Raw genomic sequence first — 60,948 nt, forward strand, 5'->3', positions numbered from 1 at the left:
GCAGGACTCATCGAACTTCTCTTTCTACCTGGTCGAGATTTGTATTGTGTTTTTATTTTATCCACAAAGTCTTTAATCAATTGGCTGGCATGGTGGACCATGGAATCAAGTCTCGATGGACACGCGTTGTCCAAATCTATGAGAGGCTCTGCACTGTCTGCCCTAGCAGACAAAGCAGAGTTGACACTTGTGGCAACCTGTTGACTGATCAGGCTTGTTAAGCTTACTGAGCTGGCACTGTGGACGACATCTGCAGTGTGCAGAGCATCAGCAAAAGTCTGAGGAAGTGTGTCACTCAGAGTGGACTGTACATGCTTCTCAGACACCGCTTTAGTTGTTTTCTTCAGTCTCCCCAAAACTATTTTTGTTAATAGAACTATGAGGTCCAACAGGAATTCTGTCAAAATGGCTTTAGTGGCATCATTTGCTTTATCCAATTTAAAGAATTCCAACTGTTCATGGGTCAAATTTTGAAAAAAAGAATCCACCATGTGGCGAGTCTCCTCCATGTTTAGCTGCATTATCTCGTTTGTCTGTAGAGCGTTGTCCATTTCAGCTGGTGTGTTACGTTTCTTGTGTTTTCTCTGTTCTGTCATCCGTCCTCTGTCTTCCAAAGAGTTCTAGAAACTCACATCTGAGTTAGCGCGTCGCACCTTTCAGAATCACAAATATTTCATTTTACTATCCCTGAGAGGAAATTCAGGTGTAGGTCATCAAAGGCTTCTGGGGTGTGAAGTCATACATCAAAGTACTTACATCATAAATGCTAAATAGTAAATTTACAATTTAGCATTTACGTCATACATCAAAGTACTTACATCATAAATGCTAAATGGTAAATTTACCATTTTACAATTGACCATTCATCAAAGTACTTACATCCTACATTAAAGTAATATCAAACTACATCAAACAAACACACTACTGCATTCAGGGGGCGGCTGTAGTTGGTAAAGGGAGTTGTCTACGGACCACAGGGTCAGTGGTTTGATCCCCGGCCCTGACTATATGTGTCAGAAGAGGCTATATGTGCCCAGAAGAAGTGTCTCTGGGCAAGACACTGAACCCTTAACAGCCCATTCCCCTCCCCACTTGTGCAGTGCCGTTCCAAGCCTGGTAGAAATCGGGTAGGGTTGCATCAGGAAGGGCATCTGGCGTAAAAACTGTGGCAAATCAACATGCGGACAATGATCTGCTGTGGCGACCCTGAATTCATGGGATAAGACAAAAGGACAAAAAGAAAAAGAAAACACCACTGGACTACCGTGGTTACGCTGTAGAGTTTCCACGCATCCAATTTTAATGCCTAATAATAACAATAATAATAACAAAAAGTAATAGTAATGTCGATTTGTTCACTTTTTTTGGCCTTTTTTTATTGTGAAATAAATGTTTAATATTTGTTTTAAATATCAATTTATATGGGCTGATTAGTCACTTTGGTTTGTGTGTGTCCATCATCTTTCGTCTGCCTCTGGTCCTGCGGCTCCACCTACCATGGATCTGCTTCTGTTTTTCTGTTTTGTTTGGGAAAAAGTCCAAAAGATCATATTAAAGAAGTAAGAATATCAAAACATAAGTCTGTGATCACTGTATTTCGGACCAACAGAATTTTATTACAGAAAGGTCCAATGAAGGGAAAAATATATAAATATGCCCGGTGCTGTATTTCTAATATGTTCAGTGCATTTTAAATTCTAATCTCATCTCTATAGCCCAGCATGTAACTACTTACAGCATGCAAAATTATGTGCCTCTCAAACACAAACCAACAGGTCTTTGGGTTCAAAGATGAACCTGGACCTGAGCCTCTAAAAAATATATCAATGTCTGAAAATCCTAAAGGGTTGCACCTGACAGAACAACTTTTCTGACACACAGCAATAAGATGCTTGCATGAAGAGGTGTTTCTAATATTTTGGCCTCCCTGTTAAAATTAAATAAACAAAATATTAGAACTACCTCTTTTCACAAGGCACTCAAGTGGAACTCCACTACCCACTTTGACCTAAATAATAAACACAGAATTATCATCTTTCGACCCAAAAACTTGAGAAATTATAAGCTTATAAAAGTAGAAATTATGGCAGAGCCACTGTAATGTATTGCATTAAATTGCACAGGTGGTCATAATGTTTTGCCTGATCGGTGTATGTTCAACTTGACAACAGTCTGTAACGTCTGACGACATTAAGGGTTTTTATCTTACCTTTTTGTTTTTATTTTCTAATGAAGCAATGATACACAGTTCTGTATGTTCTTACCTAGTTCCATCTTCCCCAAGCATGACCTCCTGGTGCTTCCTATACTGTAGGTACTTTCTGACTAAACAATTCTAGGGACATAGGGCCTGACCTCTGGGGAGCTTCTCCAGATCTGTTCCCCTTCAGGGGTTTTCCATTCTCACTCTAAAGTGAAGCAGGCTGATCAATTGACATACTGCATTTATGTATTTGTGTACTGATTCGTAGTGGCTCTTTCTAATGAGCCAGGATGCAGACTGCAGAGATCACTGCTGTCTCATCCGGTGGAGCAGAGAGATCCACATGTTGAGATCTGGATCAAATCTATAACTCTAAATAAACTAACCCCATTTTCTACATCTAAATGTGGACTCCCTCGCAACCAAAAATATGAAAATACAATAAAGCAGCAGGTTTGAGGCTTGACCCAAAATCTCCACTATCCCTGCTTTTCTGCCCTGGTGGAGGAGACACACAGACACAAACCAGGCATTGCTCATAAAAGAAAAACAATAGGCTCTTAAGTGAGCACTATACTAAAACATTCATGTGATGGTTTTTATAAAAGAAATGTAATGGCTCATAGTTCCTATCGTTGGAACACACAAAGAAAGGGGGAACCTCTGGTTATAGTTCTGAGAAATACAAAAAAGTTCCTCCAGGCCAAAAGGTCCTTTTGGTGTTTTATCTTGAGTTTTTGACAGATAAATATGCTGTATCTTTTTGGACGTAGCTGTCAGAGCATTTAAAACATGAAGATTTCATTATTTGGTACAATAATTATGTCTCATATCGCTCTGTGCTTTATCACTGGCTTTTAGTTCATCTATTGACGACAGTTTTTTTATTTGTGTGGGCAAAGACAGGAGAGGGCGATAATGTTCTATTTACAAACATGCATGCATCTCACACACAAATATATTTCTGTGTCATTCGCTCTTTTTAGCTCGATTTTGTCCATTGTTTCTTTTTCCTCCCTGCTATTCTTGTTTTGTTTTGTTTGTTTGTCTTATTTTACAGCAAATTACACATTCAATTCAGTTCTTGCTGTCTCTCTCTCTCTCTTCCCTCTCCTGCTAAGGAGCCACATTTCCTGCTCGTAGTTCCCAGAGTTGCCATTTGCTGGCAGCAGAATGCTGGGAATATCCGGACAGGAAAGGGAAGTGACATCACAGCAGTGACCTTCCGTACCAGGCCATGTCACCTGGTGCTGCCTGGAGGAGGCTTACTGTACCAAACAAATTCCAACACACACAAACACAAACACACACAGAAAGAGAGAGAGAGGGATAAATAAAAATAGATAGCTAAAATCACATACATATTATTTTCAACACGTTGGCATTTCCAAAAACACAAACTTATTGGGACACTGCTTTCCAGAAAAAAGGCAGAGAACGAGAGAGGAAAGTGTGTTAACAAGTTCCCACGAAGGGACAGAGGAAGCGATAACTTCAGTTGGCCATACAAAAAACATTCCGATACCTTGCATGTACAGGCTGAGCTCACCACATCTCTGACAGGAAAATTCCCAGCACACTTCAGTTGTCTTTCTAGTTGTTTACCTCACTGTATGTTTTTCTTGCTGGCTGTGTTAGTATTACTAATTTTAGAAAAGACAGTCCAGTTTAGTGCTTGGCGCAAGCCTATTAATTCAGATAGCTTTAGAATAAATACAAGTAGTCTACTAATTGATTCATTTTAGCAAGTTTAGGAGATAACGGTTATAAAAATACCTCCTCCACCTCACCCCTGTTTGAAGCAGTTTCTTTATCTATCGGACTGTGCTGAGATTTTATGTCAGTTGCTGTACTGTAGAATCATTTTGAGCCAATGTAATGTTCTGTTTTATAATACTTTACTATGATACTTTGGGCTAATCTAGCTAATTACACAGAAATTAACGTACTTTTTACTCCACCACTATATTGTATATGATCCCATACAAAAACAAAAACCAGTTGAGGTATTATGGGGTATTAAACATATTCAGCAATAAAAACAACTCATAGATAAACACCACAACCCTCCGATTTATATTTAAAGTAATCCATTAGAGGGCGCTAGACTCTTAGCTTGGTGACCGACTGAACTACTTAATAAAATTACTTAAAACTGGCTCCAACTTGACCAGCAACAACATTAAAATGCTTTCCTTCCGGTTTATTAACATCTACTGTATGTCATATAGGTAATTTTCAGAATGAATGCTTACACTTTTATTTAATGTTTCAGTTAATGTGTCAGGGCAACTTTACAAGTATACAGAGGTGTGTTTCTCTGAACAAAGTAAAAGAAATGCCAATAGACACAGGTTGCACACATACTGTACAAACAAAGAGCATGTGGTCCACAGTGGAGACATTTTTGTAATTTGTCTTTGACGTTTTATTTCTTGAGCAAATGGGGAATGTGTTTTTTCCCAAACCACATAGTTGAACAAACACATACACACAAACACACTGCAAAACATTTATAAAAGTAATAGACATTTGACAAAGTAATAGACAAAAAGGGAAAGGTAGGGAGAGAGCTTCATCATTATAACAATATTTACAATATATCATGTATTTTTTCCTCTTATGTTTCATATGTCATGAACTTTTTTGTATTTCATTTTTCAATTATTATTTCATGTTTTATTCTTCATTCTGTCTGCATTGGTCAAATTCGTGTATGTTTTATTATAAGTTTGATGTGTTATTTTCAACTTTACAGTCATCTTTTCAAGCATCTGTCAAGCCACTACGTACCTATGTAACCTATATAAAGTTTGATTAATTGGCTGAGGCTATGAGGAGATGCCGAAGCCAGATTAAGAAGAGGGGGTGGGGGATGAGCAGCAATGGGGTGAACAGGGAGGGAGAGTGAGAGACAGAAAGTGTGTAATGGAGACGTCATTATACAGGACAACAAAAGAAGAAGGGATTCTCTGGTCAGCTGCTGCTGCCACTGACTATTGTCTTCCTGACAGAGTAACCCCCCCCCCAAACACACACACACACACACACTCACACACACACAAGACATACATTAGTCTCTCATCTTGTGTTGGACATCACTTTCTTTCCTTCTTCAAGTTCAACTCTGATTACATGGTCGACCAACTGGCAACCCCCAACATTTAAAGGCCTGGCCAAACCCCCTCCCCTAGAGCCCAGCTGTGTCATCTGAATGTTTTCAATAGGTCTAAGATCTAACTAATGTTTGGTCCAACAACACAGGACTTACAAGTTAGAAAGAAGTTGAAATTTGAAAAGAAAAATGCAGGAACATTATATTCAACTTACTGAAATGTTTCTTGAATGGAAGTAGTTGCACAACAGTAAGAATATTTCCTTTAAAGACTAGTAGATTACTCATATTCTCCAAAGTGGTGAACTGCAGCTTTTCGAAAGATGTGTATAATTTTGGAATCTCCTCCTGGCTGTGTCAAAAAAGCACCTTAGTTACAATATCTAATTAGGAATAAAGCGGTAAATGCTAAAGACATTTCATATCATATTAACGTAAAATAGGTGAAAAACCAAGTAAAATGTAATGAAAAACTGTAAAATTGTCTAATGTAATGCAATAACTTCAGTGATAATGTTTGGCCCACAGAAAATGCAATTACTGACAAAAGTTACTTAACAATTCTTATACATTTCCACAGGCAATGCAGAAGTGTCGTTGTTGGTTTCTTAAAATGTAACAGCGGTAAATGACATAAATGGAAGTGTGGAGAATAGGACAACAGGAGAGGATGAGCAACCATAAAAACAGGTATCACTGAAGTGTCTTCTCTGTGGTGTGAATGTACGCAAGGCTGACTTCTGCTTTATTGTTTGTCTGCCTCCTTAGTCATCTTGAAGGATAATTGAGGATGTCAAATGCATGTATCCATATAATTACTTTGGTCCAAAATGCTATCAACTCTTCATGTGCTCTGGCCAACACAGAACAAATCATTTGAAATTAACTGACCTTAAGAATTTTCAGCCCTCCAATGCCTCTGTGCATGGTTAGTGAATAGTTAGTCTTTCCCATTCTGCTTTTTTTTCCCCCATCTCATTTGACTCGCACACTCACAGACACACATATGCTCACTAAGTGACACTCAAGAGACAGGCAGAGACGATAGGCGACCCAAAGCATTCCTTTCCCCAGGTGGTATAAAAGACATCACCAGATCAATGGCCTAATGGGCTCCAAACCAATGGCTGCTGATCATTAACCCCCTACAAGTGCGAATTCCTCACAACCCTATCCAGACTATTGTGTGACTTCTGTGTGTTTGTACACACTTTTGTGTGAGGGTTTTTTCTGTCGTGTGGAGCTACTTAACTGCTGGATGAGAGGACAAACTCAGGGCACGAGACAGTGACAATTTGCATTCTTGATCTGAGAAAACTATGGTTACATGCCAAAAATGTGTAAAAGTGATAGAGTGGCGTAAATTCTCTGTTAAAAAGGAAATAGTTCAACAACTGATTGTTCATCAGTTGTTCAACATAACACATTTATTAGTCACAGAAGAAGTCAAGGACATTATATCACAGACACTGTTTTAAGTAAAAATTACTTTATTTCCTTAATTCCTTTTGTTAAAGTGTAAGGGACATTACCAACATTTACACTTAAACATTTTGGGTGCATATGCAGAAACATTTTCTTAATAGGTTCAAGCATTGCACAAGATCGACTTTCCAACCTAATTTCCTTGTACCAAATCCCATTCTTCTATCACAGCAACTCACGGCTTCAGTAGGCGCTCCCTTATTCCCCATCCCTCTTTCTTCTCCAGGTCTCCGCTCCAGTCCCACTAAGTCCCTATAGCTCTGTGTGTGTGTGTGTGTGTGTGTGTGTGTGTGTGTGTGTGTGTGTGTGTGTTATATGTGGATGGCTGGTGGTGGGAGGACAATGGGCAGTAGGGAGAGTGGCTGAATAGGACCATTGAGTCTGCTCAGCCAAACAGAAAAGCATCTACCATCTCACTTCAAACCTCACAGTTTCACTCTGTACAACTAGGCCTTTATTCTCCATAATTACTCCTTGACACACATTTATACACACATGCACACCTATGCACGCGTATGTGTGGTGTGTCGCGCTCAGGTCCTCTGAGCCTGGGAGCTTGAGGGTTAGCTGTTCCTAGGAGTGCACTCGTCTGGACAGAGATCTCAGATGTGGGAACTGCTGGAGCCACTTTCCCAATTTGGGGGTCACAGCTCAAAGTGTTCCATTTATCACTTCCACATCTTTTCCAACTTTTCATTCAGCCCTTGGCATTTCTCAAGCTTTTTGTGTTTTTCCTGATGTTGCTATCACTTTGGATAGTTACATCTATCACTACAGCCTTCTTGTTTTTCCACCACTACTGTGTCCATTTCAGTAGCCGTTAGCATTTCATCAGTCTGTAAAGCAGACTAGCATTTTAGTCAAGTAATGGAACCTTTTTTTATTAGATGCAAGGCTGTAAACAACAGGTCACTTTTGTATCTGTTTTCTATGATGTTGTGCATCATATGCGTGCTAACTGCACACTGAAATCAAGTGTTTCTTACTTGCAGGTGCTTCTCGCTTATGTGATGTCTAACTGTGTGTCACACAAATGAAACTCCAGACAATAAAAGGAGAACTCAACCTCGGACAATGTCATATGTGAAACCTTAAGTCTGGCATTTTTTGACATCAACCACTTTTGCTGTCTGTCGGTGGTAAATATCCTGCAGGGGATTGTCCTTCCATGAGGGTTCCTGCTGTTCCTTCTCTTCCTCCCTGGGCTTCTGCTGCCTGAGATATTCACTAAGCATGTTATCACTTGGGGCCATCTTTGATGTATTCATGGATCTTTGTTGTTTCATCCTGGATAGTGGCTTTGAGGCTTATTATGCCTCTGCCTCCTTCCTTCCACTTTGTGTACATTCTCAGAATGCTGGACTAGGGTTAAACCCTCTGTGATCATTGTAATGATCTTCCTTGTTTTGATGTCAGTGGCCTGTATCTTCTCTTTCATTCATCTTATTATGCCAGCGGGGTATCTGATGACCAGCAGAGGTAGCTGAATGGGACTGCTCCCTTGATGGGATCCATCGGGAACAGTACTGCCCAACCTTTGGGTAAACCACGCTGGGTGGTTTCCATTCCAGTTTCTCGAGGATCATAGTTGCTGCGGTGTATATCAGCTTGTTAGTCTCAGTCATGGTCATGGTAGGTATTGTTAATATTTCTATTAGACTGTATTCTATCAGAAGGCAATTCCTTTAGCTGTGGTAATCTGTGATGGAGGTATGTTGTACCTTGTCAGTCTCTAGTTATACTGTATATATATTCACTGGACACTTTCTTAGGTACAGCTGTACAATATGATGCAATCCAACAGACCAGATCTGCCAGGAATTCTCTCTTGTCCTGCTTTTGTCAATATACTCAGGAATGCCAGTGGTTCAGTTTGCAGAGTAATTGTTCACAAATTGCAGCGTCAGTGGTTCAATTCCTGGTTTCTCATGGCCATGTAGCAGCAATTAGCAACAATTTTCCAATGAGAATCAAAATTCATTAACAATACACTGTCCATCAAAAAGGACATTTAAAGGATTGCAGGCTATGCAAAAATCTGAACATTTCCATGTTATGTTGAACTTACAGCAGGAGTGTGTATAACATTTTCCTTTATGAAAAGTACTATTGATTCATGCCTTGCATAAATATGACTGGTGTGCACCCAATCACCAAAGAAAAAAATAGTGTATGTAAAAAATTGCAACAGCTGTGTCACAATATGTCCTAACAACCCAATTCACTGTAAGCCTTTAACAAGAGGTATTATTTCAAGCAGACTGTTGGACAAAAGCACGGACCTTGACAGAGAAAGAGCTATGACAGAGTAAACTATCACCAACAGTTTTGTCATTGTTACACTGGGCTACTTAAACTTGTTAGCCTAGATCCAGCTCTGCAGCCAGCCTGCTCATAGTGCATCCAGCACACTCAATGATTATAAAGGACAATAATCCATGCACGGTGGACCCTATCATGGATGTTAAGTATGATCGAATAGATGACACGAAGACTGTCTGTCTGCCTGTCTGTCTATCTATCTACACTCCTCAATACTCCTTCTCTCTATCGGCTTACAGCAGCTCTCTGTGTTGGAATGGCAACACACACACATACAAACAAAGGGTGCGGGCAGCAGGAGATGTTGTGCTGGAACTGTGCATGTGTGGAAGACTGGTTGGTTGGATGGGGGGGTTGAAGGTCCATATGGGCACCCCGTCCGTAGTATCTTCCCTCCTCCCCTTGCAAACAGGCAGATGTCAAATAGGACGTGCCTCCCTGATGGGGCACAGGGTCACACTGCACAGGGGTAAATAACAGGACAGGAGGGATAGAGAGAAAGACACATTTCTTCCAGCCAACACCCTCCTCCCCCTCCCCTAAACACACCACAAGAGATGTGTACACATGCTGCCAGAAAAAAGCTGCTGACACAAACATGCCAACACGCAGCCACTGGCACAATGCGTAGCATTACAAGCAGTCTGACAAACAAATAGTAGAAGTCGTTTTTTCAAACTACGGACTTCAAATATTGCACACTGAACCAGTGGTTTCATGAGAAAAAAGATAATATGGATCAAATCTATGTTCAACCACTTTTCAGCTAATTAAACCAAAGATTTACTGAAACTTGTAATGTCATTTGCTTGATCATATGTGACAGTAACATGATATTCTTAAGGTTTTAAACAGAAACAGAAACAGAAAAATTAAAAGAAATAAAAGCATTATTGATGTATAGAAGCAACTGACTGACTTTGAAGGGCTGTCCTAAAACCCAAAAATCTCTTAGTATTTTTGCACTTCCTGTACTCTCATCCCAAAGTCTGTAGGTTTTTTGAATAGGTTTTTCAGCAAATTGCTGAAATAAGGTGTGTATTTCACACAACATCAAGAGATGTTTACGTTTTATTCCCCGACATAAAAGTCAGATTTCACATGTCTTAAAAAAGTGGCTAAATGAGACCACAGTCATTGTTGGAGGTAAACACAAAGACTGATCTACTGCACCCTAATAAATTAATTTACAAATTAGTAGTTTAGTACTGGCAGTTGTGGAGTTGTGTGCTCCCCCTTTGCATGTGTGGGTTTCCTTCAGATACTTCAGTTTCCTCCCACATTCCAAAGACATGCGTGATGCATGTTAGGTAAATTGGCCGTAGGTTTGAATGTGAGTGTGAATGGCTGTCTGACTGTGTATGTGTCTACATTAGCCATAAGATAGACCTGTCCAACGTGTACCCCCCCCCCCCCCTCATCCATTAACAGCTTGGCTCCACCCCCCAACTCTGAACAGGATAAGCAGTTACAGATATTGGATGGATAGGTGGAACATTAGTACTGATGAGGTTTAAGTCATGTGACCATGATGTAGTTGCTTCAAAGCCTACCAATAGCATTTTAATTCTTGAAACTGTGTTTAGGCTTCATAAATCGTGTTCATCTGTAAAGATGATCTTGTTGAGAAATGTATCCCTCACTTCTGCTTATTTTCCATAATAATTCAGATACCAATAGAAAAATCTTAGAACCAGGAAAATTCTAATCAGAAAATTATCATCCCACAGCACTGCTAAGACTGAAATACTAAAGTACTTATCAGCTATAGATATGGTTGAGTTTGTAATAATTAAAGAGAACATTTGCATAGGCAGTGAGGATTAGAAAAAATAAACTATTTGCAAGAGTAGTGACACACATTTCCAACTAACAAGAAAGAAGTTGTCATAACTCCCAGATAAATACACCTGGATGACTCAGAACCTATATTGCTGCATTTTTTTAAATTCAAACTACAGCCTCAAAAATGATATTAGCGTTGAATCTCTGGTGTTATAAAATCATTTACTTGCTGGCTGTATGATTGGAAGGGTAGTTTTAGTTAAGTGGGTGTACTTTAATATATCACACATTTCAAAAAACGGTGAGTTGTGTGCTTTTGTGAAGCCTCTGTCTAATGTCTAACGTTTTTATGATGGAGAAAGATGCAACTCGACTCAAGGCCAGGTGTCTTTGTGTGTGTGTGTGTGTGTGTGTGTGTGTGTGTGTGTGTGTGTGTGTGTGTGTGTGTGTGTGTGTGGAGGTATGGGCTGCAGGCCTAAACAAAGCAAGGGAATGGACACACAGATACACACACAGGCTGTTCTCTGTGTGTTGAGCCCTGAATGGTTACGCCCGCAGGGCAGGAGTAAGGTTACTTTACATACTGCACTTACAGCTCCCTTTACCACTGGGGTATAAAATGGATTTGAATGAGAAAGAGGGGAACAGAGGGGTGAAAAGAGGGGGGAGAGGGCTGGGGGACTCCCTTTTGTAACAGGAGGTCTGCTGCTGCTCTGGCATGGCTTTGGAGATGGAGGAGCGGGGTCACTCTCCCTGCTCTCCCTCCCTCTGTCCCTTTACTATAGGATTGCTGCTCTGTCCCTCCTCCACATCCCTCCATCCTTCCCTTCCTCCCTATTAGCATAGCAGCTGCCTGATACAGGGCGTAGGGTGGGGAATGGCCAGGTTGCTGTGTGCATATGTGTATGTGAGGGTGTTTTGTAGAGGGAGGGATGTTGGGGGTGGGAGAGAGGAGGGGTGTCCAGTCAATGGCAGTCCGTCTGGCTGGTGAATAGCAGCTAAAGCAGGCCCCCGCAAACTAGACAAAGGAGCCAGGAGGGAGGGGATAGGGTCGGTGTGTGTGAGGGAAATGGAGGGAGGAGGGAGGGGTGGAAGAATGAGGCAGTGAATGGAGCGCCTTGTCACTAGAGCTATGGAAAGAAGCACAGAATGAACTGGAAGAATGAAAAGTTCAAAAAGGAGCGGAGGGCAAGGAAAAGACCGGCCTGACCACCTGTCTCTCGCTCTCTCTCTCTTTCTCTCTCTGTTTCTCTCTCTCCCTTACTTTATTTCTTTTACTCCCCTTCTTACAGACAGGCAGAGTTGGGAAGGGGGATGTTCATCAGTTGTGTTTAGCGACAGACATGTTTTTATTTTCAGAGACAAAGTGCAGTATCAGCAGAATTTAAAGTTCACTGTCACCCAGCAGCATCACTGATTTAGTGCTGTTTTGTGATTTTGTGCTCAATTCTTTAAAATGACTGCTAACAGAAAAAGATAGTAACATAGTGCAAGACAGTACAAAAAAAAAAGGATCAATGCAAAAAAAAATGTGCTGACAGCTTAAGAAATGAGGCTGTGGGATAGGATTATGGACACCAGGAAGAGAAGCAAACTGGATCCAAATGAAGAATTAAAAGCCTGCTGTCCTGAAAAAGGCCACAAAACTAAACAGCAATTACTTAGAGATACTTGGAGACTAGCAGTTGCTAGAGCAAAGCATTCAGCAGCTACACAGACAGCTATATCCATCAGCACTTGAAGGAGACCAAAACGAAGAAGAATGGATGCTGAATAAAAGTAACTGCTAGCAAAGTCCCTTGTTAAGAGCATAATATGAAATAATGGTCTCACCACTTGATTTGATCTGAAATCAAATGCACAGTATGTGTCATTCCTGATCTCATCAGAGTCAAGCTGAGGTTCTACATGCAGGCCAAAACTGCTGTTCCATAGCCAATACATTATTATAAACACATTTAAAGGCACTGCACAACCTCCCAGGTATTTCTCCATGACTCTAACTGATTAGACATCTAGTCAGATGGAAGGCGGGTGGAACAACAATCAAAAAGACACCACATACAATCCACAATAAGACTGTTAAACTTTCCTCTTTAAGTTCCTCTTTATGTGATGTGTAATTATTTCCCATTTCTGCGGTGATAATGTCCTCATATGTGCTCTAATGCTAAATATAAAACAGATCTTATTCAAACAAGCGGTTAGGACATCATTGCCTAATCAGACAGTAATCATACCAATACTGAAGCACTCTGAGGAAGTCATACACAGGATCTCACAATCAGCTCATATTTTTCTACACAAGTTGAATATGGTCTATTATAAAATAAGGAATTCAGTGATGTGAAACCTACCAAATAGCTATATAACAAAATGTTCTCTTAAGCCTTACAAATTAAGTGCAAACCTTTAAATGAGGGGGGTTAAGATGGAAATTATTTTTCTATGGTTTTTTGAACAGAGATTGACAATAATAACACAGACACACTTAATGGTTGCTGCTTTAAAATGGACCCACCAACATATATAAGTCAGTTTACTGGTGAAATACAAGAAGACACAGTCACCCTTCTGTTAAAGCATATATCTGTCGAAGTGGCCTGTTAACTTTTCTAATAAAGTGATTCTGAGGCTGCTCTCTTAAGTTTTCTGGACTTGATACAATTCCCCAAACAATTTTTCATCTTATTTTCCTCTCTGACTTCTCTGTAAAATTCCTCTCAAAATGCCTCATGTCGTCTGGCTCACTAAAGCAGGCTGAACCGTGCAAAGGCCAGACCAAGACGAGGAAAGCCAAGGCACATGAAGAACCTATTAGGGGGCCTAGCAGCCAGCAGCAACCCTGGGAGGCCAGCCAACTCAGTGTGTGAACAATGGGAACCCAGCTCAACAAAAACATCCTGCAGAAGTGAGAGACTGGGAGCAAGAGAGGGAGGAAAGGACAAGCGAGCAGCAAGCCAGATAGCCTAGCTCAGTCTGCTGGGGTATCAAAACATAGAGAGGATGGTGTTTAAGGAGCTAACGTTCCTGGTGTTGTGTTTGCTTTTGACACAGAAATGCACCAAATCAGTGTGCGTGATGTGGTTAGTGCAGAACATTTGAGCTAAGGTCATAAGTTGAAACAGTTCTCTAACAACAGCATGAACCTTAAACGTGTCCATATTTTCACTTGGCACTTCAATTCAAGATCATGATGAGGAAAAAAAACAAACTCTAAAACCACAACCGTTTGACTATTTCCATCACATTTGCAATTCCCTTTGCTCAAACACTTGCAGTTAACTGCAGGTCGACACCCAGTAAGTGTCGCAACATGAACAGGTCTGGCATGTAGAAAGATGTATTGTCGTGTCGCTTTTCCCACGACCCTCCCACAGATGTGCAATATCAGTTGCAACTCAGCATTTCCATGACATGGGAGAGAACATGATTCAGTTGAAGGTTTCATTTAAGATAAACAGGTGCTGAGACTTAGGAGCAAAACACAACTGGTTAAAATGGACCCGACATTTCTAAGTGTTGTTTTACCAATAAGTGCTCTGCAGTGTAGAAACCCACTGAAAATGCTCATTTCACAGTCATAACTCAAAAGTGACATTTCTGTTACATAATGTACACACACTAACACTGTTTTGTAACCATTTTGGCCGCAAATCAGTGTGCTGCAGAACTGAGCTCCCTTTCAGACTTTTTTGACTAGTGAATGGTTCAAACCATATTAAGGACAATTTCATGCATCATTACAAGAGTCTTTACAGTGAGATATTTCCCATGAAAAACAAGTGTGAATAGATTTGTGCACCTCCATCAAAGCAGTTTGTAATTTGGAGCCCTGTGCAGCTGATTCAGAATTAGTGATTCCCTTAGAATCAAATTATCATGAGGAATTGTTGGTACAGTGAAAGACTTAAATGAGGCAAAAGAGCATGAATGATAATGAGTGCAAGACGTACTCAAGGATATGCAAAAGCAAGGAGCGAGTGGCAAAAACAGGCTGTTAGAGAGTTGAATTGTAGTGCAAAGCTTCAGCCTTAATCATTAGAAAGAGAGCACAAGAGAAGAGTGCGTTGGAAGGTTTTTGAGTGTGTGGGGGTAACATAAAACCAGCTCTCCCACAACACACACAGGGGAGGGGAGCCTTCTTTAAACTGAGCCTTCGCACAATGCACTGGGCTCTTTTATCCCGGCAGTGAAAGGATGAGGCCAGATGAATGACAAAAGGAGAGAATGGGGATCTGGGTTGGCCCCGGCATGGAAGACAGGGAGGGAAAAGAGAGAGAGGAGGGTCGGGGGTGTGTTTCCCAAACCAACCTTTTCTATGAAAATTTCAAGAGGGAGGGAAGAGGCTGAGCCAGAGAAAACACAGCTTTTACTAGTAAGATGAGGAAGAAATGTATGCGTACACAAAGAATTTGAGTTTAATGATTTCTTTACTGGCTTGTACACAAACGTACAAAAATAATACAGCACTCGTCTCCACATGACATCATGTCATCATCACAGTGTTACAAACGTTCAGAAATAAAAGAATACAAACCAAACAAATTCAAAAATCAAACATGATGGAACATCTGCATCACTCAGGAAAATTCAGCTGTTTCCTCCTGCTTGAAATGAAGCAAGACCAGAAACACAACTTGGTCCAAAGAAGTCAGCACTTTTTTCTTAAAAAAAACAAACCCAAAAAACATCTCAACTCATGTACACCAATCTGGTAGCTGGCTCCTTACGTCATAAATGTTATGACCCTGGTAAGCCAAACAACCACACAACCGTGCAATTTTTAACCATGTTACAATGATCTTACCATCAAATGTATTATTCCCCTTTCAAAAAAACAGGAAGACAGCACTTCAGAAAAGAAAGTGCCCCATGATATCATCATCATCATCATCAGAGTCGATATATATATCCATATGTATATATATACATACACCCAATCACAGAGATACACGCATCTTTGTTTTAAAAAAACACAATGTTTTTTTCCACAAAGTAACACACACATTATGAAATCATCACCTGGAGCATATATTTATACAATAGTATTTTGTTGTGTTTGTTTTTCTTTCTATTCAGAAAAATTAAAATGTTGACACATATAAGCCAACTTTTCAACAACAGTCATCAGTGCAATATTCAAATAAAAAAGACAAAAACATCAAGTTTAAGACAAGCGATGCATATTTCATTTGTTGCCTCACATCAATCTATACCTTGATGCAGAGGATCTATCACTTCGGTTACTTGTGGTTGTTCCAGGCTTAAAATGGGAAGTTCTCAGGATGACTGTTTTACCAAGCACCACTGGGCCACAAGAGAAGCACACAAACACACAGACACACTTCAATTATAAAACACACACACACACGCTTTCAAAAACTTCTCATGAGGTAAACCAGTGCAACTGTGAAGATTTTAACTGTTGGCCATTTGAGCAGTAGACTTTAAAAAAAAGTAACATCATCATTAACAAAAAAAAAAAAACAAAAAAAAAAACATACAAGCAGCATTGATACAAATGTTAGGGTGCCATGACTTTCAAAATGCACTAGGCAAGTTTACGAAACCAAATTCTTTTTTTTCTCCTTTCTTCCTTTTCTATAATATCCTGCAATAGTCATGTGTCTTCATCGTCCAACAGTAAGGGTCCTGCTCAGTAGTAGTAACTATTCCAAAGCCTTGGCTCCTGCAGTTACCCCGTACAAACACTGGGGGCGCACAAGGCTCCGCATTTTTTGTGCAATAAAACTCCCTGCATTTATAAGTCATGCGATACAATTCCATTTGTGTATGACCGAAGATAATAGAAAAAAATACGACCATACAGGCAGATGAGAAAAAAAAAAAAAAAACAGAGAGAGAAAGAGAGGAAAACATTGGCTGTGTGTGTGTGTGTGTGAGAGAGAGAGACAGATACTCAGCGAGAGAACCACAGACTCCCCTTGCTGGAAGACAAAATTATGCTTTGCTTGAATTGGTTTGGTTGTAGTGTAAAATAAACTGTCCCGACTGAGGATGCAGGAATTGGTTCATTGCATCTTCCGTATTTAAGTCATTATGTCTGTTAGGCTACAGTGGAAAACATAACATACTGGCATGCAGATGATGAGACAAACTGTGGATCTCTTCAGACTCCAAACAACGTGGCAGAATGGTGAGAGAGAGCTGAACAGCTTGAGAATACTTTATAGTCGAGGTAGCTGGCAAAAGGCAACCAAACAAAGTCCTTTTAATGGGAGGGGGAGACAGTCCTCTTGATGGTCAAAGGGCTTTTACATGGGGAGGCGGTCTGGGATTACTGTGGGTGGGTGTGTCAGGTCTACCTCCACACGGAATAGTTTATACTACGAGTCTGAAGCAGCTTGAGTCACCCTAGATATTCTTACACTTATAGATTTTTTAAGAAGAACCACAACATATTCAAAATGCATCTTCTTAATGTACCTTCATAAATAAAAAAAGAAGAAGCCCAACCTGCTTTCACAGTGACGACTAGGATGTTAATAAAATACTGAAAGGAGATTATAAAGTGAATTCCAAATGCGACTTTTTTTTTGTTTTGATACAAAGCGAAAGCAGCGGTTTTTTTTTTCTTTTAGTAACACAATGACCATTGGCAAAGTGGTCGCACTGGCCTGAAAAGTTGGACACCAGCATAGCAGAGCGCATTCAGCTATTGTCTGTTTTTTCTTTAAAAAACAAACAAACAAACAAACAAAAAAAAACACAGAAACAAGGTAAAGCTATTGTGTACAGTACTTCACAACATTGATGAAGTCAATTGTTGTTACATAAGGATTACACATCTGAAAAGCGTGTTGGGTAGCCATAATGCCGCTCTTTAAGTAAAAAAACTGAATCAATGACTTTCTTTATTGAAGAAAATAGACCTCTGATAGCCAACAGAGGGCAACCCTTCTTCTCTTCTCTTGTTCATGTGTCTTCCCTTTCAGATATTCCAGCATGCAGTCATGTAGCATCAAGTGCCATGTTTCATATTAAATAACTTAAAGGGTTTTACAAGTGAACAATGAGGAGCAACAGGTCAAATCTGAGCCCTCGACAAAGACACTATTCAACTGTACTGCAGATGTGGTGGGTGATGGTGGTGGTGCTGGGGTCATGGATAGAAAAAAAAGAACTGATCCATCTGCACTCTGGAGTGCAAAACACGCACATGCGTTGCACAGACACTGGCATGTTTTGTAGTGGACGACACGACCTACACATTCAAGAGAAAAGCTTTAGTACCAGCAAACTCACCGAAAAGGCGTTTCTTTTGTTAAAGATTCGTGCTGAGGCGCTGTGTGTGAACCATGCCGTGCTTCACTCGCGAGTGCAGAGAGGACCCCGTTTGGTTTACAGAGAGGGGAGATTATCGTGCAGGCCTATTTTGTAATTCCTTTTTATATAATTTGGCACAACTAGGCCTATTTAGAAAATAGCAGTTTTTAAGCTTTTACAAGAGCCTGGCTTTCCCGTGTGTTGCAGTTTTATTTTCCACTTATGTTGTTTTGTCGTTTTTTTATTTTCTTATTTTACCTGACAGCAGAGACAGATCACCTGGCGCCAGAGGAGTACTTGGCCTTGGTGATGAGGTATAGCACAATGTCTTGGTGGCCCCCAAAGGCGGCGATGTGTAAAGCGCTCCACCCTTCCCTGTTGGCCAGCCGGATATCTGCACCAAACTTCACCAGCAATTTGACCAGCTCCAGGTTCCCGTCTATGACGGACTGGTGAAGGGCAGTCTGTCCTTCTGGCCCGAAGGAGTTGACGTTGAACTCGCAGTTTGTCATATTCTGCAGCAACGAGTGCAGCTCCTTAGTGTTGCCTTTCTTCACCGCCTCCTGGAAAACCCTCTGCGGCGCAGAGCAGGTCGACACATCCGCCTGGCTCATGGTTGCAGCTCGCTGGAGGGTGGAGGAACCAGTAATCCTGCCTGGACTCTAAAGCTGATAGTAATCGTCTTCTCCCTGTCGAGCGTCTCTGGTCTGGTGCCACACTTACACTGGATTACAACCAGTTAAGGCACTTAAGAAGAACTAACAGAAGAAAATCACTGCATATATCCCAAAAAGGACAAGAGAGGAAATAACACACCCGGTGTGCAAAAATGTTTATATTGAGAGATCCTAAAATCCCTAAAACATTAAAAGGGTGCTCTCAAGCGATCCAGGGCGGGCGGGGGGGTGGGGTGGTCTAGGTGTAGCAGCGCCTCTGTCGCAGCAGCAGGTAGCCTATAGCAGGGGATGGAGAGGGGAGACACCTCCGACTTCACTTGGGGGAACTTGAAGTATGACCACTATCCCCTCCGCACTGCAGCCTCCTCGTGTGCTGGTTCCCCACAGGTTTGTTTTGAACAGCCCGACCTGTTTACTGGCTATATGTCGCTGTTCATTTGGCCAGGGCGTCTGGGAAAGACAAACATGACAAGAGAAGTCCACATGAATACTCCAATTTCTCACCAACAAAGTGCGGGAGAGACCCCACATTCCGCCACATCCAAGTCTGACTGAAAGTCTTGCGCACACATTACGCATGGGCTTCGTTGTTTTGGTTTTTTTTTGCCATTACATATCTCTCGATATGTAATCCTCTGCAGATTTGTGACTTACCTGTGACAGATGGACGGGTCCGTAGCGACGAAAATGATAGAAATCCACCGCGTGGCCCGGTCTGTGTCCTCCGCGCAGTCCGTGCGAATCTCTGCCCTCCTCTGTGCTCCGGGGGAATATTTTACGCGTCCTTTATTTGCATGACAATACCTTCGCAAAGAATCAACTGTGGTGGAATGGGCGGAAACCCGGGGAGGCTATAGGCTGCCGGCTCGGTTAGGGGGAGGGACTAGGACCCTGTGAATCTGCGGGGAGGGGGCGTGGTCGTTCTAGGGGCAGCAAAATGTAGCTGCAGTAATATAAAAAAGTCGCCCATAGCAATATTACAGTGGGCTCTATATCCGAGCTCTTGCAGCCGACCCCAGGACGCAGAGTGGATTGGCTGCAGAGCTGTAAACTGGACCATCCACTGTGGATTATCATCCGCTGGAACGTGAAGCAAAAGGTCAATCGTGTCTCATTGACAGAGATGTTAATGATCAAGAGCTGTAACGGATTTTACCAATGCAAAGCGAAAAGGCCACTGAAGAACAATACCAATCAGAATTTACCCCACAGACCTCATTTTCAGATAACACACTGACCTTATTACTTTATTTATCATAATGTCTGATCTATTATATTTTAAACCTCAGGTAAATAGTAAGCCTCAGCTTACTTCTGGTTCATGGACTATAGTCAAACTTATTTCACCTATTAAGTCGTCCATGTTAATCAAATGGGTTCTTGGAGTCATTAGCAGTGACACAGGGGGTGAATGGGTGCTGATAATGAAATACTATCCAGCAGAAGGTGTACAGTTCACAGCTCTGTGCTGCCGTTGGACTGAACTCCAGTAAACATCTTATCAAGATCTGAAGAAGAACAAATGTGTGAAACTCTTTAATGTAAATCTGTTTTTAAGAAATATATTTTTATATCTCCATGTATTTATGAACTAAGTTTAATAGTGGCCGTCTCACAATTAAATATGTAAAACCCCCGAGAACCCCCGAGTGTGTTCTCTCAGGACAATAAAAGTCTCTGAACCAAGTGGTAAAATAAAAGCTCCTAACGCTCCATAAAAACACCTCAGAGGAGGAGATTGTAGGTGGCTTCCTAAATCATAAACTGCGGATATATTCCAGTTGTTTTTAAATAACTAGACGGTGAGACCTGAAATAACAAAAGCCCGGCGCTACTTCCTTTTTGCAAGTGAAAAGAGGTGACGCGGTGCGTAGATTGACACAGCGCTCAGCTGCCCCAGCCACCGTGGGAACTGGGCGCCTGTGTACGTGTGTGTGTGTACGTGTGTGTGTGTGTGCGAGCGAGGAAAAAGCGGTGACAGTGCTGATAGATATTGATAGATAGAGACACAGTTACAGAAAAAGAATGCGTGTGAAAGTGAGAGAGATGGATAGATAGATAGATAGAGGGAGGGAACTATAGAAACCACACAAGGTATATCTCAGCTAGACTCGGTCCGTTTGCTTCGTTTGTCGACCCATGCTTCATCTCATCCGTGTAACACTTTGCAACCCGCTCTCTGCTCGGCTGCTTTGGCGGCTTTCACACTGTCCTCTTTTTCCCACACTCTGAACTGTACATTTGGCGCACGTCTGTTGCCGCATCTGCCTGCGTGAAAGTGTGTGAGATTATGTGCGTGCACCACGTCAGTGTGGGGCAGACGGCAACAAACATCCCGCATAGGAAGGTCACAACCTACTCAATTTAATTAAAAAACTATGAACATTTCACAGTGAAGTTCGAATTTGCTGTATAGGCGCAGTAGTAGATTATTTACACTGCAAGTTAAAGTCGATAACGTTGTACATTTTAGAAAAGGATCTAAGCCAGTGCGAAAGTTGGATTTGCAACTTGCAGAAGTCAACCAACTTGAAACTTTCAGTACAGTACGTGTAATATTATTTGTATTTAGTGTTCATTGAGTAAAAGTACTTAAGTCCTTAAAATTGTTCTAGTATAAAAAAACAAACGTGCAACAAAAAAACCCAAGGTTAAACACAAACAAACTCTTGTTTATGCATATAGATCGATCATTTGCAGATTGTAAGTTCTATAGGAAGGGGTCGTTTCAACAGTGTAAACGGGTAAGTAAAGTAATATTGCTGCTGTTATATATAACAATATCACAGTGGTTAGAACAGTGGTTACAGTATCACATGTTTATCACACATTTCTGTTGCTGACCATGTAATTGTGATTCATCTGTTTTTGATACTTCCAGGTGCATCTACAGGTGACCGTGTGTTTGCATGCTGCCTATTTATTTTCTGTTTGTTCCGCTGCAGCAAACGGCCCACAGCTGCATATGCTCCAAAACAAAGGCTGTGGCTCTGACTCACTCATAGAAATGCGGTAAATACCTTTTTGACTTGAACTGCAGTTACACCCGTGTTTCTCAGGGTACAATCGTCACGCAGTATGATACATAGTGGAGGGAATGAAGTTCAGGGAATGCACACAGTTATGACTTATGGTTACCTTTTGAAATCTGAATAGAGTTTCTTGGAGGAGGTAAAAGTTTATATTATATGTTTTTTTAGGTCTACTGAATAGTGCAGAACATCTTCTGGAAAATCAGGAACATCTGTCCGCTATCAGAGCTTTTGGCTGCAGTGCGTCTGCACACTTGGAAAACATTTGCACAGACCGCAGGAGCCAAAAGTTTCTCCGATTGGATGAGTTTCTCCCCCAAACATTTGCTCTCCTCTACCCCCCCCCTCCCCCCAACTCTTTGCTTCTGAGTTTTTCTTGGTCTGAGAGCCAGCCAAGATCAGATACAGCCGTTGATACTGTTGTATAGGATAGGTAGGCCTACACATGTTCAAGCGGAGATAAAATAACGAACATCTCTGTCAGTATATCTCTGATACATAGAAACAGCACTACGTGTGTGAAAAAATATCTGCAACAGAAAATTCTCATAACGAAAAAAATCTCATTCCATGCGTGCGTACAGGCGCATGCCAACAACAATGCGCTCCCAGAAGATGTTTTCGTTATCCTTGACTTAAAGTAATGTTGCGGATTTTGCCTAAATGTGCACCTGGGCACAGGGATTGCGTAAATTCTCTTCAAACTCGCAAATGGAAACTGGTCACACAGAGATAATACATGTCGGTTCTGTTTCTATTGCTTTGTGTTGTGTTGATAAACGTGACCTTTTTTATTCTTTTTCTATTTAAGCGACAGCAAAATAACCCAGGGTCGCGCATGCAGTGTTGTGTTGCTGCCCTGTAAACGGAGCTCGGAGACCCGGGGCAGCCGGTGCCAGACGAGACGGGAGGAGCCTCCTTTAGGCCCGGGTTGGGTGCACATGTATGTGGCTGAGAAGGAATGTCCATGCAGGAAAAGCCGCACTGGGACAGAAGATGTAAAATAAACCAAAAATAAATTTATTGGAAAAAAATATCTGGACGATGTGTGCCATTTATGCCCTAAGTACATTGAACTGAACTGCTGAACTGTGTCTGTGCGTGTGTGTGTGTGAGAGAGAGAGAGAGAGAGAGAGAGAGAGAGAGAGAGAGAGAGAGAGTGGTAGAGAGAGGTGACGTTTACTAGGAGGGAGGGCCTTCTAAATCCAATTCATTCCGACCACCACGTGGCCACCGAGCGTGGGAAAGAGGCGAGCTTTTCTTCCCGGCAAAGAAAGAGCAGGTATCATATAACACAGTGCTCCAGCAGAAACCTCGCGCTCCGCACAGAGACAGGGGCTGCGACCACCCGGACAAAGAGTGGGGCTTATTCCTGTGTGGACTTCATTCACAGCAATAAAAATACGTCAGCGTACTTCAATGTTAGTCTAGTTATTGTACAGTGTGCTTTAAAAACCGCGTGGCAACATGCCAAGATCTTTTATAATTTTGCAATCCTGGATGTTTGGGGGCGGGGGGCATTCATGGTACATCTAACTAGAAGAAAAGAAAAATCTAAGTATTTTCTATGATAACACTTATTAAGACAGCTTGATCTCAGAGGCCATATATTGCTGACAAATTCACCCAGTTTATCACAGACCTTTCTCCACACCTGAGAATCTCAGGTGAAAACAGTATGTAACTGTATGTTTTTCTTACATTAAGAGAAAAAATGAATGGAAAGTAAGATAAGAAAGTTAATTAAATAAGATGCTGATAATTAAAATCAATTGAAAACAACTTGGCTCTTTTAATACACCAGAAGGACCTCATCCAACACTTGTGAATTACTGCCCATATATCAAATTTTTCACATTACCACGTTAACCCCCACCTGCCAAAAAACAAACAAACAACAAAACAACAACATCAAAAAAAGAACTACTTGAAAATCCTAACTACTTGACTTGAACATTTCATAAAGATCAGGATACTCTGCTTGAGTCATTTTCTGGACAGAGTAAATGTAAATAATCTCCTTTGTCCAAGACACTTTCATGTTGAACAGAGAAGGGACCCAAAGTACCACAGCTCATCAGGCTCCTCTGTAACACTATTCTTTACAAGTGGCAACACGTATAATGTCTTTATAGATAACTGCATTATGGATGGTGTAACATTACTTGCTGCAACAAAAACCCTACAACTACATTTTGGAATGCCCTTATACAGGCGATAATACAATACAATATGAGGACTTTCTGACCTGTTGTTCAAAAACACGTGATGCTGAAAAATGGCCCGTTCTTCCAGACGACTATGATTTTACTTCCCCCTAAAACAGATCGTTGAGAGAAGACAGATCTGGGACATTATGTAACTGGAAAGCAGCTCAGTTCTCTGCAAACCAGTAACTGAAGTTAAGTGATCAAAGAGCTTTTCGGGCCTTCCCATTAAACCAATCAATGTCTTAAAAAGTGTTTTTAAAAAGATTCAGGAGTAATTCAAAGGGAATTTCATTGTCTGTTACTGGTGAATTGTCAATGAATTCAAATAAGTTCTTATTTCAGCCATCAAAAATACCAAACCAAAACCAAATAACCAAAGTTATTTCCCATTATGACCTGTCTGTAGAAAATACTTATGCTTAAGTATTCTTATACTTTATTGAGCTTAAAACTATTTTAACTCTGCCTTCTAACATAGTTTCACTGTTCAGAAAATGCAGAAAATTATGAATTAAAGAATTTTCCACAGTGGATCTCCTAAAACCGTTTCAGGCAAACCCATTTTCATGGAATAAAACAAATCTAATGAGTGTGAGCAACAAGAAGAGAGTTAAAAAAAAGGGGTGAGAAAATATAGAGAATGTGGTATATGTGTTGGGTTACTCTGTGACCCATATGCTTGCAAGCCTTGGGGCAGGAAACCCCTGCACTCTCACAACTGACAAACATCAGTGAAGCATAGGCTACGTTAACATTGCTGGCCTTAATGATTAGTTCAGATTTTTCTGGTCAGATTCAATCTTTTTGTGTTGTTGGTTTGTGTTCGCAAGTCAGATGTATCCAGATCTATGTGCAAAAACAGCTAAAGGTCCTTAACTGCCATATGCAGATTTAACTAAATTGTTCAAGTAAAAAATCATATTAAAGTCATGAAAAACACAAAATCAGATTTAAGCTACTTCAATTTGAAATTTGAACATAGTCTTAAATGATCAATCGGAGAACTCTTAATCCTTTACAATCTGCTATGTAAATTCTGAAACACCAGAAAAAATAAAAACACCTGAAACCAGTTCAATCTAATGAATTCCCACAGCCTTATAAATTAAATGAAAAATTTATTACCACACATTCGGCTTGGAACTAAATAATAAAAATTATATACATGTAATCACAGAGGAAACATATAGTATCACAGAATACTGAAAAGCCCAGGGAGCTTTTCGGTCACACCATTACAGTAAAATGTTGTCCCCATGTGGGAACCCACAACGTGTTAAATGGGACAAAACTTAAAATGGATGTATTTCTTCATGCATTTTACCATAGCATGGCATGGCACCATAACTTTTGTCATGGAAAAACAACAAAAAGGTGTGTGTGTTGAACACACTGGAAAACACTGACAAAAAGAGTGAAACTAAAGCCTTAGACTATAATTGCCATCCTACTTTTATTTTTTGGATATGTCTGGGAAATTTTAACTCCAGATGTATGGAGTTAAAATCCCCTCCACCCCCACCCCCACATACTGATCACTGTTATATGCCTGGACAGACAGACAAATATATTCATTAGGATGTGTAATTGAAAATGTGTTAAATGTGTTAAAATGTATATTATATTTCAAGAGATAAATCTGAAGCTACTGTTAAAACTTCTCATTTGTAGAATGCCATGCCAATCTTCACAGTATTATCATTATGTATGATGTAGTTTAACTGGATTTCATGACATCTGTGCACCTTGTATATTAAGTAAACTATAGGCACTACACGAATCAGTGATGTGGGACTGTAATGGGCCCTGCAGCTGATTCGGCATCCTCGTGTGTTATGTTTAAGACTTCCTGAAACATGGAGAGGACACGGCCAAAGTGAGAGCCTTCCCAGAACACCTTGCCACATCTGGTGCAGACGTAGAAAAGTGGTATCCTCGGCAGGAGGGCAGGCGGCACTGTGTGGAGCTGTATGGGTGCCCCCCCAGGAAAGGTCAGAGTGTCTGGGTCCAGCCCTGAAAGGGGGGCCCAGTGACACTGAAGGGCATACCTGGGGAGTTCAGGGGTCACCTTATAGGTCAAGATGTCACCAAGCTTTTCTTCCTCTTGTTGATGCAACCTCTGTGTTGTATGGTCAGTGTTTTCCTGTTTCTGTATAAACCCTACAACCATAACACAAAACAGTCAAAAATAAATTGGGATCAGGTTAAATTTGGTGTAACCGCTTCCAGACAAGTAAAGGCATGTAGGTAGATACACCACATATTCTATTAAGTAAATGCTGTTTAATTCTCATTGAGTATAATAAATAAGTGCAACAAAATAAGTAATAAACTTCTGCCTATGTTTCCACATAGGCAGAGGGGTTTGACTGACCTTTCTGTTTTAGCATCCTGATCATGTCCTCTTTGGGCACTGCCACATACTGATCACTGTTACACGCCTGAACAAAAAGACAAATATATTCATTAGCAGCAAAGATTAAAAAGGAAATGTTTAAGAGCTTTTACTCATCCTCTTGAAAAAATCTTTCGATTGGTCCTTACCAGTTCACTCCATAATTCAGTTATGGGGTTATAATTTCGACAGCTGTGATATTTTAAAGAAGTTTTTTAGCTTATGTATTCTCCTAAAAATAGGTCTAAAGCAAGGCCACTGAGCCTGATAATGTGTGTTGACCTATTCACAGTAATGGCAAACAGAAATTTTTCCCAGGTTGTTGCTTTAGTGTGAAAGGGTCTTAAGTGATAAAGGATCAGATCTGAATGTAGAGACAGCGTTTACACATCAGTAACATTCACATGTTCATGCTGCCCTCTTCTCCATCGTAAAGGTCTCCCTGGTATGACATTAGTGACCTCTTGTCTGCCAGCCCTAACATGCACACACACTCGTCTGTAAGCCATCCTGACAGCACGTCGGTGCTAAAAGCCTTGTCAACACACCTGAGCTCCACCCAGCAAACAGCATTCCACCTAAATGGGCTGTAAATCAAACAGAGATCCTTGACTTGCTCACTTACTGCTAGTTTGTCCCTCTTTACAGAAAAAAATTTGAATGTAAATGGAGAAATCAGGCAAATACATCCATCCAACATAAAAGTACTGTATGTCTTCTCCCCTGTGAGCACAGGCAGAGCTGTGTTTGCCTCTGTGGTAACTGAGGTCAGGACAGGAGAAAGCAGCTAGACAGTGGAGGTGTGGGAATAGAAGGTGTCATCTCCTGTCTTATGTCTGTGGGAATCAAGCCCGTCTCTCACTCGGCAAATTCTGTATTTTCACTTTGTATTCTGCCTTAAACACACACACACAAATTAACCAGACAGACAAAACACTTTACAATTCACACAGACTTCACTACAGTGCACATAAACTGCATGCATTCAAATGCTCTCAGCGCATACACATGGCTCACATACGAGCGTAAAGGCAGCCAGGAAAAAAGACCCAGCTATTTGCTCAGCTCAAAGTTTCCCAGAGTCGAGCAAGCCAGAACCTGCTCTGAACTCTCAAGGCTAATCCATGGACAGGCACGCACACACGCACACCGTCTCTTCCACACGCAACCTGAATGGAAATAATTCTAACTATAATGAATTCAATTAGCTAAAAAAGTAAACATCCTGGAGAGAAAAATAACATAATAAAATATATTTAGAAACCACTATATGAGAAATGTCTGTGATATAACACACATCATAATGATATCAGATAGCACATATTGGTGCATAAAAATTGCTTTAAATCGATATATGATTCATGAAAACAGTCATGAAACTGGAGCTTGGTCAAACTGGTGAGGACTTGTACTTGAATAAATACAGATGGCAGTCCTGTGCCTTCATCTAAGAGTGGAAAATGGGCTGAACCGGATGATTCTGGTGAGCTTTTTTCTGTTTTTGGCCTTGTGTAGGACATGAAGATGTGATTTTTTCCACAGCACCACTAGCGTACCAGAGTTTTATAGCACACAGTTGTCATAGCGAGGAGAGTAAGCACAAATGTATACAGATACCTTAACTGCAGTTCCTGCACATCTAGCGATACACCATAAAGCAGTATGGGCATGTGTTCACAGACAAAACATCATGTTTGTCATCATCAAGAAGCACAGAATGTGGCTTCAGTCACAACAGTCAGTGCAGGCTGGTCAAAAGTGCTATTTAATACTATCGATGCCTGCAATATGTCTAGACTGACAGTGTTTAAACATATCCTTTGGGTGCACGTCTTTTAACCACATCTCATGAGCTTCTCCCTAAAAGGCTGAAAGTACAAATCAATTTTAAAAATTAAATCAGCAAGAATAAATATAACTTTAATTTAATTCAGATTCATGTCTACAAAGAACTGCTACATTATCTTGCTATGTCTGCCCTTTGTTCTTTCTATGCTTTTCAGGGAACCTCCTGCATTCTCACTCTCCGTGTGGCCATGCCAGAGAAAGAATGCTCCTTGCCCTGACAACAAAGGCTATCTAAAGTGTGATACTGTGTTTCAAAGGATGGGAGGTGGTGGAAAAAGAAGAGAGAAAGGGGGATATGGAGAGGAAGTAGAAGGGGAGGGGGGGATTTTGCCCTAAAACGCTCAAACACACTCTCACACTGCACTGGCTCTGCAGGCAGCTCCCATGGGAAAATCTTCGACCAATCTCAAAAGGCGGTGCTTTTAGGGGCGATGTAGGTCACATGGTTTGAGCAACCAATTGTGCGCTGGTGATTTGATTCAAATTGCAGTAAGGCAGGTAAAGGGCAGCATGGGAATTAGGAAAAAACAAGATTAGAGCAAAACCCTTACAACCATTTTCCTTTGAAAATGCTATTTTCATTCAGTGATTTTTAAGTAAGTAAAGGTTAGACATGATTCAATGGTTGCTTCCTTCATCCCGTGTTTGGGATGTTCTGCTATAGTTGCTTCCCTGTCATTCTGCTGAGCAGATATAACATTTCTGTAGTCATCATGCATCTATATATCAAGGATCCACTATAAGTGGGATGGCATACTTAAATGGAAGACACCTTATAGTGTTATAGAAATGATGGAGAAGTTACCAGATCAAAACCGCTATACCTTTTCCTATATTTTCACGAACAGTCCCAATGTCATGGTAGGTGGTTGCTAAATGGATGCAAACTGCAACAAGTCTTTTTTTTGACTACCAGAAAAAAGCACTTCCCAGCAATGCCGCATCAGAAAAAGCTGACATCATTTCAGAGTTAATCATTAGAATAAGGTCGTTATCTGTTCTCAGCCTGCAGTGTCATACCCATAACCAAAAAGCAGAGAGTCACCAAATCAGTGGTGACAGTTTTGATTGAATTACTATTGAGACTACTATAGAGCAGGAACATGAAGGAAATAGTACCATGACCTACTAAATGTACTTTCCCACAGTATCATAAGGGTACCTGGCCAGTGTCTCAGGCCTACATTCTGAGGTAATTGCCAGCTCTGTTAACTAACCACAGTAACCTGACAGCAACATGAACTTGGACCATAGCAGAGCTTGTTGGGGCTTGACATCATGCACACCTTCCTTTGACTCACTTGTACACATGTACAAACATTCACGCTCGCACATACCACACAGGATTGCAAAAGATGTAAAAACACACATGCAAATCTCACACTCGCACACCCATCCCTGACTCATGCTGCACCCACTCATTTCACCTGCATGAAACACAAAATTATAGAAATCATATTACTTCCTGATTTTCCCATGAATCCAAATCATGCAGCTGACAGGGACAGTTTGCTTTTAAGTTTAACTTTGTTTAGAGCAAGCTGTGCATGAAAACAACATGGATGGGGGTATGCAGATTCTGTAAGTCCATCCATTCATTCCTGTTGTTTAATATGTTTAGTTTAAGGATTGAAGGTGTGCAAACCTATTCACCAACATCTATTTCCTTTTTGGCAATAAACTCTCTGAGCTTTATTGTTTCTTCTTTTAACAAGAGAAAAAAATATCAAATATATTTCTTTAACATTGTATACCAAACTTTAGACGACCATTCAACCTTTAATAGCACTTCCCTTGAATAATTTATCTCCAAACAAATAAAGCATCTACATGTTAAATTTGAATAATTATTTAAATGGTATATATTTGTAATAAGAGAAAACAAATAGTGCTGCATTAACTTTTTTCAAATCATGCGCCTCCATCTAACACTATCCTCTGCATCTTCTTCTCTCACACCGACTAACTTAAAGGCTAAAAACATAAGCTATGTTAAATTTGATATAATTAATGATGATGGTTGTGTGTAGTGATTAGAACATGTTTTACATTTATTAGGACATAAATTTATTATAAAAGGAGATGCAACAGATAATACTAATAATGGAACACCATGCCTTTTTGTTGCTTCCTTTCAAAATGTGTTGAAAAAAATTTGCCGATTTCTATATTATTTGTTTACTCTCCCTCAGTCTCTTAAAATTCTTGATCAGTCATTTTGTTTCCTTGTCTTGTCATCATCCACTTTTACAATTTTTCACCCTCCATTCTGTCTCAAGATTTTTGTCTTTTCTTTCCTCCCTCCATTGCTCCCTTTATTAGATCTTTATTAGAGCGCAATAAAGAGGTAATGAAGAAGATAATAGTCTAGAGTCTAGCAGGTCCACATCTTTCTTGAAGCTCTATTTACCTCATTCCAGTGTTCCCTTCAGTCTCCCTCTCTCCTTAGTTCTGGTTGTCTCTCACCTCTAACCTCTTTCTTTCTCTTTTTTTCCAAGTACTCTTTTTTTCCTCACTCTCTTCAAATGCCAGATAACTGGAGCTGTTCTAATCCAAACAGCCCAGGAAAACAACGTCCTGAAAAGGTCTGTTGAGCAATGGCTTTTGAAGAGGGATAAGAACAGCTCATCTCAAAACCATAAAGAGATGGATTAAACTGCCAACCAGCCTCTATTGATATGTTGCTTTTTTCATTATGAGTTAAAATAAAAACAACCAGATGGTAAACAGTTTGCCAGTTTGAAGGGAAATGTGATGAGTGTCAGATTTAACACTTGGTCTACAATGTATTTAAACTGTAGTATTACTCATGTTGGTCTTGGGTTGGCACAACTGAAAGCTGTTCTCAGCTTCAGAAGTTCAGCATCTAAACAACAACTACTACAAACTGGTTTAAAAGAAGCAGATGAGATAAACAAACTTGGCAGTCCAATGATTGAATACTTGACACCTACGGGCAATTTAGAGCCATCAGTTTACTGAACGTTCATGTCTTTGGACTGTGCGAGGAAACCAGAGTACCTGGAGGAAAACCATTCAAATACGAGCAAATCACGGAAACTCCACATAAAAAAGGCTGCAACTGGCAGATAGATTCCAACTGTGGAACTTCTAGGTGTGTGGCGGCAGCACTAACACTCCACCATTGTGATGCCTGAAGTTTGGAACTTATTTCTTCTGAGTAAATATTTTTTTAAGAGTTACATAATGTAGCTTTAAACAGAGACCTATATAAAACCATCATCATTTAAATTTAATTTAAAAGTCACATTTAAGTGTTAACTAATGCAAATTACTGCCAATTCAGCTGCATGCCTTTGCTCAATCAATTACTAAATTTAATTACACACTAAAAAAACCCACATGTATAATGTGTTAGACAGCGAAGATTGGAGCTACATAGATGTTGAAAAGAAAACATTAGAAGAAAATGGGGAAAAGCATTAGCAAATAGCAAATCTGGATTATTATCAATATCTATTTAACTGAAAGAAAACTCCTACTGAACCACATGGAGAGCCTGCCTATGTACTGACGTTTACACTTGCTTACACAAACTGCCTGTCATTTTTCCCAAGCCTTCATTGCACCCATTCAACCCGATGTTGTAACATCTACAGCTTTCCTCGACATGAGCTAACAACTCTCAAACTGTCACTACACCCACACACTCCAAACTGAAATTCCACCCACTCGACCTGAATCCATCAACCTGAACTACATCTGCGCTCATACACACAAACACAGACAGAAAGCGCCGTCATGGGAGAGCCACTGGCAGATTCCTTTGCTCAGTGTTTATCACTGCTAGTGCATATTTCACCCTCCAGCCTCTCTCCTCACCCATTCTCTCACTTTTCCTTTTTTCTCTCTCATGTCTTCCTGGTGTAGAGTCATGCAGGCATGTAGAGAATGTTATTGTAGTGCGGAGTGATTCATCCAGGACTGTAAATATTGACAGTGGTGACTGCTGCTGCTCTAGTATGTTCTCTCCTAATTTTCTGCAAGAGAACAGAGAGGAAGCAACTCTCCCACATGGTTTCTTGACAGGTGAGGTGTCAGCATTGGGCCAGACAATTTACATTTTCTGTCTAGTGGCTTGAAAGCCGAATGCTTTTGTAACCTGATGTGGGAGTAACAAACACATGGCAATGGACAGTATTACCACAGTATTTTAGAAAAGACCAAAGGTAGATGATAATGAAACATTTTCAAGATTTTCTGAGGTTGAGACTAATGCACAGTTATCAGTAATGTTCTAGCACTAAAACTAGTTTGTCAATCCTTATTCGATCCTTCTCCACTTCACTGCACAATACTGCTTTATGAATGCCTTTTTTGTTTTGGTTAAGTTTCTTTTCCACTTGGTCAGTCATAATGTTCTGCTCCTATTTTTGAACAAACACTTTTAGGTTACTACTGACAATTCTGCTGGTTTCGCTGGCCGTGGTGGACATTCTAGCAAATTTGCAGAAATAACACAGACCCAACTGATAAGGCAGTGGGCACCCAAACAGAATGCCAGTGAAACATTTGATGTTTTCATTCAATCAGATCAATTAAGCCCAAAGGTAAGCCCACTAGGTGGTTGATTTTCAGACCCAGCATCAACTGCCTGAATTGCATTACACGCAATTTGTAAAATTGTGCATATGCATGACCATGAGGGTCCATGTGAAATGACATTGGTCAGTTTCCCATGTACTGCACAAGGGTCCATGCATGGAGACACCCACTATAGAAAACACGGAAATGCATATGTGTCTGCTGTCTATGTCCATTTTTGGAATATATCTGCCATCCATATATACATACCAACCTAATTACTAAATGCCCCTTCCCACCTCCAATCTGATGCAGTTCCATACTTTTCCCATGGTAAAAATTAATGAAACCATTATCATGGTGATCAAAACCTTTACCTTAACCTTTTCTCATTATTAAACCTTTTCATTTTTGAAACACCTCTCTCCATTCTACCATGGATCAACAGTTGTTTTAAATAAATCAAACAGCCAACATATTTTTCTGGTACTGCTCACATAGGGACCAAAACAGAACTAAACAACAAAAGTGTTGGTTTTGACTCCTCAGTTTGACCAACTAAGCCACTTTTAATATTTTTTATATATATTTTATTAAATCTCAGGAAAATAAATTAGCAAGCCTTGTTAAAATGTGATTTTACTGACAGCACTAATGGCGGCAGGGGCTCAAGGGGGCGACAGGGGCTCAGTTGGGAAGAGTGGGCGCCTACTGACCATAGGGTCGGAGGTTCACACCCCACACAAACTGTCCCTGAGCAATACACTGAACTCCCAACAGTCCATCTCCATCCCCAGCCGTGCAGTGCCGGTGCCAAGGAAGGCCACTGAGCGTAAAAACGGTGCCAAATCAACATGTGGACAAAATGATCCGCTGTGGTGACACTGAACTCACAGGATAAGCTGAAAGGACAAAAATAAATAAATAAATAAAAAAACCAATGGCCAACTGGTTCATGAGACAATGGAGCGAGATGCTGTGAATGATGGTAACATCATTACTGCTTTAAACTTGCCAAACTCAGAGGCACTTGTGGAGCTACACAGACACACATCTAGGTCTATCTCAGAATCATCACATTTATTATCAGGACAGCCAGCTCACAGTGGATAGGTTATAAGAGGGTGAGATAAAGGCAAATAAAATAGCAAAAGGTCTTAGGGTTAAGTGGCAATAATGGTCCAGGATAAGAAGTGTGTGTGTGTGTGCGTGTGTGTGTCTGTTTCAAAGCATCTCTGGTAGCCTTGTTCATGTCAACAGGAGACACGAAAGAGGGACACACTAAGCGGAGAGGTAGAGGGGAAGGTAAAAAAGGGAGGGTGTGGGTTAAAAGGAAGCAGTACATGATGGTGAACAAAGGCTGAAGGGAATGAGAGGACTGAGGTGGAGGAGGGTAAGGGAGAGTTAAGGAGAAGTGGGTCGGAGGTGAGAGGTTGGGGTATTTGAGCAGGGGAGGGGAGGGGACTTGTGGTAAAGGGGTGCACCTCTAGTGTTAATACAATGAGGTAAAACTCGAAGAAAAGACGATGGAGAGAGTTCCTGTGTCATACACCCTCTTTAATTCCACCCTTCCTTCCCTCTCTCCCCTCCCCTCCCTCTGCTGCTGCTCCCTCGCTGCGACTGGCCCCAGCAAATTCCCTAGGGCCAGGGGCAGTCCCCTTTCAGTCTCTAGTGACAGTAATTAGAAGTGTGGGAACTGAATCTGTCCCTCTTTCTGAGCCCCGCACTCCCACCCATACCCCTCCCTCCCTTGCTCACTCACTTGCTCCCTCATTTGCTTGCCTTCGCCCCTCTCTAAACAAGCTTCCAGCTCTTAGCCTTCCCCTCAACTTCCTTTGACACCTTTTTTTTGCACCCCACCCAAAACTTGATCTCAGAAAGTGGCATCTACCCACAAAAAGAATCTCACATGAGGATATCTAAGATAACCATTTAGTAAAATGAACGTATGTGCAAACCTACATGTCATCAAATAATGAAAACTGAAGTTTTTAACCTGTCAGGTTTAAGGATACTGAAGATATGATGTCACCTACTAGCAGATGCAGTAAAAAAGAATAATTGAACAAAATCCCACTTTGGCTAAATCCTCATAGGCCACCTGTGACGGTCATGGGAGCTTCCCATCACACGCACTCACACACATACACACACTCATCCCTATACCCTTCATTCGCACACCCCCCTTACCCACCACCCCTAACTCCAACGCCGCCCCCTCCACAGCCACAGAGTCCCCCTATCTCTTCGAACAGAGCAACGCTGTCTCTCCCGCTCTCTGTCAAGCCCACCGCCACCACCCCAGCCCCCATTCGCTATCTCCGCGGTGATAACCATGGGAACAGCAGCACTGTGGGAACGGGCCACCAGTTGACCAAAATAGACAGCAGGAAAATGGAGGGAAAGAGAGAAAGAAAGGGCTCCCTGCATCCAAAGACAGTCTGCGTGTATGCATGTGTGTGTATGTGTGTGTGTGTGTGTGTGTGTGTGTGTGTGTGTGTGTAGGATGTCCATGGGATGATCTAGACCGACAGGTACTCAGGCACTCGAGTCACCTTGGGTATCCACCAGTAACAAAGAAGAATGCGGGGTGGCTTAAGTTGCCACACTAATTCAATAATGGATATGCAGCTTTGGTTTGAGTTGGTGGGACCTCACAAAAACATGCACATTTAACCATCTTACCCTTGCAAGATAGCAGTGCCCCATGCAAAAAGGCTACACCCTTGACCATGAACACCCACACCCATACTGCATACTAATACTTCACCATCACACACCCAGTCACACCCGCAACCACACACCTCTAAAAAAGCTCACGTGCAAAGACAAGCACTTAGTCTAAACATTTACATAAGTTCAGGAATGATATGACTGGAATGGCTGGAATGTAGTGGTGCAAAGATTACCTCTTATTAATACAAGTGCTGATCCACTGAAAGGGATGAAGACACCAGTAATTAAGCACTAAGATTCACTTAAAAGATTATAAATCTTAACTGTAAAATGTCATAATATATTGCTTTTTGCTTTTTCTTTTAATTGTTGTCACTTGTTCTTGCTCTTCATCATCATATGTATAATTGCAGTTGATCCAGTATCATTTCTTTTCATTAGGAAGCACATCATGACCCAATTTTATGACTTAAGGTAATATTATTATCACCAAATTATTATCACCAATTTATTGTCTGTGTACCCAGAATCACATTAGAGATATTGGAAACTGAGTAAAAGAAAACTACAATGGTTTAGCCATGTTTCAAAGAAGATTAATAATGTTTGGCATAAATATTTGTGCTATAGCCAAAGGTGGTGTTTTCCAGAGAACACAGTCCAAAATACATACACGTAAACCCACTTGTCAGACTTTATGGCCTTAGTTAAAAGGCTGGGATGGGATTCCTATGAGAAACATAGGACACTGGTTTTCTTTAGCCTGAAAGAGGAGGAGGAAAATGGGGAAAGACGCAAGTTGCGCATCATCATTTTTTTTACCTAGTGTGTGTTTAATTTTCCATTCCATTTATATCCTGCATGCTATCTACATAGCAACTCCTTAGAAAAGTCTTGGGTTGTATTCTTTTTTTTTTTTATCCCCCTTTAGCTCTTCCCCAAACCTATTACAGTATTTCTCTATCATTACGTCTATCTCTGTCAGATTTCTCTTTTTACTTTCCCTTTTTTCAATAAGTTATTATTAATCCCTTGTATCTAACTCCTTTTTCTTTCAGCATAGTTCATTTCTTTTCTTCCTCTCCCTATGTTGCTATTTGTCATACACAGTATCTCTTCATTACACTCTTTCATTGCTCTTCTCGCTTCTGATTTCTATCAATCCATCCATCCTCTCTATCCATTTACACTGCCCCCTTTGCTCTTTCAGGCCTTTCCCAGGCCAAGCTGCCTGACCTCTTCAGCCACCTTTTTGCTCCCTGGGGGCAAAGAGGGGGGTGTCTTCCCACCCTGCAATGACTTTCACTTTAATCTGACTATGAGTATGGCCTTAGTTAACAGGCTGTGATGGGACAGAAGAAAAAGAAGGAGAAAAACAGAGAAAATGTGTGTGATTGTGTGTGTGTGTCTGCCAAGTCTGGAGCTCCCAAAGCAAACACACATCTAACCTCCTGATAGCATCGCATCACGAAAACTACAGGCCTTGGGAAGAAGTGGTCCAAGACATAGTTTTAGGTCTTAAGGCTGGGTTAGTCTCACATTCCCAAGATCTTCACATGCACTTACAAACAGCACATACAAACACAGGTCAGAGATTATAAGAATGTAGAGGCTCTTGCTTATGACACAAACACAGTCAGAATATTCATCAGTAGTAATAGTTTCACACAAAGGATTAGCAATATATCACTGAATCATCAACTTCCAAACACACACAAACACAAAGGTGGAGTTTGCAAACCGCAAACTGAGTGTGTGTGTGTGTGTGTGTGTGTGTGTGTGTGTGTGTGTGTGTGTGTGTGTGTGGTGGTGTTGGTGGGGTGGGGGGGTGGGGGGTGTGTTACATTCTATTATCTCTGTCTCCATGAGGTATAAATTGAACTGTTGAAACAACTCAATTTCAAAAACAGCACACAAACACGCACACACATACACACAAACACACTTGCATTAAAATATGGTGAGTACATATACAGGGGTAAATGTTTTTTTTTTTTAATGAGCGTTCTTTTAAAATACATGTTGTTGAAATATTAAGCACATTTAAAAATCCTAAGCAAGACTTTATAGTAATTTATATTTCCCTAAATTGGGAATCATACAACATCCACCTTTTTAAAACTCCAACAGAGTCATGTCAGGGATTGTCTTTCATCTTTTCATCTTAGCAGTCCTGAAACTCTATAAACAGGAGACAGGAAGACACATGCAACCACAAAATTTCAATACCCCTACTCTTGTGTGACTCTAAGCATAAACAATAGACCACACACATTCATCATGCAGACAGACAGCAATCATGAGCTAGAAGGTAGCTAAAATTATGTAGTTAGGAACCCAACATTAGCACTTTGTAGCAGGGGAGCTATGACATGATTTGCTTCCTAGAACTTCTTATGCCCCTGGGGATGTTGTTGTAAACCCAAATCTGCCTAATCTTTTTCTTCTCTGTCAAATGTCTACCAGAGCTTGTACCAGTGCCCTAAACATGCCAAAAACTTCACGCCATCTTGTATATGATCATAAACATTAAGCTTATAATTTTCTGCAGTCATGATGCGGCTGATACAATGCAGTATGTATTTTAGCTAGAATAAAAGCCTACAGAGAAATTAAAACAACAAGGTAATAAGCAGCCTTCAATCAATCAGCAAATAGAAGACTGGCTCCATGTCAGCTTATTAAGTTGTTTGCCTCAACAAAATCTGACGTAACCCCCATATTCGTGGCTTAAACCTACAATGAACTTATTCTACCTCCTGGAAGCCAGACCAATTAAACCATAGTATGAAAAAAAAAACACCTTCAAATAGAACATAAAAAAACGTGTTGTTGCCAAAGTGGCTCATTTGTAATTTCACACGTGAGAAAGAATGGTTGCCTCAAATGCGTGACTGCATGTGGAGAGGTTACCTGATCTACTAAAGTGGGCCCATGTGCCAGAGAGTTGTTATAATAACCCTAAACCTCACAGCAATTTCACACTGGCGGCTATAAGCAAGTTCTTTATCATCCTACTTGTATGCAGCACAGACAGAATGAGCTTGGATGGTTTGCTATGTTGCACTGCGTGTTAACTGTGGGAGAATGATCTATGATTCACTAAGCTGCAGAGACCAAAGATCACATTTCACTATCGCAAGGGAAACCATTATACCATGACCACAGACACAAAGACAGTCATACCAGCAGTATCTGGGAGAGGAAAACACAGTTGTCAGGGCTAGTTCTCACAATATTTTTGTAACGTTACCTATTTGGTTTCTGTTTTAGAAGATTTTTACCCAGTTTTCTAGTTGGTTTCATGCACCGTAGTTATGGCCTCGGCATACCCAAATTATGTGCTAAATATGCAGACAAAACAAAGGAGTGAACAATATTGCATTTTTATGCTTTGTGTGTGGTACTGTTGCCATTAGCTGACCCAGGCTTTGTTATTATATTGCAAAGAATTCTGCCTCCCTTAGGAGACTATTTAGAAGCAGAGGGCAATCACTCACAGCAGCAGTCTGGCTGTGCAGCTACTGTGTTCTGCAAAACATGAGAAACTTCCTCTTTCTGTGTGCATGTTCGAAAGGAAGGCATCAGTAAGAGGTTCCCTCTCCCTGAGCGGCCGGGGAAAGTAGACCCTCTTGAGTGCCTCTTGGCTTCCCCACCTCCCTTGTGAGCCAATAACACAGTCAGACAGAGGGAGACAAACACAAACATTCATGCTCACACACACACACACACACACACACACACACACGCTCAGACACACAGTGAGGTTTCTCCTCTGGAGGGGAACATAAACAGGGTTGTCTGTCTGCAAGCGGAGAGCTAGTTCTCATGACATCACCACCCAGCAGGAATGCTCTGCTCTGCCCTGTCAAAACCCCTCCACTGGCCAGCAACTTGCGAACGCACATACGCAAAAACACATGTTGAATTATTTATGCACGTCCACATTTTCACAGGGAAATGTACAAGATACACAACAAGCAACTAAATGGCATTTTGAGCTATTTTCTCTCCACTGCCTTTTTTATTTATTTGCGGTTGTTTTTCCTTTCTTACTTCTTACAGACACCTTCTTCCACTTCATTTCATCCCTTATCTTTATCACACTGTTTTTGCTCTTTCCTCCCGATAATTTCTCTGCCTTGTATCTGTATTGCCAGAGCTATCTGTATGAGAGAAATAAGAGAGAAATAAGAGAAATAAGAAAGAAGCAATTATTACAACCTGCAAAAAGAGAACAAACTATATCACCTAAAAAAAACTTTTTTTTGTGTGTGTGTGTGTGTGTGTGTGTGTGTGTGTGTGTATGGGTGGGGGAGACATGGGAAATTACGCACTAGTTCATTGTATTGGTGTTTGGAGGAAAAGCCCTATTGAAGCTTTCCCTCCTTCCTTCTCACCTCTCTTCCTCCCCATGTAACTCCTCCCTTTTCCATCCCTCCATCACTTCCTGCCTCATTTTTCCCTTTCTAGTCATTCCTTCCCCATCTCCCCCTTCTACTGTCCCTTTCTTACTCCACCTCCTTGCTTCCCTTTTTGCCTCACAACCTGTCACTGTCACTTTTTTCTTGCAGTTTCTCCCGCTTTGCTTTTTTCTCCACCAGTTTCTCTCAGGCTTTTGGGGAAAGCAGGGACAGGAAGCAGCTTGGCTCTCAGACAATGGAACACATCAAAAAGCAGCACCAGCCTCACCAACTTCTCTCTCTCTCACACACACACACACACACACACACACACACACACACACACAGCAGGACAAACAGGACATTCCAGCTGCCGGCTGCACCGGATTCCTAATCTGAAACGGAGAGGGAGACTGGGAGTGGAGCGGAGCAGGGAGGCCGGGTGAGAACCAAGGGTGAGAGAGAGCAGGGGAGATGGAGAGTGAGACGGTCAGGCAAAGGACAAGAAAGAGAAATAGATACAAATACAGTGAGGGAGTAACATTATATTTTACATACATTTTCAGAAGCAAAACATAAAAAAGAAACCTAAGAAGATAAAGCCCAACTAAGAATTTTGTGTATAAAATTACTAAAGTGTCACTTTAACATCCATATTCACATACAACTGTATCATTGTATGTGAAACAGGGCATTTATGTAGTATACAAAAAGTAGGATAAGCAGATTATGTGATATGGAGAACTTATCATGGTATATCAGATATCAGTGTTTGGTAGTTTAAGCTCATTGTTTTGTTTGACATTTTTGGTTGATTTAAAAAAAGTATTTTTAAATAATCTCTCTGTGTTAAAGGGCATTGTTGTATTGATGTGTTTTCAACAATCCCCATATAGGCACCAAAAACCAACAATGAACTGCATCTACATATGGATATTGTCTGTATACCTTCCTCATGCGTTTGTATTTAATATTGTCCTATATAATAAATAGGGATGAGAAACATGGGAAAATACTGCCATAGACAGAACTTGTATCATATGATTGACTATACACACACACAAAAAGAGCCACAAATAAGCAAGACAACAACCAATACACAAAAGCACTTACTCTGCTTTTGCAGAGCCAAGAGAAACCTCAGCAGAATTTGTCTGGTGACTGTGTGAATTTAAAGTTGCTCACACCCATACAGACACATATTAAGCATGTACCCGCACACACAGGTGTCATCAGAATGCTATGCTATCCTGGGGCCAACTTGACTGTGGGAAAAGCGAGCAGGCATGATTTCTTAGAGACCAGATGCTTGGTGAGTGATGGTTCATCTCCTTCCTTATCTAGCTGTGTGTGAGCTTGTATCTGCTATTGTGTCTGCTCAGACAGACATGAGAATCAACTTCAAAATGAGTCAGGGACACTAAAGACACGTTTCACAGGTTGAAAGCTGCAGATTTTTATGTGACCCCTTGTCTCTCTCTCTCTCTCTCTCTCTCTCTCTCTCTCTCTTACACACTCACACACACACACATATACAAAAGGCAGTATATTTAAGTTCAATAGGCAATCACAGCTGTGCTATTACAGAGACTGAGCAGTGTAAAAGTCATGCAGCTCAAATATGAATCTCATTACCTGAAAAATTACATTTTGTAAACACAGGGAGTCTTAAACAGAAAAAAGTGTAATGTCCTGTATTTTGTATTCCAACTTAAAGCTACAGGGTGCAACTTGACCTAATGCTAAATTGGTACTTGAAATCAGTCCTCTCTGCTCTGCCCAGCTCTCCCTCTCACTAGTCTGATCTCAGCTTTGCTTTGCTCTTTACACTCCGCTACTCTCTGCACACCCCTTCACGCTAGAAATCATTGCTTTTCTTTTATTGGTCAGTAGGGTAACAGCCTTTCTCAAACCAAATATCTCTACATTGCTGCCAGTGCTGCTTAGCGAGTCTGTTCCATGGAAGGGTTTACATATGCTTATTATACATATATAATATGGCTCTTTTAATGACATCATTTAACAACTGCCCAGGTTAAACTTTCTGATCAAGCTGTCATAATTTATATACAACAAATCAAAATACTGTTATGATTACTAACTTTAAGCATAGTGCCCAACTCCAATAATGCATTAACAATAAATCTAAACCCTAAGCATCATATCAAAAGTAAAAGAGATGTAACTTTGCACAAGATTCTGAACCTCTGTTTCCTTTATCAGTGATTCTTTAATGAATCTAGTGTGTTCTAGGGGAAGCACACAAGAATTATTACACAAATAATGACTCAGTGCATTAAAATCTCATTCCACCGAAGAAGTCATCTCTACAGTAAACCCTACCCTGTGAGCAGTTAAGTGGAACTCTAATATTTGCGGTCATGTCTTGCTCAGTCATTCATAAATTCACACACTGCCGTGTCAGAACCATTGTCACAGCTTTTCCTGAGGTTCCTGAGACTGACAGAAAGACACACAGCATGTAGTCCTTCAGACAAAAAAACTAATTCACACAAACGGACTGCTCATAAGTTACAAAACTGCACACATTAACAATGTGAAAGAGTAAACGTAGGTAAACTGTGAGCAACGCATTCTCTCACTGAGCGTTTGTGTGTTCACATTTAGCACTTTTTCAAACTATATGTGTGTGTGTCTGTGTGTACAAGTAACAGGAGACACAGAGCCCTCGCCACACACAGTGGGAAATATTTGGGATGGTTTCCCTTGGAATGTCTTGGCGTGCCTATGGAATGCCCCCCTACCCACCACCTCCTCCTCGCCTCTCTTGCTGTAGCTCCCCTCTTGTCTCTGTTGAGGGGAGCGAATGGGAAAATGGCAGGACACACAAATTTGACCCCTGGTTTACTACCACAAAAAACACTTTATGCACAGGTGAGGCCACAATGATCACGCACAATTAAAAACACATTCCTGCAGGTAAAATTGTGATAGTGTATGATTGGATTCCTTCACTGATGTAGGACACTGTGTATATTTTTGGTTATCAATAAAAGCAATGTGCATGTGTGTTTGAAAATGACCGGTGGGCAAAAATAAGATGCAATGATATAATAACTCTTAAGGTGTGCTATGTTTAACCCATGTACATCCTGACAGTGATATTCATCAGTCTATATTCATCCATACACTAAAGCATGCACAGGTACACACATACACACGCAGCCAGTGAAGGGTAACTTTTAACATGCCTAAACCTCTCACATTCCTCTTATTCTCAGCCCACGGCTCTCTTTGTAGATCAAAGGGTAGACAACAAGTCCGTCTATCTTCTTGCCCTCCTCCTCCATTTCCTTTAATTTCTCCTTTCTCATGCACTCTCTTCCTCTCACTATTTCTCAGTTTGCACACAAACCAATTATTTCAGATTTTTATCTTACACAACCTTCTAACATGACATCAACAACCCTGTTGCTTTGTTTCTCATCATCTCAGATTTATGAACTCATTCCCATTTTCTTTTTTTACCTCACCGCCATCACTTCTGTTCTCACTTCTCTCTCTCCCTCACTCCCCTTTTCCTCTCCCTAACCCTTCTTGTCTACCCACCCCTCCCTCTCATGGTGTGGCAGTTCCTGTTGCTCTTGTTTTCACTTCCCCAGTAGTCTGGTGCGTGGGAACCAGCGTTTCGGCTGCAACAGTATCTCTGACTCAGTTTAAGTGTGTATCTGAATCTGTAATAATAGAGTCTTTTTGCTCTCAAGTGCTATTTCTGTTTGTAAAAGGACCTGAGGTGACTGTGTGCATGTGTCAAAATGTGTATGTGTATCTATGTATCTATCTTTATATGTGTGAGTGTGTGTGTTTGGTTGGTTTCATGTCTAACTCTCAGGTAATCTCTGCTATCTCTACATGACTATAAAAGGCTGATATGGGGCATCTGATTGGACAGCACAAGCTAACGGAAATTTGTGTTAATGTATGTTTGTGTGTAGAAAGTAGAACCAAAGCAAGCATTAGTGGTTGGGATAGGATATAACTGAGTAAACCAATAGACCAATTGGACCGGCCCCACCGTCCTATCCCATCTCTTGCAATAATCCACAGAGGAGAAAATCTAGCACAGGATGTACTTCCTACATCAGCAGGGGCTACAATTGACCATCAGGATGGCAGAAAAGATCGATGGTGCTGATCTGCCAATTATCCAGGACCTGTTCAACTCCAGCATGAGTTGAACAGGATTTTAGAGGCATAGGATTATGCCTCTATCACTTAGGCCTATTGATACAAAGAGACAAACCTTAACCTTTTCCATGTTAAATTTTCACTCAAATGTATACAAGCCTTTGGTTAATATTTTTTCGTTTTCTTTGTCTTCTTTACTTCTTTTGCCTCATGACATTCAAGATTGGTGTAATTGCAGGAGGGAGAAATACAGACAAAGACAGAGAATCTAACCCATCCATTGCTAATCAGAAAGCTTTACAATCAGATAACAAAGGGTTCATTTCTCCTGGGTGGGCTGTTGAGCAGCCTCCAGGGTGAAGCTTCCTCTCGTACTCACTTACATGTATAAAAGTATACACCTCTAAACATAAATCATGTTCCTCTTATCTGGTATTAACTATTCTACTTTAACCATGTCACTATTTAAACAAAAAATGATATGATTGATTGAAAAAGTAAGCTGTTTGTCATTTACATTCATTCTTACAGTAACAGATGGTTGCATCCTGGTTGAAATTGTAAAATAATCACCTACATACGGGGGCAAATGTTTAGGCATATATACAACCCCAGTTCAAAAAAATCCGGGACGATGTGTAAAACGTAAATAAAAACACAATGCAAAGATTTGCAAATCTCATCAACCCATATTTTGTTCACAATAGAAAATAAACAACAAATTGGATGTTGAAACTGAGCCATTTTACCATTTCATGGAAAATATTAGCTCATTTTGAATTTGATGGCAGCGATACATTTAAAAAACTTTTAACAACTACCTATAAATGTCTGGGAAGTGAGGAGACCAGTTGCTGAGTTTTAGGAGAGGAGAACGGGGGCAACAAAATGCTAGAAAAGCAATTGCTCCAAATAAAAAAGCAAAAGGACAGGATTTGACAACTAATTAGGGTAATTGGCAACAGGTCACTAACATGACTGGGAATAAAAGGAGCATTTTAGAGAGAACCTCTCGAATGTAAAGATTGACAGAGGTTCAATCTGCGACAAACTGCATCTAACAATAGCTAAACAATTTCAAATGTTCCTCATTATAAAATTGCAAAGATTTTGAAGATCCCACCATCTACAGTATATAATATCATAATATCATAATCATCATCATAATATCATAATAAAAATTCAGAATCGGGAGGAATCTATGTGCGCAAGGGACAAGGCCGTAGGTCAAAACCGGAAGTGAATGATCTCTGCCTTCAGGCAGCACTGCATTTAAAACAGGCAGGATTCTCAACTAGACTGAATGGGCTCAGGAACACTTCCAGAAATCAGTTTCTGTAAGCACAGTTCACTGTGGAATCCACAAATGTGATTTAAAGCTGTATAATGCAAAGAAGAAGCAATATGTGAACATAGTCCAGATTTAGAATCGTCTTAGGCAAAATGGAAAACTGTTCTGTGGTCAAATGAATAAAATTTTGAAATTCTTTTCAGAAAGCATGGATGTCGTGTGCTGTGGACTAAAGAGAACTGGGACCATCCAGCTTGTTATCAGTGGACAGTTCAAAAGCCTGCATCTCTGATAGTATGGGGGTGCATTATTTACTATGACGTGGGCAGTTTACACATCTGGAAAGACACCATCAAGGCTGAAAAGTACATAGAGGGTTTAGAGCAATATATGCTCCAATCCAGACAAAGTCTCTTTCAGGGAAGGCCTTACTTATTTCAGCAAGACAATGCTAAGCCACATACTGCATCCATTACAACAGTATGGCTTTGCAGGAGAAGAGTCTGGGAGCTGAACTGCCCTGCCTGCAGTCCAGACCTTTCACGATTAGAAAACATTTGACACATCATAAAACAAAAAATCCAGCAACAAAGGACCAGGAGTGTTGAGCAGTTAGAATCATGCATTAGAACAAGAAACTCCAGCAAGTGTTTTCCTTACTTCCCAGAAAATAACAGACAGTTGTTAAAGGTTTTTTGACATGTGTTGCTGCCATCAAAGTAAAAATGAGCTAATATTTTACATGAAATGGTAAAATGTATCAGTTTCAACTGATATGTTGTTTATTCTTTACTGTGAATAAAATACAGATTGATGAGAATTGCAAATCATTGCATTCTATTTTTATTTACATTTCACACATCATCCCAACTTGTTTTGAATTTGGGTTGTAAAATGCTGGGAAACATCTAAGGCTGAGCTGTTACCAGTGATGTAACACACTAAATTATTTTAGCGATTACATTTGGTCTCTTTATGACCATAATATATTAAAGTCACTTCAGCAGTGCCCAATAAACAAGGAAGGCAGGTGGAAAAATATTTGACCACTGGTCATTATAGAAATCCTTGGTGTGTTTCAGTGTGACATCATTAAATCAACATGACTGAAGACAGCATTAAAGTGGTCATGATTTTAAAACATTTTAGCAAACAAATGCACCCACAAACACAGTCATTATAGCTAAGGCAAGTTTTCCCAAACAGTCTTCTAAAGGCCAGGTTCGGTAAATGCAACAGTGAATGATAGCAACTGCCTAACAAACACTGTTATGGTTCACAAGTTTCCTAGTAGTTAAACTACCGTTGAATTGCTTGCAATGTAATGCATGATGATTTTTTTTAATTTCTACTTCCTCACTTTCAACTGCTTTTCTCATTCATCTGTCTATGTATCCCACCACATGTAAAAGTCCAGGTTGTGGTAGCAGCAATCTAAGCAATGTAATCCAGACAACCTTATTTCTAGCTGATGATTTTGCTGAGGGGCCCTAAGGCATTCCCTGGCCAGAGAGGACATGTAGTCCCTCTAGCATCTCCAAGTTCTGACTCCAAGGTTTCCTCCCAGTTAAATAAGACCAGACTATCTTTACAACGAGGCACCCAGGATGTTTACTAATAGATAAACGGCTTTCGGCTTGTCCCTTAAGGGTTCACCACATCGGAACGTTTTTCCGCATGTTAATTATTCATGACTTTTTACGCCGGATGCCCTTCCTGCCACAACCCTCCCATTTTTTTTATCCTGGCTCAAGACCGTCACCAAGGCTGCCCCTGGTGGGTGGGTAGGGCCACACCTGGTGGGATGGGATTTGAACCCGCTGCCTTCAGCATCCAACCACTGAGCCAGCAGGCCCCCTTCAGAATGCATACTAATTAGATACCAAAAATGCATTAACTGGCTGGTTACCTTCACTTTGAACAGCAGTTGAGCAGTTCGGTCTTGATCTCTTTCCAGCTGTCTGAGTTTCTCATCATTTAAATAAAGGGGACCCTATTTGAAACTCTGGCCTCTTTTTTGGGCATTATCACAAATAACAACACTCGGAACTGCTAATGCGTTAATCTCATGTGTAAACAAAAGCCCAAAACTTGATAACAAAGAGGTTAAACTTCTTTCTCTTCTTACCTGTGCTGCACCATTGACAACACACTAAATATTATATATCCTCTGAAGTACTGTAAAGAGGTTTTAAACCCTCTTTCTTTGTTTTCCCTTATCATATATTTATGTCTTTATGTCTTAGGAATGCAACCAGTTCAGTAGTATTTCAAAATGACATACATTTGCTGGAATATACTTGTTGCTTTTACGTCTTACTGACATAGACATGCTTTTTCCACATTAGCCAATAAAATCCCTGTGCATACGAACATCAACTATCCATACACCATAAATGTAGTCAGTGGTGGGTAAAATGTTCAAATTACTGTGCTTATCGTATTTATGCAATTTACTTCTGTCACATCAGCTGTCTTTCATCTTAATCCTTTCTCAGTTTTAATTGATTTTGTCATTTGCTCTGGACATATCATCACCTACCTATCATCTCTGTCCTGACTATCTATATGTGTATGCCATTGAAAGACACACAGAACTCAGCCAGCCTGCTCTCCTACCTGGCAGCGGCTGAATATATCGCTGGGAGTGGCCTGGACATTGAAGTATCTGAGGACTCGAACAGCCTGGTCTCTGGCCTTTTCTGAACAGTCTAGAGACAGACAGCGACCCTCACCCACCTGAGACCGCAACTATAAAAGTGGAAAGACAAAGGCATGAAATGCAAATAAGCAAACAAGAACTTGTGCAAAATCATCAAAAAATTTTAGCTTTGAACTTTGCATTAGCTAGCACTTACACTTTGGTATGGTTGCCCACATGTGAGTATGACACGGCCTTCAGCTTGTGCTAACTGACAAAGCAACACATAAAACAAAAGAACACTTGATGTAAATTCACTGCATTAGTAGTACTCTTCTTTTTGGAATTTCTATATATTCTCACTCCATACAAACCCACCTTTGCCGCTACTCTGTGATCATCAGTGTTCTCCAACATGACCACATCGACTCCTAAACAGCGCAGGTACCTCCCGAGTCCCTGCAGCATGTTGTCACATACCACCCGCAACTGCTGGGGGGGCAGAGGGGGGTAGTCTTCTATGGGCTTCTCATCACACAGAAGGCCCTTCTGTGTGTATGAGTGAGGGGGACTGAGCCTTTGAGCTCCCTGACATTCCTAAACGGACAGAGATGATAATGTGATACTTAACCGATCCCCACAGGGGGATTTTCTTTTCACTTGCACCACAGTGGAGGGAGGTCAAAGCAAAGGGTGAGCTATACAACTGCTCCCCTGGAGCTAACAGGAGCTGCTGAAGAGTCCTAGTCAAACACGCATTGTCCCACCATGCATGGTGGATGCTTGGGCTATTTGGTTAAAAGTATTCCTGTGGAATCTAAAAAATAATTACAACACACTTCATTCTTGTTAGTAATAGATAATAAACCAATAAACTTACCACTGTTGCAAATGAAACATGTCTGGTCAGTTCAATAATAAGGCAAGCAGAAAATAAATTCTGGATTGTACTTTTTCTTATCTATCAATAATATTGCCCATTTTTGATTATAAGCTGTCTGACATATTTCTAAAAAAGAAAAATGACATGTAAATTTATAACGTCAATAATGTCAACTGCAAAAAAATACATCAATTGACCCCTGACCTCTTTGCTAAAGGCCTGTTTCCCTTTGTTGGCTTGGCTTGGTTTGTCCTTCTTGTGTCCGCTCTTTTCTGACTGACCTGAGGAGATGCTGCACAGGTCAGCGGGTAGGCCAAAGTATGCTGGGTTGCTGGAGAGGATTGAGTAAACATCCAGCAAACAGTATGCATCTGCCACTAGAATGTATTTAAGTAACAAGACAGAAAAATTGAGAGGAAAAAGGAGGTGAAGTTACTTGTTTGCAGTTAGTCAGAAGATAACAAAATAATCTTTGATATTCTATAGAGAAAATTACAGAGACCATCTGTTTCCTTTTCATTGTTTTTCTGTGCATGCACAATAGCTTTACCTGCATATCTAATTTGGCTGATGCGCAGTGGACGTTTCTCCCAGTTGGACATCTGCTCTGTCTTGTCCAGGGGCCTTCCCAAGACCTGTTGTACCAGCAGACTGAGGCCTTTCTCTGTAGAGTCATCTCTAACCAGCACTTCTTTTGGGACATTGTAAGTCTTGCTGACTTTGCTACGCTGGATCTAGATGTAATAGTACAGGCCATGATGTTAAAAGTGCTGAATGTTTCTCCACTAAACACCTGCTTCCATAGTTGCAATTACAGCAACTTTATGAACTTCAAATTATTTAGATTCTAACAGTGCAAGGATCCAGACAATACATTGCTGAACGTTAAAACAGTCCTTCTGATCTTATGCCTTGGCACAACATCCTGAACTGGATATTCCTTGGGATTTAAAAAAAAAAAAAATGTCTTGAATTCCTCAGAACCTGCAACATTAAGCATACTCCAGCAGATGGTGGACATTATAAGTTACTGGCACATGGTGCCATTTTCACATTCCTATCCCTCCTAAAGAAAGTGAGTTTAGTGAGCTGAACCAATATTATACATTTCCAAACATTAACCTGATGAATGAAAATATGTGTAAAATGAGAAACAAAGCTATTGCCAAGCAATGTGTTTGTTTTTTGCATTAACTTTTTTATTACAAGGCACCACTTTAAATCAGAACCTGAATTTTGTCAGACATCCCTACTAATAAAGAAAGTAAAACATTACACACCTACCTATTAAAAAAAGAATAAGTTATAAGTATTCTTGCTATGAGACCAACTGTCGAATTCAATTTAGATCCCATACATGTAAAGTAATTTATAGATAATGCTACCTTTTGGTGTATACTAAGAAGATCAAGCACCCCCTCCATCTTCAATGGCTCCTCTAAAAACTGATGCCAAGTGGCCGAGAGACACTTGAGATCCCCTGCCATACCATAACCTGAACAGTAATAAAATGAGAACAGTGAGGGACACAGGTGCCAACAGAAACACCACAAAATAAATTAATTTAACCTTTATCAAGACTGCTGCCTACCAATTTTTAGGACATTTCTTTCAGAAAACAGGCTCCGGATGAAATTGATAGTATCTGGGTGTTGACAGAACCTGTTCACGCTGAGGTCCAATAAGAAAACTTCATCAAAAACTGCAAGCTGTATCAGGGCAACTTGCTGAGTAGAATTACAGCCAAAAGTAGGCTGCCACTCCATGTCAAATCCTACTATACCACCTTCCTAAAAAAGTAATAGGAGAGAAATCGATAAGATAACAACAACTCGTAAATTATTTTAACTAATAAAATGATAAACTATAGATGCTTCCATTAGAAACCTCTGTGCCTGCCATCCACTATAAAGATTAGTGACACAAATGCTTTTGTCAAACTTTTTTCCTTTTGTTAACCTTTACATTTCTGTACCTTGAGGACAATGTTTCTACATTTCTGGAGAGCTTCTGGCGTGTCCACAAAGTGGACCTTGTCTTTGGTCAGTGGCACCTGATAGAACTTCTGACAATGAGAATGAGATGGGATCCACTCATCAGTTTGTGCTGAATCGCTCAGGTCTATCTGTCTGAGCAGAGATGAGATTTGTGTGTGTTTGGGCCCATTAAATGATGACATGGGCAGATAAAAAAATACATTTAAAAAAATCACAAAATAAGTAACACAATGAGAATGGATACAACAGTGCATTAATGTTGGCAGAAAAATCACAATCAGAGGACCCAAGCGGTAATCAGTGTCATTAAGTTTCAAATTGGTAACAGCTTTAACTGACAGAGTTAGCCTAATGTTTTAGATGACACAATCAATGAAGGTAGTTGATTTATACCCAGAACAAAATATCTGTTTTGTAACACAGTGTTGTTATTTTAAACAAAAATGGATCTCCTTGTTGCACTTAAAGAGATAAAAGTGAGGGTGCAAGTAGTCTACTTCCTAAAAAATAAGTATGGCTTGTACATACAATAAGTTTTGTATGTAATGTAAATGTAAATTTTTGCCCAACTCACTGTAGATGAAGGGGTAGAGTTTGCTGCGTTTCCCATACACCAAAGGGTAGTCGATGTCTGGGGATTTTGTATCTCACTGACCACTGAGAGACTTTCCGAAGATTACAGTACTTCACCAACATCTCCACCAACTGGATTTGCAGCTCAAGGTCATCTGCCACCACATACTATGGACAAATAACAAACACACACTAGTTTTGTTACACTTGTTGTATATCTTCTTTATGTAATATACATATGTATGAGCAGACAAAGTACAATGTATCTCTACATGTTGTTATAAGCATCTAAGACTCATAACATACCTGTACGTGGTCAATCCAATTCTCCTCTGTCATGCTTTTCTGAAAGAAAAAAAAAGAACTACAGGTAGAAAAATAGAAACAAAATTTATAAAGCATTTTTAAAATTTTTGTCCTTTCAGGTTATACTGCGAGTTCAGGGTCACCATAGCGAATCATTTATATATAATTGTATATAATTACTAGTATTGATTCCTAGAAGCTCAGTCATCAGTGGTAAAATGTCCTTCCAGAGATGCCAGCCAGAGATGCTTGTTTAAACCATTAGAGAGCTCTTTGTATTTCTTTTTCTATGTACATCCCACTAACGCTGTAAGATAAGTCTGCTCTCCTCTTTTACCTACATTGTGTAATATCCATTAAACTCATAAGGCCTACTGTAAATCAGAAATCAGTTAAGCTAAAGTTAAGAGTAAAATATATAAATTAAAAAGGCAACCATATTGGTCAGTATAGGAATAACCAATACATTAGTTTGCAAACTTTCTTTGACTGAAGAAACTAAAACTGAACTAATGAATTTACTAAAGAAATCTGTCAAGAATCTCCAATTTGCCTAACAAATGTGTTGAAATTATCTCAAGCATCAAATTATAAAAACAATTATGTCATAAAAATAGGGTAAAATGAAGGAGTATCGTTGTAGAAAAACAATGTCACTGATAAATAGCCTACTACTTTACCTGGTATATTTATATAAAATAATCTTTACTAAAATTTGAAAGTCCCTTCACTTACTTCCACAAACCTCTTGTACATAAGGAAACGTAAAGAGTCCAACCTCCTCTTGTGCATAGCATTGGGACACAGTGCTGTGTAAAAAGATGAGATCACAATTATTTCTCAAGAGAGAGAGGCCAGTACTTACACATGCGCAGTAACACACCTTGATTAATTTTAAATTTCTCCACAAGTCGTAGGATATGTTTGGTGAGGATTTTGGGCTGTATCTGGGCCATGCAGTGTTTGGACAGAGAGAGGTAAGGAAACCTCCTGTGAAAAAAAAAACATACAACCATATGGTTTATCAAACAAATGCATCAAATAGGTGCCATAGGTTGCAACACATTCACACATGCTACATACTTGCTTATCTCTTCCACACGGAAGCTGGGGTGGCACCAGGAGTCTAGCAGTGTAACCAGTTGTTGTTCTAGGTGACTGTGGCCTGTAACAAAGGATTCTGCAAGAGAAAGCTTACCCTGCAAGATTAGTGGTACACACACCTAAAGAAAAAAAATAAAAATAATAATTTGGTTAAGTTTTTTAGAAAGTAAAACAAGACAATTTAATATCTAACGTACACAAAAAGATGTAGAGACAAATATGTTAATAAATATGTCTTACCTCCTCCATATTTAGTTCTTTCTGTAACTTCAGCTTCATGCTGATTATTGCTGCCTGTGGAAGGAAGATTTCACTTTTTTAAACATTATCAAAAATCTATCAGCAACTACTAAATTGTTAATATAAAAAGACATTCACTTCTTTGTAGCACTTGAGGGCCTGCAACTTCAAAATGTGCAGTCGGAGTATGGCTGGATCTAGGGAAGTGAGTTGGTAGATGTTTATAAGGCTCTCTACAAAGCTAGACTGGGTATCTGTTAGCAAGCTTAGAGCCCGACGCTGAAGTGCCACTGCTTGCTGCTCTGAGAGTGAGCTTAGGTTCACCTGATGGAGAAACATAAGTGATGGGAGAGGGGAAATTTTTATATATTTGGAAAATAACATATATGGTAGCTTCAAAACAAGAACAACTATGAAAATAGAAATAAACAATTTTCAGATTAGTGGAACTCTACTCTGGCTGTTATACTAATTGCATAAAAGGAAAATTACTGGGAGGTCAGTGTTAGAGCTATCCATGTGTTTTAGTATTTTTAACACCTGATCATCAAAATCACTTTCACATTCATATTGGAGGTTATTTATTAACAAAACATACCTGTAACATACCTGTTATTACAAATATAGAAAGTGTGAGGATTGCTATGCATGTGACACTGCTAAAGGTGAATCTGGCTGGACTATTAAAGTAGAAGTGTAAGTCTAAGACAGCTGTGCTTTTGAACCACTATTGCATTTTTTTTACTTGCCTCTTGGATGAATCTCTCATACCTGTGGATGTTCTTTCAACCATATCTGGTAATCCATAAGAACATTATGGCCAAGGGTGTGACTCCTACCCTTCTGTTTGCCAGGACAGCTCTCCAGGATTGTTAGCAATCCCTCCAGAGGCATAGACAGCTTTGAAAATCCCTGGAGGGATGCCAGATGTAGCTGTAATGGGACAGAAATTATAATGTGAAAGATTTATTATCGTTTTCTCTTGTTTTTTAAGGTAGCTTAATTTAAATTTAAATCTGCTGTTAGTGCAGAAATCAAATTACAACTACATAGCCATTGTATAGCAGCAAAAATACACACAATCTTTGCAGCATGTAGGTAATGTAAAAAGGAAACCTTTTTTGTTGAGAGTAAGACACTGTAGTTGTAGTTGGAAACACTGACAGCACTTTTGCCTACCATCACTTATATTTGTAAATTGAATGTAAATTATTACTTTCTCAATATTTTTGACATTTAATGTCTTAGTGATTGAAGAGAGACCTACCTTTTTGAGAAAAAAATACTTTAATGCAACACTGAACCAGCTGCAGAATTTACAATAACATCATGTTTTTCACTTTTCTATCTAGTCATTTATCATCAAAAAATGAGGTAAAATCTTGATAAAATGATGTCAGTCTTTAAATCCGATAGACATGTTTGTGATGCATTTTGGGTCACAGATTAAGAGTGCAAACTTTGGCATTAAGGACTCCCTACACAAGAAAATTGCTTTAATGTAACAATGACCCACACTATGTCTTAATTTTGAAAACAGATGTCATCCACTCAATATCCTCCTCATACAGATCTCAAGTTTATTCTGTGCAAGGCAAATTCCTTTCTTCCTACTGACAGACACTCTGGTTTCCTCATTAACCCACACAGAGACGACAGACACACATACACAACCTTAATTTAAACATACTGGCATCCAAGCATTTTCTCTAATGTTCCTTCGTGTGCAACCTTGCATCTCTCTATCTCTGTTAGTACACATGTACACATGCACAGCCACAATATATTGTTGTGGATTTGACAAATGCAGTGGAAGCGACTCTCACCGTCTGCAGATCCTTCCGGTTCCATAGCTCAAAGAGCTGGTCTCTCAGCATGATAGGGTCAAGACCTAAGAAGGATCATATACACAGATAGATAAGGTGGGATTTCACTCTGACCTTTGACCTCTTTGAAAATGTCAAAGATTCAAACCTACTGGCTTTTAACTATTTCAGTTTTTGACTGTTTGAGACATTTGGAAACAATTTGTTTAAGGAAACAAACAAGTCGTATATCCTCCAGATCTAAACTTCTGTAAAGAAGTGCTTAGGTTACCTACAACTAGCATATCACAATTAATATTGCTTATCCCCCAATGACTTCTCCCATGCTGCAATGAGCTTTACCTCTCTCTGTTTAAATACAAATTTGGTGCAGGAAATATATCTCCATTGTTCAATTGCAATTACTCTTAAAATTTGGCCATGTCATGTTAATTAACTGTAAATTTGTGGCCAAACTGTAAAACACCTTGTTTGTATCCAAACAATTGTAGATAGTTAGCCATAGAGTTAAATATTATTTCTTTTACAAGCATAGCAGAGCAGCCATGACATGGGATTAACAGCTGAGGCGAGTTGGACCGTCAAGGAACCTGGCTTTATCTCTGCATTCCAGCTAAAACTGCAGCCACAATACTCAACAAATGTAAAGCCCATGGTGGGTCAAAAGTATTCATACATTTGTTTCATCTTTTCTATCTGTCTGTGCATGTGTTTCACTGTGCTGTCCCAAACTCTTCAGCTTCTTACTCTTTTGCTATTCTGTAAGGGCTCCCCCATACCTGCCCCCTTCCTCCCTCCCTCCCTCCCTCCCAGGGCTAGTTTTCCTGTTCTCCTCTCACTCCCTGCAGCAGCCTCTTTCGATTTTGTCTCGGATTTCCCCAGGAAAAGGCTATGCTGTGGTCATGGTGTAAAAAAACTCTGCCTTCCTGATGCATAGCCTGGGAAAGGAGACCAAAACGTCTTCCCCTTACTCTATGTTAGCCTATTTCTTAACTCTCTCTCCTGGCCTAAAACTTTCTTTCATGTTGCCTCGAAAGCATTAGCTTTAGTTGTCTGTATTTTTGTGTATTTATCTCCTAGATGCACTGTCACAACACAGAGCTTGTTTTTTTTCAGTCACTCTGCCTCTCTTTAAATCGTTATCCTACCGAATTTCCCAAAATTCCTATTTAAAGTGACACACAAAACTATTGTTCATTTTCATTTTATTTTTGTATTCCAAGTTTCTAAGTTCCCCTTCCTTCCCTGCATTTTTCTTTAGTCTCAGGAACTTCTAAACATAACCTAATAATTCTGCTAAAAAGCGACACAATTATGTCAACTGTGACTCAGTTCAGTCACTTTATTTTAAAAATAATATAAAAATTTTTTTATACGTTTTATACGTTTTTTTAATATGTTTTTTACAAATACACTGGCCAAAAAAATAAAATAAAAAAAGCTTGGAAACACCCACACACTTTTTATACTTTTATTATGTTTTGTTGGTGTTATTCAATTAAATGATGGATCACAAAACACAAAGAATGAACAACAAATACATTTTTAAACATATTTGACCACAAAATAATCGTCAAATAAAATTTGCACGATAAACACTGCATTTAGCTATAGACACAGTGTTTGTGCACACTGGTTTCTCTATTGTTGAATTCAATAATGGGGGCAATTCAGAAGTAGTAAGGCTTTTTTCATGGAAGACACTATAAGTGCGGATCTTCTTGATGCGCACTAGGGCCTTCCACTGCATGTTCTCTCCTGATTGGATCCAGTTACAGCATATCTCTGGAGACTACAGTGTGCACCCTTAAAGGAAATCTTTAATTCTTTGACTAAATCTACTAAATCTTGTGGAGAATAACCTTTCTTTTTAGGGCAAGCAGAGACTGATGAGTCACTAACTATAAGTGAAGGGCCAACTATAAGGTCATATTATTGGTTTACTGGACACTAACATATTTAAAAGATATTTCAACACCTGGGAAGGACATGCACGATCAATTTAGGAACATCTACATTTGAAATTCTGGAAAACTGATCAGCCATGGATTGTCATTAACGAAAGTAAAGTTTAACATGCTAATTTGATTTGACTATTATTCTGTGCTCAAATATGCTTAAAAATGAATTTATTTTTTGTGTGTGATCAATTTACAAGAATTTGATTGAATCAAACCAACAAAAGATATTACAAATACATATGTGTGTAGGTGTTTCCAAAATGTTTTTTTTTTTGCCAGTGCATATGTTCATGCCTGAGTCACTTTCAAATGTATACAATACATGCAGATTCTGTTGCAGACAATACGTAAGTTTAAATCGAAACTGCTTATAAAACCATGTAAGATAAAGTACTCAAAAACTGTACTTATGTAAAAGTACAAATAAACAAACAAAATTTACTCAACTCAAAGTATAAGTACCCACCGACATACATAAATTAAATTTTACTTAAAGGAATAAAAGTAAAAGCACTTGACTATTGTCTCTTTTGTGGACCAATGCTGCTTTACGTTTTGTAGTTTTTTTTGGCAAGGGGGCTCATTATCTAATTAAGGGTAAGAGACATCAATGATGGATTGAAGCTGTTTTAGCTATTTTCTGATTGTTTTTTCAGTTTTATTTCTAAACTGCTCATGTTGTAACATAACATAGCGACAGTAACAGCCTAATAGCTCTGAGATTTCAAGAAGAGAACACTGGTACAACTACTTAAAAAATGCCAAGAGATCTGGAAATAAGCTCAGAATGCAAAGAACAAAAAGCCACAGAAATTCATTGCCAAAACAAAATATGAGAGTAAATGCATGTGGTTCTCTTGTGGCAATATTTTGTTCTTTGCAACTGATTTACTCCAAGTAAACACAGTGGATGGTTGTAACCCAACTGCGCACTAGTGCATGCAGCTTCTTCCTTCAGAAGTAGAAGAGAACAGAAATATTGCTTTGGCAAAATCAATCATATGAATGTGTGAATCAGCAGGGACCAGCTTTGCCCCAGTTCTCAGTACAGTAACACCAAGAACTCACATAGCTCTTTACAGCTGCCCCTTTCTGTGGCATGACACCAAGAAGGAGAGGGAAGCAACGCCAAGTTCAGTTAGGAAAACGTTTGGAGCGCTGGTAGTTATATTGTTTGTTCGACTTTTAAACCACATTCAATGATTACATTTGAGGCACATTTTACAATGGAATCAGCAGCTTTATGTCTGGAAATACACCATTAGTCCGGGGGTCTTCGCTTGTCTGGGCCAAACTCAGCACAACATGCCAAAGAATTAAATTACTGAGTTTACTGAGCTAACTTTAATTACTGCTAATATGTCCAATAAGTCTTAAATTAATTAATTAATGGAATTAACTATGTTAATGGAATTAACTATGTTACCTACCTGCACCTGGATTAATGAAGTGATTCCTGTGTAGCTTGTGATTTGTTTTTAACAAACAAACAAAATGGTTAATTATAACGTGATTGTAACGTGTAATGCAACTTTTGATTAGAATTGTAGTGGAGTAAAAAATAAAAAGAAATATTTGCTCTCAGATGTAGTGGAGTAAAAGTCAAAGCAGGCATAATTAAATATACATACGTAAAGTAGAGATACAGGAAAATTTTACTTAAGTACACTAACAAAGTACTTGTACTACCAACTGGCTTTGAAGTTCGCCTAGACAGTATATAAGGAAGCGACATTTCGTTTTAGCTAGTCTGATTAATGAGGTTAACCCCATTAATAGATACAAATACACAAACAGACATAAAGTGCATGCACTTATTCACCTCAGGGAAGGCATTTTTGTTTTTGTTTTATATCATTGTGAGCATTTGAAATAAGAGAAAATAATATTTTCCTTAAGTGGATTTTAAAGTAATCGTACACTATTTCATTGTCCCACTCTTACAAAACAATAAAAGCCACACTTAAATTTCAGTAAAATTAAACAGAGATTTGATCTACAGCCAGGTCTAACAGTCTGTTGCCAGGCAGCTGCCAAAATAAAGGAAACACAAAGATCAAGTGTCTAAATGGAGCATTTGGTGTCACTACAGCCACCAGAACTACATCAGTGTGACTTGGCAGAGGTTGTGCAAGTGGCTCAACTCCATTGGAAGTATGCCACAAAATTCTTCCACAAGTACTTGTCTTCTTTTCTATTTTATTGTAGGTGCTGGAAACATCCATCAACAGGTGACATTACAGAATCTTTAAAGTGAGGAGAGTACTAGCACTTAGAGATCTGTATTCTCAAAAAAACAAAAAGGTGTTTGAATAGTAAATTACCTCTCCAGAAGTGAACCAGTACATTTCTACACCAGTGTGGTCTAACACACACCTACAGGCTCTGCGGTGTAAAAAAAGATGCAGATGTTTTTTTAAAACCTCATGAGCAAACTGGTGATTCCAAAAAAACATGTACACCATTGATGTCTGTGTGCCAATCATCACACTGGACTAGACCATAATCAATTATGCTTCTATACTAGAAATTTATAGATAATTTGGTATTTAAAGTGTCATACAAACCCATTGCCTCTGGAGTAGAATGGTTCATCTCTGTCCACAGATAGTTGTCTTGTTGTCACTCTATGGATGAAGACCCACAGTGCTACAATTAATAAGTCACCGCAGTAGCTATTGCTATATTATAACATATTTCTATCACAAACTATGGTAGCAGAGTTTCTTTGTAAACATGTTTAACTATTTACCTCATACAGGATCAGTTTTTGCTTCTAATATCATTCAGGCACGCAAGCACAACCAAATACACACACACGCACACGCACACACACGCACACACACACAAACACACACAGAGAAACCTGTGGGAACAACTGCCTGAGAAAGGGCAAGAAGCCAGCTGGCGAGAAAACTTGATTTCAGGCAGAGGATGTTTTTCTAGGCCCAAAGTCTGGTTATATCTCCCTGTCTAAATGTCTGGAGAGGGAGACTTTGGCTTTCAGCACTTTTTCTGGCAACAGCACAGTTTCAGGGGATGGGAATTATAAAAAAAAAATGTATGGCACCTGCAGCCATTTTTCATTTTCCTTTACCTCCATCTAGTGGTTAAAAAGACACAACGAACTTCCCCCTTGGTTTACTTCATGCTGTGTTAGCAAACACTAACGTTAGCTCGTCTGGCCCTGCCAAGTCAAACATCTGTAAACACATTAGTCCGGTTTTATTTTCTCTAGTTTTTTCTATTTTGTGAGCCAACTTAAGGACACAACAGTGTTTGGGGTTTTGCTAATTTAACGTCCCAGCTAGGTAGGGACATACTTAAGCTAGCTAACATACATCAATAAAGCCTAGGTTGTCATGTTGCGCCCTAATTATACAGCGCTACACAGGGAAATGTATTATGTTACAATGCAAATATTGTTTAATTACACTACTATAACCTTGTGTCATGGATACAAATGAACTCACCGTGTGCTACGTTCTTCCAATAAACTACCGTCTAAAAGGCACCTAGCTACTTGTATACTTCTGGTTAGTTTGTGTGGTTCTGTAACGTTAACAGTACGGTGGACCAAATAGTCAAGGAGAACAAGTTTGCCCTGTAACATGCCTCTCAGGCATGTGTGCGTCCACCCTGTAACCCGTAAATCCGGCTTTATTTACCCTAACTTACACGCCATAGGTCCTGAACTATGTTATTCTTGGCGGCAAACAAAAAATGTCTTCAACGCCAGACAGTGGACAGATGGAGCTTTATAAACAGCGGTACACTCACAGTAATAGATGCCTTTAATTCTTAGACTAGGGCAGGCAAAACCCATTTCGCACTATTTGTTTTGAGGGGGAGGCTATCAGATTAGTTCAAAGTGCACTGCCGCCATCTTCTGGTCGAATGACGCAGAATTATGGATTCAACATGAGAGTTCTCCCACTGTTTTATTTCCACGAAAGTCAAGGCTATATGTTACCGTTCCCCTTATGGAAGT

The 60,948-nt window shown here is 40.0% G+C and overlaps 2 protein-coding genes and 1 long non-coding RNA gene across 7 annotated transcripts; 1 reads left to right on the top strand and 2 right to left on the bottom strand.

Moving 5' to 3' along the window:
- Nucleotides 1–15,307: 15,307 nt before the first annotated feature.
- Nucleotides 15,308–19,884, bottom strand: nrarpa (NOTCH regulated ankyrin repeat protein a). Its single transcript, XM_067483409.1, has 2 exons — nucleotides 19,532–19,884; nucleotides 15,308–19,327 (listed from the first exon to the last, which is right to left on the bottom strand). Exon 2 carries the CDS (start codon nucleotides 18,812–18,814, stop codon nucleotides 18,476–18,478), a length of 339 nt encoding a protein of 112 aa, XP_067339510.1. The 5' UTR covers nucleotides 18,815–19,327; nucleotides 19,532–19,884; the 3' UTR covers nucleotides 15,308–18,475.
- Nucleotides 19,885–20,773: 889 nt separating this feature from the next.
- Nucleotides 20,774–23,543, top strand: LOC137103259 (uncharacterized). 2 transcript variants are annotated; one of them, XR_010911438.1, is made up of 4 exons: nucleotides 20,774–21,423; nucleotides 21,563–21,621; nucleotides 21,759–21,889; nucleotides 22,721–23,543. It is a non-coding gene; the product is annotated as an uncharacterized lncRNA (long non-coding RNA). The 2 variants fall into 2 exon arrangements; XR_010911437.1 differs by having other exon boundaries at nucleotides 20,774–21,621.
- A 1,681-nt stretch (nucleotides 23,544–25,224) lies between these two features.
- On the bottom strand, nucleotides 25,225–60,585 carry exd3 (exonuclease 3'-5' domain containing 3). Of its 4 annotated transcripts, XM_067483405.1 has the most exons (23): nucleotides 60,431–60,585; nucleotides 59,525–59,584; nucleotides 59,282–59,342; nucleotides 58,388–58,421; nucleotides 54,997–55,061; nucleotides 53,942–54,103; nucleotides 53,309–53,494; nucleotides 53,171–53,224; nucleotides 52,910–53,049; nucleotides 52,710–52,816; nucleotides 52,562–52,635; nucleotides 51,827–51,865; nucleotides 51,522–51,688; nucleotides 50,926–51,079; nucleotides 50,542–50,740; nucleotides 50,336–50,445; nucleotides 49,501–49,684; nucleotides 49,155–49,327; nucleotides 48,446–48,664; nucleotides 48,285–48,338; nucleotides 48,046–48,177; nucleotides 26,494–26,560; nucleotides 25,225–26,279 (listed from the first exon to the last, which is right to left on the bottom strand). In XM_067483405.1, exons 1-23 carry the CDS (start codon nucleotides 60,568–60,570, stop codon nucleotides 25,900–25,902), a joined length of 2,961 nt encoding a protein of 986 aa, XP_067339506.1. In that variant the 5' UTR covers nucleotides 60,571–60,585; the 3' UTR covers nucleotides 25,225–25,899. The 4 variants fall into 4 exon arrangements, with proteins under 4 accessions (XP_067339506.1, XP_067339507.1, XP_067339508.1 ...); XM_067483406.1 differs by lacking the exons at nucleotides 58,388–58,421; nucleotides 59,282–59,342 and having other exon boundaries at nucleotides 60,431–60,544; XM_067483407.1 differs by lacking the exons at nucleotides 58,388–58,421; nucleotides 60,431–60,585 and having other exon boundaries at nucleotides 59,525–59,586.
- Between the last annotated feature and the right edge of the window lie 363 nt (nucleotides 60,586–60,948).

Source organism: Channa argus, chromosome 18 (assembly GCF_033026475.1).
Source record: "Channa argus isolate prfri chromosome 18, Channa argus male v1.0, whole genome shotgun sequence".
Classification (NCBI taxonomy): domain Eukaryota; kingdom Metazoa; phylum Chordata; class Actinopteri; order Anabantiformes; family Channidae; genus Channa; species Channa argus.

What these genes read in the sequence shown, in the direction of transcription:
- nrarpa (XM_067483409.1), bottom strand. Translation starts at nt 18,814, where the DNA reads ATGAGCCAGGCGGATGTGTCGACCTGCTCTGCGCCGCAGAGGGTTTTC.
- exd3 (XM_067483405.1), bottom strand. Translation starts at nt 60,570, where the DNA reads ATGTTACAGGGCAAACTTGTTCTCCTTGACTATTTGGTCCACCGTACT. An exon ending in TTCTACTCCAGAGGCAATGG is followed by an intron (nt 59,343 to 59,524) that starts GTTTGTATGACA and finishes TTTACACCGCAG; the next exon opens with AGCCTGTAGGTGTGTGTTAG. An exon ending in CAGGATGCTAAAACAGAAAG is followed by an intron (nt 26,280 to 26,493) that starts GTCAGTCAAACC and finishes TTATGGTTGTAG; the next exon opens with GGTTTATACAGAAACAGGAA.